Source organism: Lagopus leucura, unplaced genomic scaffold (assembly GCF_019238085.1).
Source record: "Lagopus leucura isolate 7727_CA_CO unplaced genomic scaffold, USGS_WTPT01 Super-Scaffold_100141, whole genome shotgun sequence".
Taxonomy (NCBI): domain Eukaryota; kingdom Metazoa; phylum Chordata; class Aves; order Galliformes; family Phasianidae; genus Lagopus; species Lagopus leucura.
The window spans coordinates 65900-133448 of record NW_024962333.1 but is presented as its reverse complement, the minus strand read 5'-3'; the positions used below and the strand labels follow the sequence as shown (position 1 = coordinate 133448).

At 54.2% G+C, this 67549-nt stretch overlaps 5 protein-coding genes and 2 long non-coding RNA genes across 9 annotated transcripts in view; 4 read left to right on the top strand and 3 right to left on the bottom strand.

The window, feature by feature from the left end:
• The window catches only part of LOC122189169, a 3988-nt gene extending 2215 nt beyond the window's left edge, over positions 1-1773 (bottom strand). The window contains exon 1 of the long non-coding RNA XR_006181725.1: positions 1745-1773. This is a non-coding gene — a long non-coding RNA (uncharacterized LOC122189169). The remainder of the gene's footprint in view (positions 1-1744) is intronic.
• Positions 1774-6654: 4881 nt separating this feature from the next.
• Positions 6655-12220, bottom strand: CHPF2 (chondroitin polymerizing factor 2). Its single transcript, XM_042888044.1, has 4 exons — positions 11949-12220; positions 10706-11270; positions 10195-10377; positions 6655-9926 (listed from the first exon to the last, which is right to left on the bottom strand). Exons 1-4 carry the CDS (start codon positions 12218-12220, stop codon positions 8664-8666), a joined length of 2283 nt encoding a protein of 760 aa, XP_042743978.1. The 3' UTR covers positions 6655-8663.
• Positions 12221-12753: 533 nt separating this feature from the next.
• On the top strand, positions 12754-22999 carry ABCF2 (ATP binding cassette subfamily F member 2). Its single transcript, XM_042888045.1, has 15 exons — positions 12754-12816; positions 13017-13190; positions 15089-15301; positions 16067-16249; positions 16567-16738; positions 16889-16984; positions 18031-18133; positions 18219-18314; positions 18409-18528; positions 19049-19138; positions 19334-19444; positions 19689-19751; positions 20215-20343; positions 21470-21673; positions 22400-22999. Exons 2-15 carry the CDS (start codon positions 13037-13039, stop codon positions 22535-22537), a joined length of 1872 nt encoding a protein of 623 aa, XP_042743979.1. The 5' UTR covers positions 12754-12816; positions 13017-13036; the 3' UTR covers positions 22538-22999.
• Positions 23000-28155: 5156 nt separating this feature from the next.
• On the top strand, positions 28156-29186 carry LOC122189167 (late histone H2B.L4). Its single transcript, XM_042888047.1, has 2 exons — positions 28156-28287; positions 28919-29186. The coding sequence occupies exons 1-2, from the start codon at positions 28168-28170 to the stop codon at positions 29153-29155; spliced, it is 357 nt and encodes a 118-aa protein (XP_042743981.1). The 5' UTR covers positions 28156-28167; the 3' UTR covers positions 29156-29186.
• Positions 29187-39148: 9962 nt separating this feature from the next.
• On the top strand, positions 39149-51319 carry ASB10 (ankyrin repeat and SOCS box containing 10). 3 transcript variants are annotated; one of them, XR_006181726.1, is made up of 6 exons: positions 39149-39555; positions 42879-43146; positions 43694-44198; positions 45253-45366; positions 45516-45893; positions 51157-51319. XR_006181726.1 is itself a non-coding variant. In XM_042888054.1 (5 exons), the coding sequence occupies exons 1-5, from the start codon at positions 39258-39260 to the stop codon at positions 45699-45701; spliced, it is 1371 nt and encodes a 456-aa protein (XP_042743988.1). In that variant the 5' UTR covers positions 39149-39257; the 3' UTR covers positions 45702-46112. The 3 variants fall into 3 exon arrangements, 2 of the variants coding, with proteins under 2 accessions (XP_042743988.1, XP_042743989.1); XM_042888054.1 differs by lacking the exon at positions 51157-51319 and having other exon boundaries at positions 45516-46112; XM_042888055.1 differs by lacking the exons at positions 39149-39555; positions 51157-51319 and adding an exon at positions 41236-41723 and having other exon boundaries at positions 45516-46112.
• On the bottom strand, positions 49968-52802 carry LOC122189172. Its single transcript, XR_006181727.1, has 4 exons — positions 52696-52802; positions 52372-52545; positions 51975-52078; positions 49968-51293 (listed from the first exon to the last, which is right to left on the bottom strand). It is a non-coding gene; the product is annotated as an uncharacterized LOC122189172 (long non-coding RNA).
• Positions 52803-58989: 6187 nt separating this feature from the next.
• GBX1 (gastrulation brain homeobox 1) lies at positions 58990-64671 on the top strand. Its single transcript, XM_042888056.1, has 2 exons — positions 58990-59449; positions 64151-64671. The coding sequence occupies exons 1-2, from the start codon at positions 58990-58992 to the stop codon at positions 64669-64671; spliced, it is 981 nt and encodes a 326-aa protein (XP_042743990.1).
• Positions 64672-67549: the final 2878 nt, after the last annotated feature.

Below are 67549 nucleotides of genomic sequence, written 5' to 3'. Positions count from 1 at the left end.
AACACCACCAGGGACGGCGACTCCACCACCTCCCTGGGCAGCCATTCCAGTGCCTGACCACCCTTTGAGAGAAAAAGTTTCTCCTAATATCCAACCTAAACCTCCTCTGGTACAACTTCTGGCCATTTCCTCGGGTCCTACTATTTGCCTGGGAGAAGAGGCCAGACCCTTTTGCACCACAGCCTCCCTTCAGGAAGTTGTACAGTGCAGTCAGGTCTGCCCTGAGCTCCTCTTCTCACACTGAACAATCCCAGCTCCCTCAGCCGCTCCTCATATTTGTGCTCCAGACCCCTCACCAGTTTCGTTGCCCTTCTCTGGACACGTTCCAGGGCCTCAATGTCTTTCTTGTAGTGAGGGGCCCAAAACTGAACACAATACTCGAGGTGCGGCCTCACCAGTGCTGAGTACAGGGGGATGATCACCTCCCTGCTCCTGCTGGCCACACTATTTCTAATGCAGGCCAGGATGCCGTTGGCTCTCTTGACCTTCTCATCCCTCTCACATTTAATTTGCGCTAGCCTTTCCCAGCAACTTGACCCCGGGGTCCCTCCGCAGGTGGTGCCGAAAGAGGAACCTCAGGAGAGAGCTCAGGATGTAGAGAATGACAAGGAGGGAGAACCGCCTGCCGAGGCAGCTCGGCAAGGCCTGCGCTGAGAGCAGCGGTCAGACGCGGCGCACTTTGTACTCGGCGAGCACCGGGCGACGCGTCTCCCTCTGCGAACACGGCGGGTGCAGCCCAAAGGCAGCGCCGAAGACGGCCCACAGCCGGCTGCAGGACAGCACCGGGTGCCTCGGGGCGAGGGGACGGGGACCTTTCCGTCCAGGCGCCGTCAGACGAGCGCTCCACGCCCCCGGGAAGCTCAGCCCACGCGGCAGGAAGGGCCGCCGACGGCTTCTGCAGCCCACACGCGGGGCGGCATCCCGGGACGACGCCCCCCGCTCCGCCCGCCTCAGCGCGACGCGCCGAGCACCGGAGCCGCCGCGGCCCGTCCCGGGGGTGTGGGGCGCGCGCTGAGAAAACGGCGGAGGCCGAACGGGCGGCACGGCGGGGCGGCGCCGCGCCCGCGAGGAACGGCGCGGGGCGATTCCCGGCCGGAGGGCAGCGCCCGGCGGAGGCGTCCCGGGGCGGGGGGCAGCGGGGCGCGGCGCTCACCGTCCCGGCCATTCTCCTCCCGCCGCGCCCGCGCCGCTCTCCCGCTCGCACCGGGGCCGCCGTCCCGGCGCTGAGCGCCTGCGCGACGCTGCGGAAAGCGGCGCAGGGACCGTCTGCAAAGTGCGCACCGCGCGGCGCGACCTGCGCAGGGGCGGCGGTGCGGAGCGGCCCTCCCGCAGCCCCCGACCGCCGGCGAGGAGGCACCGCGCAGGGGCGGCCGCTGCCGGCGCTCGTGTTTTAGCGGCGCTTCGGGAGACGGGAAGGCGGTCGCTCCGCGGTCCCTGCGAGAGCCTCGCGGGGGCGGCGCGGGCCGCCTCCTGGAGGCGGGGGCCGGGGCCGTACGTTCCCGGTCCCCGGGGCGCCCCTGCGGACGGTTTCCGTGCGCCGCGGGGCTTTGAGGCGGCCGCGGGTAAGGGATGGCCGGGCCGCCGCCGCCGCCTCCTCCGCCGAGCCCCGGCGCCCCGGGCTCAGCGCTGCGGCATCTCCTCGCGAACCGCCGCCGCAGCCCCCGCGGCGCCCCTCACCACGCCGCTGTCGCCGCCGCAGCCCATCGGTCGCCGCCGCCCCGCACCGCCGTCGCGCCCCTCGTACCTGAGCGCCGCCGCACCGCACGCAGCCCCCGCCGCCGCCGCCGCGCCTCCGCTCGCCGCCGCCCGGCCCGGCCCGGCCCTGCCCCGCCCGCGGACCCACCTGGCAGCGGGGCTGGGGCCGGAGCTGGGGCTGACGCGGTGCCGCCTGCTTGCCGGGTGCGGTGCGGTGCGGCTCCACCGCGCCAGCAGCACCCGAGGGAGCGCTCAGAACCCATCTCTGCCCGGCGGCTGCCGCGGGCGCTGCGGGGACAATCGCTTACCGCGGCTCAGCGAGACATCGGAGCTGGTGTGGCACCGACTGCAGTCATACTCTAACAGCGAACGTGGGAAGAAAATGGCTTTGAATCGTGTCTAATACTTCGAATTCAAAACCGGTCTCTGCCGAGAGTCGTTATCCCGAATTTGCTGCTCCTCTTTGTACCTGCCCTTAAGCAGCTGTGGGGTGTGAGGATGCTGTGCTCGGGGCCGTGGGTCTGATCTGCTGTGCCGGGCACTTTGGGAAGGACAAGGGATGTTGTTCAGTGAGAATCCAGTAGGAGATATTTATGCAGTACGCTTTCAAAGAACAATTTGAGTAAGCGCTGAGGGAGTCTACTGTAGGTTAAAGAAGCACCAGGAACAATGAGAGATGAGTGTTGCTAAAGGAGGTGTAGCGAAGGTGCTGCGCTGAGGGGCTGTGAAGGCAAACAGCTCAGGTTAAGAGGAGAAACAGATGAGCAAAGACAAGCAGATCTTCCAACTCCAGGTGTTCAAATCTGGCGTAAGCTTAAAAACTAAATAACATCTTGTAAAGATTATGAAGTAGATTTATATCTCTTATAATTGGGGCTATACATTCTGCCCTAAGTTTGCACTTTTTCTGCGTGGTATTTTCAAGCTTTTTCACAGAACCTGAATCACAGAGAGACCAAGGCTGGGGGCACCCAAGGCTTCCTCTGGTCCCACCCTGCCCCAGCAGGGCCACCCAGAGCAGGGTGCTCGGTCCCACGGCCAGGTGGGGCTGCAGATCTCCAAGAAGGAAACTCCACAGCCCATACGAGAAGGCTGTGCCAATGGTCCAGCATCAGCACAACTGTGCTTCCTGGCAGGCAGGGCAACTCCTGGGCCCCCATTTGTGTCCAGCACCGCTTGTCCTGGCACCAGCACCACTAGAAAGAGCCCAACTTTGTCCTCTCTTCAGGGATTTAAGGCCACTCACCACAGAAGACCCTCCTGAGCCTTCCCTGCCCCATGCTGAGCAGCCCCAGCTCTCAGCCTCTCACAGCAGAGGTATGCTGGGTCCTTCGCCATCTCTTTGGCTCTGCATTGGACTCTGGTGCGTCCAGATCTCTTTTGTACCAGGGAACTGTGACCTCCTGGTCACACTTTGCCTAATGCAGCCACTAATAGTGTTAGCCTTCCTTTTGCCACTGCTATTTGCTCTGGTATACAATTGTAAAGGAAAAATAGTTTTTGTTACCCATAATCCAGAAACTCACCTTCGGGTACCTTCTTCGGGTACCTTCTTCGGGAAGAAAAAGTTTAGCATGCATATTGTAAAGATCCATAAGTGCTGTACACATCCAGGAAACACAGTCTGAAATAACGGTGCAGCAGATGGTACCTGCCTTGCCTGAGGGACAAAGCCGAGCCCCAGGTGTCACAGCAAGAAAGCACTGCGTGGTGGTTTAGGCTCAGACTGCTGGTGGGAGGCTGCTCAAGTGAGCGAGCCTGGGTGTGCTGTAAAGAGCTGAGAAGCGTGTTTCATCACAGCTCTGGGACTGGGTGATGCTCAGGGCCAAATAGCAGGGGCAAAGCTCCCAAAAAGTAAGTCATCCCTGTAGAGTAAGGAATGGAAGAGCATGCAGGGAAACAATACTCCTGTTCTGATAGGGCAATACTCATCTGTTAATGAGATTGTCTTCTGTGTCCAGACATCTGATCTCAGCCAACCCCATACCCGGTGTTAGTAACCCCATACCTGGTCTTTGGGACATTCTGGACGGTCTGCACACCATTTTATTGCACCCTGAGTGCAGTTGGCTGTGAATCACTTTGGAGTGAGAGAATTCAGCACCCTGAGGGCTGTGACTGATACCTGCAGTCATCCTGGGGATTCACATGCAAACAGCTGACCTGCTCAGAGGCAAACCGTGCTGATGAGTTGGGCTGCACATGGAAAAGTCACATTATTTATATTCCAGAGCCTTGGAGAAGATTGATGGGCACCTTGATCAGATGCACTGTTTTTCACAACATTTGCATCTTTAAAGAAAACAAAGTCTTATTAGTGAAGAGCAGAGTGGTAGCTCCTTCACAGGACAGGAGACGAGGACTATTTTCTTCTGTTTCTTAAAACTAATAGCACAGCTGGGACAAAAGCTGCCTGTGTTTGTAACGTATTTTGTACTTTTTTTTCTCTGTGATCAGAAGTAAACTGTTTCAACGGGATAAGGGTTAAGTAATCCTGCCCAGGAGATCCAGAACAGTGAGTTACCTCGCTGCAATGAAACAAGAAAGAATATTCAAGTGTGTGGAGCCAGTAGGAATTGAAGAATGTCTTAGGTTGGAAGGGAGCTTTAAGATCATCCAGCTTCAACTCCAAGAGAAGTGCACACAAACGTGTGTGCAACTCATGGCATGGGTCACGGCAGACTAAGCAGAGTTGGAGGCACAGCCAATGCCCCAAGGGGGCATGCACTGTATGTTATAAGCTTGATTATGACACTCAGTGATTTGGCTTCTCAGTCAGCCTGTGACCCCCAGTACAGTCCAAGAATTCTGTACCACAGTCCTCACGCAGCTGAGTGTCCTTGAAGGTCGGTCCTTCTTTGCAGACAGTAGCATAAAAATGGTGGCACAGGTTTAAGTCATAAGTGCCACCTGACTCATTTTGCCTGTTTCTGCCAACGGCCAGCAACGAACACCTACAGAGGATCCTAACACAGCAGACACACAGTGATTCCTCCTGGAGCCCTTTCCTAGCTCCAGTGCTTTCTGATTCAGACCTACTGTGGCCGAGGTGGTGGCTCAGTGCCTCACTGCTTTGAGTTGCTCTTTTGTAACTTTCCTCAACTGTGTACTCAGTTGTGAAATTAAAGGCCGCTGTCTCAGCTGCAGCTGGGTTGGAATTGTTTTCTTCAGCGTGTCTGCTAGGATGTAACGCTTTGGTTCTGGGAGGAGACCAATGTTGATAACATGCTGATGTTCACAGCTGCTGCTAAGCAGTGTGGCACAGAGGAAAGGCAGCAAAGGACCCAGAAGGGAGCAGAATTAGAACAGCTGTCTGAAACCGGCCAGAGGAATATTCCATACCATATGGCATCACGTGGAAGGAGTTTTGAAGGAGATGAAAGTTGATCTTTCCTTCTCTTCCACTGCTCAGGGGCTAGCTGGGCATTGGCCCAGAGTGGGGAGCAACTGCTCGTGCATCACTTGTTATACACATTCATATACACTGCCATGACTATTACCCTTTCCCTTTTCTCTCTACTAGTAAACAGTCTTATTTCAACCTATGAGTTCTACTTTCTATCCTGTCACCCATCCCCCTGGGAACAGAGGGAGCAATGACTGCGTGATGCTGAGCCACCTGCCAGGGTAAGACACAACAGTCAACTCAGCGCCCAGCTCGTCAGAGGGATTGATGTGACCACAGGGCTGCGGTGAGGGCTGTGGCACCATAGGGTCTGCCAGAAGGGTTGGGGTAACCGCAGGCTCAGACAGAAAGGCCAGAGCAACTGTGGGACCTGTGACAGAGCTCGGGGTGGCCGCAGGGCTCACGGCAGCTGGAGCAACTGCAGAGCTCACATCAGGAGCTGGAACAACCACAGAGCCCATTGCAGGAGCCACAAAGGACACGACTCTGTCTGCATCCATGCGATCACTTCATGTGTGCACCTGCAAGGGAGCTGCTGAGTCACGGCCTGAACCCCTGATTGACCACCTGAGGCCGGCGCTGGGTCGGCCCTGGGGCACAGTGAAGGCGATTCACTGCTGCAGGAAGGCTGGAGCCTGGCTGCCCCCCTCCCAGGCCCATTTAAGAGCTGACTGCCGGCAGGGAAGGATCTCTGCTGGAGATCTGCTCCTCTGAAGTGTCATAGCGAGCCCAGGACACGGGTAAGCATTCCATCTCTTCTGTTTTGGTATAACAACTGCATAGCCAAACTCTGGTATATTTCATATCTGTAACGTCTGTACATTCACTGATTACACAGCACCCAAACCCTCATTCGCTGGAAAAGCATCTGCTCTGTACCTCACCTCCTAGTCACTGTCATCACTAAAACCATAGGCCTATTTTCAGCTGAAATTATCTTTCAGTTTGAAGAATTAATTTGTTCCAGCTCTGCTCCAACAAGGACACGCACAGCAGCCCCAGACCAAATCCAGGCAGCTTCTAAGCTCTCCGCAGAGGAGGCTCCACAGCCTGTTCCTGTGCGAGAAACCTGCACCAGTGCTCCATCACTGACGGCACAGAAGTGCTTCCTGATGTTCAAGTGAATCTTTAATCTTATTGCTGAAAAGCTGAAGCAGTGCATGAAATCAAATGACTGTCAAGTCCATAACGGCCACCTCATCATCCTCAGCTTGACTTGTAAATTTAAAGGCTGAAGACTTGACAGCACTGTAGCTTATGTACTATGCAACAACCTCACTAGAATCCGTTATGCAGCAACACCAGCTACACTAAGCTTACCTGCCAGCATTTCTGATTTCAACTGCTTGTAGTCTTACAACAGGAATCAGTGCAGACTAATAAACCTTCCTGTTCTGTGTGACACAGGATCAGCTCTTCAACTTTTTGTTTTCTTTCTTCATTATACCATTTGCTTTATTGCATTCTTAATTTACCATTCCCAATTTGCACCAGTTAGAGCTTAACTGCAAACCTGCCTGCCTAGAAGATGCAATAGTTGCTTTCACTAATCCTAACCTCACCTTGGAATGCAGACATTTATCAACAAGCCAGAATTTGCAGACTCAAGAGTCTGCTGGCAGAAGACCTCTCCCCCAAAATGCAGCTCCCAGCTTCCTTCGATTTCCAAAGACAGGAGGTGCTCTTAGGAGTCTCTAGTTCTTTTTGTTCCAAAACACAGTTACATAATGATTCCTTCAAGTTTTCTGGTTTAGCTCTTCATTTTGCTTATTTGGCAATGCACAAGATCTCACTGTCCTGTCTCAATGCCTTTTCTCCTCTAAGGAGGATTCACTAATAACTCTCACCTGCCCTATGTTATTTGGAAACCTTTTTCAGTAGCAGCTTGTTTTACATCACAGCTATACCCAGCAATTACATTTCCTGCAGGTTTTTGTTTCATCACCAGATTTCCTGACAACTGACTCACTGCATCTTTTTCCATGCTTAATATTTCAGCTTGATTGTATGACACCTGTTTTCCTCTCATTCATTGCATCAGATTGCTTGCTTTGCTTACACTTTTATACATCCAAATCCTGCTGTCATTCATTCAAATACGTGATTTAGAACAGTGGCTCAGAGAATCCTTTTTCAGCATTATAGCATGTTGGAACTTGTGTTTACAAACACCCGGGAGGCCTCGACTTTGACTAGAAGAAATTCTCATTAAAATATCCCTTCTGTCTGGCAGTAGGAATGATTAACACAGATGCAGTGATCTTTTTGTTGTTTACTTTTCATGCGCACGTGAGAGAGAATACTCTAATAGCTGCAACTGCCACGGTGGAAGAATCTGTGCTACAGCTAAGGTCTACTTGCTGTGCTGCAGTGGATTGGAGGCTCATTCAAAGCTATAGCACTCGCTGCTCGCAGTATCTAAAGGAATGTAAGATATCTACATATTCTCTGAGCTCTAAAGCACAGTATTTCAAGTATTACTTCACACTGAGTACATCTCCTATTAGGATCGTAGTGCACCAGCAAACAGTGGTTACTGTAAAGCAGCCACAGCAATGAAGTTCCCATCAGGTTCTTCAGATCTCGCTCCGAGGTTCACTTAGCGACACACGCCCCGATAAGAGGCGCACAAGAGATTCCTTCTCCCCATGTCAGCATCAAGCTCTCTTTCTTTTCAAATAAACGAATTTGACTCTTTATCCCTTTTGTTGCAGGCTGAGTACTTTCTTTGAAGCTTTTCAGATCTTTCATAATCTGCTTGAAACTGATACCAGAGCTCCACCTTATAATCATAAGTAAAGCAAATACAATCGTGTTCCTTAAATACTGCATGTGTAGCCATGAAGAAGGGTAGTCATCCCCCCTGGCTCAACATACTGAAATTGAGATTGCTCCCAATTCTAGAAGAACCCAGTATAATACAGTGGTGCTCCACAAGGCTGGTGTTTGACAAGGGCATTTTCAGTTCCTTTACCTTCCCTGATTACATAACAAAATGAGTGTTCTGCAGTTGCAAACATAGCAAAGTGAAAGCACACTGAACAGCCCTGTCCAGCAGCAAACTAGGTCAGTCATGTTTGTGACTCCTCAGAATTGAGTGCATGCAGAGAAGAACTCAAGATGTGCAATGACAGCACTGAGGTGGCAAGGCCAACACAATCTTGTTCCAGAAAGTACCTCATATTCTGTCTCTACCCCACTCACCAGAATTGCATGGCTCAAAGATCACCTGAACAGCTCTTCTTACACCCCTCATCCCAGAGCCTATAAAGTTTACAAGTAATCACATCAGTCTGCTTGAAAAGAGATCTATTTGTTTAAAAAAACGAACAAAAAAAACCCAGTCAACAAAAATCAAACCAACCCCAACCCACGCAAAAGCAAAAAAGTAAAACTCCAGAAAAACAGCCTTTCCACAGCTCCTGCTCGTGCTGCAGAGCAAGGCTGGGAAAGCCTCTCTCCTCCCTTGACCTCACATGCCCTTCAACCACGGCCAGGCTCGGAAGGGGATGGAAAGTGCCAAGTGTTAAGGTGCAGCTCAGCTCTCGATGCTCTCAGTCTCTCAAGTACTGTTGGCCTGCTCCTGCTCAAACAGTGCCATGGCTAAATGTGAGCGGGACGCAAGCCCTTCCAAGTTACTGAGGACGCAGCGGTGGTACAGCTCCTCGCTCAGCCGGGGGTTGCAGCTCCTCAGTGCATATTTCTGCACTAACCCAGGCTCCACGGCCCGAAATAAGTGCAAACCAGAATAATGGAGGAAGACATCAAATACCTCCATGCTCTCCAGCACTTCATCTCGATCTAGGATATCAGCTGCTAGCTTGGTACGTGCTGTCATATAGTCAGAGTTATAAAAGCAGGCCTCAGCGAAGGAATGTCTGTCAAAATGTCCATCCTTCAGGAAGTCAGTGCTGGAGGAAGCAGTCTGCTCGCCACGGTACACCAGTGCAGGGTTGAACTCTTGAAAGTGCACTGGGAAAAAGACCTGCCAATTGCTGATCGTATTCATGCGGCAGCGGTTCAGGAACTCCATGTTGATTTCTGTCCAGACACTGGCCAAGAAGAACAAGGTGTCCACGGGGTGCTTCTTAGAGACTATATCCATGAGCTTCACTTGTGACGGCACCTCAGTTTTGACACTAATCCAGGGGATTTTGACTTCTGCATAGCGTTTCTCCAGCTCTCCTACCATGGCCTTGACTCCAGCAAATACATCTACCTGGCTGACTCGCTGGGCATCATACGGATGGTAGATGAAAAGCAAAGTCAACAAGGCATTATCATGTGTGTCCAGCGTGTTCATAGCATACATATCCAGGAAGTTTGACACGAAATCCAAGTCCTGCACCGTCAGCGGAAGCACCAGTTGCACACGTGTGGCCTCTGTTACGTACGGCATGGGAATAATTTCTACCTTACTCAAGGGCCGCACTAAGCTCACTCGCTTAACTAGGACGTGACTGTGGCCCTTTTGGGTCACTGCCTCCAGCAGCAGGTCCAGCGTGTATTCCATCCCTCGGGTGGGGTCGAAGCGCCGGTAGCCGTTCAGCAACTGCCGCTTGCTGAACCGGAGCAAGGGCTGGTAGCGGCTGTTAAGCTGCTCCAGTGCTGACTCAATAATGTCGCTGACATCTGCTTTGCTGGCTCCAGAGAGCTCACACTTGGGGGAGCCATCAAGGCAGGAGAAGAGGTGCTGCTCAGTGAAGTAGTCCCAGCTGATGACCTCAAAACGCGACTTTGGAAGAAATGGAGAATTGATCCCCACAGGCCACGTCAAGCTTGCCTCGCCCGCAGGAGTCAGCGAGGTCAGATTCCTGATCTGCATCTGTGCAAAGAGAACACACACTGACTGATCACTGACCCTTTCTCACAGGTACAGGCCATGTCCCGCTCAGACCTGCTTCGCCATTAGAGCTGTATCTCCGTAGTTTTGAATTGCATGGTATCAGAGTGCTAAGTCTGAGAGACAGGACTATCTTTTGTGTTTGGCTGATGGTCATATACAAATAGAAACGATACCCTCCTATGACAAAGTTGGAAGAAAAGGAAATTTGTTCAGACAGTAGTTTTTGCAGATTTCCCTTACCACATACCTGCAGTTCCTGGATCTCCTCGTAGGCTCTCTCCAGCTGGATCCTGCTGAAGTGCTTGTGCAGCCGGTACATCAGGGTCATGTCAGAAACGGGGTGCACAGCAATAGCTGCTTGGAACTCCTCTTCCTCCTCCTTCTCTGGATCAGCGTTTTTAGCCAGTTCATACGTATGGTAATACTGACCCTGAAAAGGACAAAAGCCAGTAAGACTGGTATGGAATGCTACCATTCACAGTGAAGCCTTCCCTCACCCCAGACATGCATCCTCTCCTGCCTCTAAGCTGACTGCAGGACCCAGAGGTAAGAACACAACACAACAGTTCTCATTCCAGATGCTACCTCTATATACTACAAGCCTGTTTATTTAATGCTGCCACAAGAGACAACTCTCTCCTCCTCCATCTTACATCAGAATCAAGCAGAAAAGCCCTTTTGCTGTACAGCAGGGACTAGTAAGAGCATGGGGTCCATCCAACTTAGCTAACACAAAACTCTCGGGAGAGAGGTAGTACCTGGAGCTGGGACACACAAGGGATGCCAAGGAAATCGATGATGCAACGTCCCAGCCACTCATCCGGGCGCACGCTGAGGATCTCGTTGCGGCAGCTGTCCAGGTGTGGATGAAGTTTCAGCAGCAGGCTGCGGGACAGCAGGTAGCCAAAGCCACCATGGCAATAGCGAGCCTGCTCATCTCCCCCAATGAACTCCTCTGCTCGTCCCAGGTAGACATCTTGGTTAATACTGAGATGCGTCACCAGAGCCTTGACTTGCTCAGCCTGGGCATAGGTGTCATCCTGCATGATGTAGAACCAGTCATAGTCAGAACCGAAGTGCTGGTGGATATAGTACATGGTCTCATACATCAGCCAGATGGGTCGCTCATCCCCGTGGGCCACCAGCACCATGCCATGAGGCACCTTGGCGCTGCGCAGCCCTGTGAAGTACAGCAAGCGCGAGAAGTGATGAGCAATGGTCTTGTTCACAGCCACTGCCAGAGTATTCAGGGTAGCCCTGGAAGTCAGCACTGCCACAAATAGCCTCTCATGGAATCCCAGCTCTGTCTGAATGTAGCGAGTTCTGTAAAGAAAGGACAGAACCACATCACAAACTACTGGGTGACAAAAACCAGAAGATAACTCGGTGCCAGAACTTCCTAACTGCTGGCAGGACACCTCTGTAACTTTCCCCACCACCTGGGATAAATCTTTAATTGCTGGAACTTAGAAACAGCGAAGAAATCAACCTTAAAAGTAGAGCTTTAAGACCAGACTCACTAGGAAAAATCCCATTTAATAAAAGCACAAGTTTCTTTCAATCTGGCAGTACTTAGTCAAACTACTGCAAGTTAAAACAGTGAATTCAGAGCCAACCACTAGCAAGCCACGCACATCGTTACTAACAGCTTAGAACTTCCCCAATGAATAGGGTAGTTAATAATTTTGTAAGAGCCACTTCACACATTATTAGCCACAAGTCACAGGAGAGGGAATATTCCCAGCCCTCCTGGGTGGTTTTTTTTTTTGGTTTTTTTTTTTTGTTTGCTTTGAAAAGCTCGCTACTGCTCCCCTTTAAGAGAGCTATCTCAGCACCACACCATGCTGTTACAACCGATGTTTTTACACTACGTCACGTATTTCAAACTGCGCATCTCAGCTTGAACACGTTAACTCATTAGAAGCCACAGAGCTCCGAACACGCAATGCGCACGACCGCCTTCCTCCAGGAGCAGCCCACCCACCAAAGAACAGGTTTTACCTGAGCACCTTCTTGTAAGGCTTATTGGGGTCCCGGTAGTACGGCACGATCCGAGGCCGGAAGTCCTCATGGCCCGGGCCCGGCCCGGCCTCAGCCGCCTCGTGCCCCGCCCCGCCGCGGAGCTTGGCCCGGCCCGCCGCTCCCAGGCACAGCTCGTCGCCGCCGCCCTGGCTCCAGGAGGCGCGCAGCAAGCTGAGGCTGCAGCCCAGGGACAGGCCGAGCACGAGCGGCAGCGCGGGCCGCAGCGCCGCCAGCAGCGCAGCTAAGCGCATAGCGACGGCGGGCACCGCGCTCCGGAGGCGACCGCGGTCCCGTTACGGCTGGGCTGCGCTCGCGGCGCCGCGGGACATGGCCGGGCACTCCGCCCGGCAGCTGAGCAGAGCGAACCCTGCAGGGAGCGTGACGGGCTCGGCCCGCGCCCCTCAGCGGCCCCGCGGCGCGGCCCGCTGCGGGCAGGGCGGTGCGGCGGCGTGGAGGCCTCGGACGGGGCCGGCCCGGAGCGCTGTGCCGGGGCGGGGAGCGGGACCCAGCCGGCCGCTCTCCCACTGCTGCCACCTCAACCGCCTCATCGCCACCCTCTATGCTTCCGCTTCCTCTTTCCTCTCTATGGTGCCTCGGCAACCGCTCTATCCGCCTGCCGCCTCGCCTCTATGGTAGCGCGAGGCGCGGCTCCAGTGGCACATCCGGGGCGGGGCCTGAGCCGGCCGGCGCGGTGCACGCCGGGATGCGCAGTGCCCTGCCCGGAGCGGCGCGGCCGCCCGGCGTGGGTGACGCTTCGCGCTCCGATTGGCTGCCGCGCCGGGGGGCGGGGCATGCGCACGCGGTAGCGGCTGTCCTGTTGCGACAGAAGGAAAGCGCGGAGCGGCCGGTGCGGGTTGATCTGCGCGGGCCGGGCCGGGCCGGGCGCTTGCGGGCGGAAGGGTGCTGGGCGGGGATTGGTGCCGCGGGCGGGGATTGGTGCCGCGGGCGGTTCTCGACCCGGTCCGGTGGCGCCGCGTGCTCCGGGGCGGAGCGGGGATCCGGGGCGGGCCGGGGTGGCGCGGCCTAACGGCCTCTTTCCCATCGCAGCCGCTTCTCCCCGCCGCGCCATGCCCTCGGACCTGGCCAAGAAGAAGGCGGCCAAGAAAAAGGAGGCGGCGAAGGCCCGGCAGCGGCCCCGCCGCGCCCCGGAGGAGAACGGCGATGCCGGGACGGAGCCACAGGAGGTTCGGGCACCGGAGGCCAACGGAACGCCGCTGCCAGGTGAGAGGCGGTACTGCCCGATCCCGGCCTCGCCGCTACGGTTGTAGCCCGGCGGCGCCGCGTGCGTCCCGGCACCCGAGCGCCCCGAGGGCGCCGTCAGCGGGCGGCAATGGGGCCAGACTGCAGCGCGTGGGGCCGGCTGTGCAGACGCAGCGCCTCAGGGGCCGCTCCCTTCCGTGTACCGGCGGGGCTCCGTGATCGTCTGTACGCGGCTTCGTGCGGCTGTGGCGTTCCCTGGAGTCTCCTTTGGAACTGCCGGATGAAGGCAGAGCGCTGCGGGTACCCTCAGGCAGGCGCTGTCTCGAGCTCTTGGCACTTGAAGCCCGGCCCCGCTGGATTCGTGCTGCAGCAGGCGCTGTGTTCCTTTTTTCGCTGTTAAAGTCAGCGCTGCTGCTAACCTCCGTCCGTTTCTCGGGGCTGTGCCTGGTCTGCAGGGGCCGAAGTCTTGAGGACCGTGGGTGAGGTGAAGCTTACCGGGGCGGCGCTCCCCCTGCCCGGTGACCCGCGGACTGCTGGGCACGTGTTTTCCAGGAGTGATAGCTTCGGGCCATAGCGCGATATTTATGAGGTGCTTAGCGCAGGACCCCGGGCGGGCAGAGGCCGTGCTGCGGGGAGCGCGGTGGAACCCTCTGCCGAGATCCCGGCTCTTGGCCGCCCCCGTGAGCCCGGCGGACCCCCGCCGTCCTGCGCTGCCCTGGCCCTGCTCTCGTGCTGCGACCGCGGGCGCCGCGTCCCGAGCCTCCGGCTGTGGGCGGGGCCTGGGCGCCCGCCCGGTCCGAGCCCGCCAATCGCTTTCAGTCGTCCTGGGTCATTTGCATGTCGCGCTCCCATTGGTGGAGGCAGGGCGGCGCGGGCCGAGCGCTCTCGGAGCGCTGAGGGCTCAGCCGGGTGCGGGGCTGCGCGGCGGGCGGCGGGTTGGAAAAGCAACTTGTTTGTGTCGGCCCCTGTGAAGGTGCCGTTTATTCAGCGCGGAGCTGCTTCGTGCCTCAGCCGGCGTGCCTGCGGTGCTTGCACAGGGACTTCTATGGCGGCGCGCTTTGCGGCGCTTCTCCCCGTAGGCAGGGCTGGCTGCGGGGCCGCCGTGCTGCCCGGGGGGCTGCTGCTGGCGGTCGAGCCCAGCGGCGTTGCTCGGTGCCGTAACGCGGGCGGTCTGAGCGGCACGGCTCCGCTCTCCTTAGCTGAGTGTTGTAGCGTCCCTGGTGCGCTTTCCTTCAAACGGCAGGTTGTCATCGGGGTGAGAATGGAGCTGTGAGTGCAGCAGCAGCAGAGCTGTGGCTCTGTCCGACAGCACGAGCAAACAGATGGGCCTGTTGTCTCCTCAGAAGTTGGTGGGGTCTCTTTATATGGCACTGCTTCCCTTATCTTTCCTGTTATTTACTTCCTGCCCAAGGTCCCTTGAGGCCAGCCATGTCCTTAAACTAGCGACCAAAAGTGCGGAAGCCTTTTCTCCATCACAGCCCTTTGTGCACAGAATGGCCTGGGTTGAAAGGGGCCCCAAAGATCACGAAGCTCCAACCCCCACCACAGGCAGGGCCACCAACCTCCACATTTCATAGCAGCCCAGGCTGCTCAGGGCCCCAACCGACCTGGCCTTGAACACCTCCAGGTGTTCAGCCATAGAGGGCCGTCCACCACTTGGATCCCAGGCCAGCTGCTCTGGCTGCTCCCTGCGTAGCTTTGGTCAGCTCATGTTTTTAGAGCGGCTGTAAGCCGTGTTAGATTGCTACGCCTCCATGTGCTGAACTGCAGAACAACGCTGTTGCTCTAGGCCTCCTCAGTATTTCTGTAGCAGTGGCGATGCTGCTTATTGTTATAGTCCTGGTCTTACTGGTTTAGGGGCTTACAGCTTCCTGTGTGTTTGTGAGTCAGCAGCACTTCTGATTCTTCTCTCCATACAGAAGTGGACGCTCTCACGAAAGAGTTGGAGGACTTTGAATTGAAGAAAGCTGCTGCTCGTGCTGTAACAGGAGTGCTGGCTTCCCATCCCAACAGCACTGATGTGCACATCATTAACCTCTCGCTGACCTTCCATGGCCAAGAGCTGCTGAGCGATACAAAACTTGAGCTGAATTCCGGGAGGCGATACGGCCTCATTGGACTCAATGGGATCGGTGAGTTGTGGGCCTCCTGGTGCTCAGTGAAGGTTCTGTGATGCTGGGAAGTTGGATGGATGTGTGGGGTAAATGCTGGAAACCAGAAAAATGGTTTGTAGATGTGGGTGGGACATGGCACTGTCATCTCCTGCATTTCTCCATACGTGAGCAATTGTTGGCAGGAGCATGAGGTCGCATCCTGGCTTTGGACTGTGCTTTTGGACTGGTTTCTGTGGAGAGCAGGGTGAGATGCCTGGGATCTGTGAATCTGATTCCTTTTTGCAGGCTTTGTGTAGCAGTCAGCCCAACACTGCTGCTGCTGGCTGAACAAATGTCATAGTATGGAGTGGTTGGCAGTGTGTATGATCGCTGGGGAAATAGTGCTGTGTATGGAAAGATGCAGAATATGGGTACAGCTGAAGAAGAGCTAGTAACAGTGATGAGCTGTTTAACTTCCAGGCTCTCTCATGATGAGTATAACGTTTTCCTCTTATTAGAAGAGTCTTTAGAGGCTGATGCCGTGGTAACAGATGTTAGATCTGATTAGGCAGCAAGAAGTTTACAGCAGAGATAAAGCTCCCTATACCTGAGCGAGTGCTGAACTGCAGTGGTGCTGCTGTCTCCCTGATTTCTTATGGGCAAGAAGTTGTCAAGGATTTTCTTGCGTTGTAAAGAGAGAGAGTAATGTGATCTAATTGTATCTCACCTGTGGGTTGTTTGTTTTTTTTGTGGCTTATCTAACTGAATCCAGCAGATAACTGTGGAGTGTCTGTCTGCACACAGGGAAATCCATGCTTTTGTCAGCTATTGGGAAACGAGAAGTGCCCATTCCAGAGCACATCGACATCTATCACCTGACCCGAGAGATGCCTCCCAGTGACAAGACCCCTCTGCAGTGTGTGATGGAGGTGGATACAGAGAGGTCCATGTTAGAACGAGAAGCAGAGCGTCTGGCTCACGAAGATGGTAAAGCTTTTCAGAGTCCCTGTGGACAAGGGCACTTAGTCCACTTTCCCTTCCCACTGAAGAAAAGGTCTTACCTGGGTTCCTTGGCAGTTTTTACCGTACCTCTGTCTCCCAACTGCCCTGTAGTTGAAAAGTCCTGTAGGATTCCACTTCTTTAGGTAATAATCCTATGCAGCTGCTTAAGAAGTACCTAAGGCATGCGAGTGGAGAGGTCAGAGTAGTGGTGAAGCAGATGGACTTTGAACTTTCTCAGCTGTACGTACATGCAGCTGAGAGCCCATTATTGCTGAAGTGCTGACAGGCAGGCTCTTTTTCAGCGGAGTGTGAGAAACTCATGGAGTTGTATGAACGTCTGGAGGAGCTGGATGCTGACAAGGCAGAAGCGCGGGCCTCCCGTATCCTACACGGCTTGGGGTTTACGCCAGCCATGCAGAGGAAGAAGCTGAAGGACTTTAGTGGTGGCTGGAGAATGAGGGTGGCTCTTGCGAGGTGAGTGGTGCGGTGCCTGCTGCCTCCGGGGAGAATGCCTGGCTGTTCCTCAGCTCAAAGCCACGAAACAGTTCCGAGAACTCAGAGCAGAGCTCAGAGGCTTTGGGTACCAACATTTACCTTATGCTGTCATCTTCCCTCTCCTTTTAGAGCCCTCTTCATTCGGCCATTTATGCTACTGCTAGATGAACCCACAAACCACCTTGACCTGGATGCCTGCGTGTGGTTGGAAGAAGAACTGAAAACGTAAGCATGGAGAAGTGTGCAGCTTCCCTGGGCTGTGGTTGTCTGCACAAACATCTTGTCAGCACGTGAAGCAAGTGCTACAGAAATAATTGTCTATAGTTCTTGTGGCTGCATGACTATGCTGCAGCACCAGTTATACCCTCATGTAGCTTGCTGGTACATGTTTGTTACAGAGGGGTTCTTGACACAAGGGCAATGATTTCAAGACAAGCCTGTCTCTTTCTCAGTGAAGAAATAAGAAGTACTGGTTTATACTTACCTATACTGGTTAAACCTACTTCCTGAAGGCCAGGAGCAGCCCTGGCAGCTGCGTGCTCTACCAGTAGTGTGAGCTTTCCAGACCTGGCTTACAGCTCAACTTTCTGCATATTGTTTTTCTGTTGTCTGTAGTGTCTGAGTCTCAGTTTCATCTTGTTATGGTATGTCAAGGTAACTGGGTGTTGTAAACAAAGTTAAAATGTCAGTGATTGGTTAAAATGTTCAGGAATAGCCATGAAATTTGATATCCGGGTTGTGCATTAAAAACATTGTGAATGCAAGCATGTGAGAAGGGCTTTTCTTTTGCAGAGGTTATTCCATCAGCTCTGTCAGTTGAACCTTCTGCATGTCTGTTTGATAAATCAGATGTTTTAGGAAAGTAATCAGAACCTCTCTTTTTGGGAGGATGCGTTTACCAGTCATTGCACAGATTTGGAGTCAGTCTCAGTGTGCCTAAGGGATAGCAGTCAGTAACAAGACAAAAATGAGAAGCAAAGGTTGGAATTTCTAAGAAGTGTGATAGCAGTGGAGTTGTGCATCAGTAGCACCGCTAATCCACCACACAACTTTTAACTCTTTGTGAGTATGGGGGAAGAGTGCTGTGCAGTGGAGGGCGTCTTACAAAGCCGGATGCAGCTACTTACTGCAAAATTCCTGAAGCATCTCTGAGGCTGTTATCTTTTTGCTCTTCGTTTGCCTATAGACAGAAGAGCTCTGGTGCACATAAATCCCTTGTCGCCATCAGGGCCAGTGAGCAGTTCTTTTTATTGAGTTCTGTGGTGTCGCAGGTTCAAGCGGATCCTCGTGCTGATATCCCACTCCCAGGACTTCCTGAATGGCATCTGCACCAACATCATCCACATGCACAACCGCAAACTGAAGTACTATACGGTGAGTGAGCGGTGTTCTGCCAGCCAGCAGAAACAGGGTGCCGTCCTCTGGGGTCTGTCTGATGTTCTGTGCTCCACCTCTTCAGGGAAATTATGATCAATATGTCAAAACTCGCTTGGAACTGGAAGAAAACCAAATGAAGCGTTTCCACTGGGAGCAAGATCAGATTGCCCACATGAAGGTATCTGCCTGCCTGCACAAACGTCTTTCTGCCCAGGCCTGTGGGCACCTCAGCCATTTTGTCACGGCTTTTGGCTAACTGTATTTTGTTGCAGAATTACATTGCACGATTTGGTCATGGCAGTGCAAAGCTGGCCAGGCAAGCTCAGAGCAAGGAGAAGACCCTTCAAAAAATGATGGCTTCTGGCTTGACAGAGAGAGTGGTAAATGACAAGGTGAGATCTCTAATAGGATTGCATCTAGAGATCAGTACAGGAAACTTGGGCTGGATAAGCAGAACGAACTTTAGCTGACAGCAGGAATGGCTGACACAGCAGAAAGAAAGAATGGAAACCCCTTCTGCATGACAGAAGGTTAAATTTACTGAAGTCAGTGTAGTGTTGAGGAGTTAAAGAGGAGAATTAACTTTTTCCAGTTGAGAGAAAGGGATTTGTGATACCAGCAGGGGCTCTTTTGCAGACATGGAAACAAATGTCTAAAAAATTAGAGATCTGGGAAGATGCTCAGAGTAACCCCTGCTTATTTGAAGAGTTTAAGCCCCCAGTTGCTTCAAGGGGAAAGAAAAAGGGAATTGTTAGGCAGCAGATGAGCTTGCATGAGTTGTTACAGGGCTCTTAGAAAGGTTGTGTTTTGTTACTTTGGTTTGAAGATGATGCCTGTAGTGAGGTTGTACTGGAATAACAAGGCTAGCTTGTGCTCCAGGTTGTCTAACAAGTGGATATTCATTCTTGACAGACTTTATCATTCTATTTCCCACCCTGTGGAAAAATCCCTCCTCCTGTCATCATGGTGCAGAACGTCAGCTTCAAATACACAAAGGATGGCGTAAGTACAGAACGTGTGCAGGTCGTGTGAAAACCACGTGTATCTGTGCTTTGTTGGGAAGTGTGAGGCTTCTGGAATCAGACTTCTTGGCAGTGCTGATACTGAGTCTGCTGGGGACAGAGCTGTACAGTTGCATGGAGATTCTGGGTAGTAATGGAAAGGCATGTTGTGTGTAATGATGTGTGTGGCTTGCAGCCGTGGATCTATAACAACCTGGAGTTTGGGATTGACCTGGATACCCGTGTCGCTCTTGTTGGACCCAACGGAGCTGGAAAGTCAACACTGCTGAAACTGCTCACAGGAGAGGTATGCCTACAGCATCGTCTTCCCTGTTTTGGCCCTTTATTCTTTGGGTAGTCTTCAGGGGGTCAGCACTTGTTCACCACGGTACTCCATCAGACTTTAGGATTTCCAAAGGGCTTTCTCTGTCACGCTGTACATTCAGACTGCATCTTCTGCACTGGGGAGGAGACGGATAGATTCTGTTCATTCTGGCATAGAGTGAAAGGAGGGATTTCATGGTGAAATAACTTTTATCTTCCCCTTCTAGTTGCTGCCCACAGATGGGATGATTCGCAAGCATTCACATGTGAAGATCGGCAGATACCACCAGGTACTCCCTGTGGCAACCATCAGGAGCATGAAATACTGGGGAAAAAGCTGCCAGGAACGAGGAATGTTTATCCTCTCTGCCTGCTTCTAAGGCCCATCTCACTGCTGTTCTGTGCCTTGAGCTTGGGGAGGAAACTGTTCTGCTGGCAGAACGGGCTCCACCCAATGTTCTTGTCCCGAAAAGAGGCTTGATGTGATTCTTTCTGTTTAGCCTCTCACCTTGTACAGGAGAGATGGTTGCCTTGTGCTTGATATTGGACAAATCTGTTATTCTGAAGCAGTACACTGCTCCTGGAAAGGAGACTCCTTCCCTAACAGTTCAGCACAGTGAATACACTGGGTGTGAGATTATAATGTGTTCTGCTGCCTAGCTGGTACCAGAGAGATGGAAGGGGGGGGGAGCTACTTCTGACCAGGAGGTGGGTGGCATGCACAGGCTGAAGCTGGCTCTTCTTCTCTGTCAGCACTTGCAAGAGCAGTTGGACTTAGACCTCTCCCCCCTGGAGTACATGATGAAATGCTACCCAGAAATCAAAGAGAAGGAGGAGATGAGAAAAATCATTGGCAGATATGGTCTGACAGGGAAACAGCAAGTGAGTATAAGCTGTTGAAGTTTTCTTTACTCATTGGGGATGTAGAACTACTGTGTTTTCTGTTGCTCTGCTGATGTCTGTCAGTGTGATGCAGTGTGAAGCACGGCATGTCACAGATTCTGAATGCTTTTTCCATCTCCACTTTTAAAACTGGAGGAAAATAACTCATGCCTTAGAGGAACTTTGTTGTCTTAATTTCAGCTGGGATGGAATTGTTTTCTTCAGAGGCCTGGTATGATGCGTTTTGGTTCTAGGAGTAAAACAATGTTGTTAACACTGTGATGTCCATAGTTGCTGCTAAGCAGTGTTGTGCAGAGCCAAGGCCGTTCTCAGCAAAGGGCCCCAGGAGCTGGGAGGGAACAGAATCAGAACAGCTGACTTAAACTGGCAAAGGGATATTGCATAGAGCATGGCATCCAGCAGAAAGAGCTTTGAAGGGGGTGGGAGTTCATCTCTCTTCAATTTCCTGGGGGCTACCTGGGCATCAGTTGGAGGGTGGTGAGCAATTGCTTGTGCATCACTTATTATATACGTTTTTTGGTCTATGTATTTGTCATAATTATCATCCTTTTCTTTTCTCTCAATAAATAGTTTTATCTCAACCCACGAGTTCTGCCAATAACTGTGTAGTGCTCAGCGACCTGCTGAGTTAAACCACATTTCTACTGAAGCAATGTGTTTTTGTGTTGAGGTGGGTGACCCTCCTCGATCTGGGTTGAAGAACAAAGACAGGCTGTGGCATAGTGCTAGCCTCAAACGTGTTTTAATTGTAGCTTGAACTGGCTTGCTTATTTCTGTTTGCGAGGTGAATGCCGGTAGGAGAGGCAAAAGTAAGTTTAGGCTTGTGTCAGGATGGAATGAACAGACAGAGCTCGTCTGACTGCCCTCTGGACCTCTAACAGGAGCTGGGTCTTGGGGTGGACACCTCTTTTTCAGAAGCCCCTGGAATCCCCTTGTTTTGCTGATTAAGGAAGCCTAGGCTAGGTGTACTCCTGATGTGCCTCGCGCCACGCATCTGCTGCATGCAGAGTTTGAGATGTGAATGTTTTCTGATCAGCGTGGCAGTGCAGGAACTGGTGCTGTTCAGTTCCCTGGCGGAGCTGCAAACAGTGTCTTTGTGTGGCAGGTGAGCCCCATCCGGAACCTCTCCGACGGGCAGAAGTGCCGTGTGTGCTTTGCGTGGCTGGCCTGGCAGAATCCCCACATGCTTTTCCTGGATGAGCCCACCAACCACCTGGACATCGAAACGATAGATGCTCTGGCGGATGCTATCAATGACTTTGAAGGAGGAATGATGCTCGTCAGCCACGACTTCAGACTCATCCAACAGGTAAAGAGAGCAGCGAATTTTTGCAAAGCACCTTTCCAACGTTCTGAGTAATTAATCAGGGGGTTTTCAGCTGTCTGCTCCTTATCCCAAAAAGATATGAGTGGAAAAAGTCACGATTCCTTTGCCATGTTCGTGTCGAATGATTACCCGGCCTTGGAGAACACTTGAAGGAGGAAACAAATACTAATAGTGAAGGATAGGTTAAATAGAAATCATGCCATGCTGTGGGAGCTCTAGCTAGGTTGTTTGAAACAGCGCTGGAATAATTTTAGCAGAATTTTCTTTCTCACTTTGTCTGCACAGGTGAGGGAAGTTGCTTCAGTTGCACATAAATGTCGGTTGCTGATTTATCAGCAATAGATTTGTCCGTAAGTTCAGCTATGACTTTGTTTTCCAGTGCAGCAAATCCAAGTAGTTCACGTCAAGAACCACCTTTCTTCAATTCCCAATTTAGTAGGCAATTAATTTCTTTTTCATCTACAAACAAACAAAAGAAATGTTGAGGAGTCAAAGACTGTTCTAAAATCTTACATCCTTTGTTCAGAAAATACCAGATAGGTATTTCCCTGCAGATGTTTTTCTTTGGTAACTGAATGTATGAAACCTAACAGGCTCTTTCCTCCTCGTACTTCAAAGAGTGGGGTCTGGTTAATTTGATCACGTTGGTAAAAAGTAGAGAATGCTGCAGCATGACCTGTCCTCCGTCTCCTCGTGTGCTCCCTTCAGGTTGCTCAGGAGATCTGGGTCTGTGAGAAGCAGACAATCACCAAGTGGCAAGGGGACATCCTTGCCTATAAGGAGCACCTCAAGTCCAAGCTGGTGGATGAGGATCCGCAGCTCACCAAGAGGACCCACAACGTGTGAGCTCCGAGCGGCTGCCCAGGTGCTCTCCAGCAGACTGACAGTGGCCAAGTGACGCGCTCACCTGTTGACTGGAGTGGGGCTGCTGCTACATGTGGCTGTGTTCTAGGATTGCTGCAATACTGCTTCCCTTCGACTTGCCTTGCGCCTCTGTATCTGGACAGATCTCTTCTCTCCCGATCTGGCTTAATTTGGGCAGCCATTTCCCGTATTTAGAAGTCCCATCTGAGCCAGGCCTTGGATCTGGCAGCCTGTGCTGTGGCAGGTAGGGTGTCTGAGTTGCAGTGATACAGAAGTGGAGACCCCGGCCCAGCTTATCCTGCATCTTCCTCCCCAGTTTCTGCTTCAGTTTAGATACTTCACTTCCAACTCCTCTGGCCTCGGTTTGTTTTTAACTATTATTTAACAGTGTAATTACAAGATCTGCCTGAGAACCCATCAGTCAATAAAGAGGGAAGAACAGTCTCGTTTTGTGAGCTGTGGTGGTTGCTGGGGCGTGCTGGGCTCATCGGCCGATATGGGTTTACCAAAGCTCACTGCTGCCAAAGTCCTCTTGTTATGACCAGAAATTGTGCTACCTGTGAAGGGGTGAGCACTGGGCTCTGGAGCTGGGCACAGAGCAGAACCCACGGCTGGAATACTGGGGCTTCCAGGTAATGACAGAAGAGGGAGCAAGCTACACATGCTTTTGTTGTTGTTCATAGATACAGCTCAAAAGGTTCCAAAGATTGGAAAAGTAGAGATGAAATGTAGATCTATAGAATACCAGTGTGTGTGCTCCGCAACAGAGCAGCTTTGATGCATGTTTTTTCTTTCATCTTGAATTTAATGGGCCTAATACAAGGCTCTCAATAAATCAGGATTTTGGGGCTATGAATTATTTATTTGTTCCTAACAGGTTTAACTAAATAACGCTAATCAGCTGAAGTTAGTTTAACGTCTATTTTTGTTCTGAATAACAAATTCTTAGAAAACTTAGTGTTAAAGCTGTACCTTCTGCCAGAGCAACTGGAGTCATTTCTTGAATAAAATATCTTCCTTGTGTATTTTTAAAACAATGAGAATACACTTAAAAAAAAATCCTTCATGATCATGAGTTATCATTTAATTACTACACATGAGAACGGCAGCACGAGGCCATGGGAGGCTCAGTACTGTGCTCCTGCCCTGCAGGAACTGTGGCTGTGCTTCCTTGGAGCTTTCTCAGCTGCCAGCTGTGCGCCTTTGGCCTTTTGAGCAAAGCTTTTCCTCCTGTTATCCAAAGAGGCCCTCCAAGCTGTGGATGGCTGCTATGGGAGCACTGCATCACCCATGGGAGAAGTGTCACGGGGAGAGCCACAGAGCATCATGACTTGTTGATCATTTTAGTTCTGAGAGGAGATAAAGAAGGTGATGCAGGTTAATGTAAATGCTGTTCAAGTTCCTCATATGGAAAAGTCTGAATTGCACTGAAAAGTCATTTAAATGAACAGTAATTTAAAGTCACTATGCAGTGTAGTACTTGGAAGTTAACAGAGGTAGTGATGGAGAAAAAGCCACAAGCGAGTAATTAACAGGTTAAGACCTGACTGGTGTCACTGAACTTGAAACTAGAGCAGATTAATGAGTGTCTTCATTAGTTCTGCTCTCCAGCTTTTCAGAAGATGTTGGTGAGCTGGAAGGGTGGCGGTGAGAATGATGAGGTCTGGAAATCCTGCCGGAGGCTGAAGCTGCTTTTTCTTAGCAGCAAAGCCACGCTTCAGATCTGTAGCCATGGGGGCAATAAGAAATGCAGGTTGTCGTCTTAGACTGAGCTCTCTGAGAACAGCACTTTGAGGAAGACACAGGGATGCTGAGATGGCAGACAGGAGTTGGAGAATTCCTGTAGATGATGCAGCAACTATCAGAGCTCTGCTGATGTGAAACAAAAGTTCTGAGTTGCAGACCAGCTTCTGATTGAGCAAACAACGCCCAGAGCTTCCTGTTCAAAGCAAAGTGGCTGTAACTGCACTAGAGGTCAGTAAGATTTGTTGAATGGAATACAAGTGCACGTTTTAGCAGTTCCATTTGTCATCCTTGGTCTGTACCTGTGCAGTGGTGACCATTTGTTCCATGGAAGCAGCTGTGAACATGACCCACAGCAGATTGCTGTGCCTGGGCACTGGCGTTCTGTGCTGCCTGGGCTGGGGCTTGTCTGAACAAGTAGAACCATCTGGACACACTGAGAAAGCCTGGAGTCTCTGCCAGTAACTCTTGTTTGTAGAACAGAAGTGAAGTTGCCTTGTACCACAGCTATGGCCAAAGGTGGCAGATGGAATATCCGGTACAGAGCTGTGGGATTCCCTCATCTCTGTGGTGTGAGTCAATACACAGATCACAAAAAGAGCACGAGGATCAGTCTGGCCCAGCACACAGCTTCCAGGTGGACAAACTCTAGAACATCCAATCTGGTGAAATTATGTGTTACAGACATGGGTGTGAAAGAAAGGAGATGTTAATTCCCTAAAATGGGGAATACAAGTGTGACTGTACTGCTACATCCTTGCGATGTGACATCTGGTGCTCAATCCAAGCAATGCCACCAACAGGGCTTCCTTCTAACTAAGCGTTTTGTCAGAAATGCAGTACAAAACTACAAAACAAAAAAAAAACACCAAGCACACACAACTGCCAGTGTCAGACACAGCTGCATCTGTGTCACAACAGCTAACAGCTTCATTTACACTGGGGAGCATTTGTGTGCTCTGACTGGTGGAAAAGCAGCGCTGGCACAGCGTGCAGCCCCCCACAAACAGCATCTCTGCTACTTACAGCTTGGTACATGGGGTGGGTGCACCTCAGAGTGCCTGTGCTGTACCCAACCTGTGCACAGCCTCTTCCAAAAGAAAAGCAGAGCTGTGGCATGCTCCTTACGTCCAGTGCGAGTCCATCAGCATCTCTTGATGTTGACAGACTGTGCTGAATGTGCTGCTCCCATTCCAGAAGGACGTGCTGTCCATTATCATCTATGCCCACGCTCCTCCTTTTCCACAGCTGTGCTGCCATGACTGTTCCAGGCCGTCCCAGGTGTTCACTGATATTTCAGTTGCTGGGTTGAGGAGTCCCTCCCTGGATCCCATTTGTAGCTGCGACATCGGCGGGGCGGGCAGTCAGATGCTCCCTCTGAGGACTGGCCGAGAACAAAGCTGAGCTCGGGGAGATGCTGCAGGCCACGGTGATGGTGATGGATGCAGTGTGGCTCCCAGACTCTGCCCGTGGAGTGATTTGCTAAGGATGTGCAGCAGGCAGGACTGCCTGTCCAGGCTGGCTGAGCTGTGGGAGGAATGATCTACCTATAGACTTCAGCAAAGCCTTTGACACGGTTTCCCACAGTGTTCTGCTGGATAAGCTGGCAGCTTGGACAGGTACACTGTTTGCTGGGTAAAGAGCGGGCTGGATTGCCAGGCCCAGAAAGCAGTGGAGAATGGAGTTAAATCCAGCTGGCAATGGCTCACAGCTGCAGCTCCCCAGGGCTCGGTGCTGGGGCCTGTCCTCTTCAGTGTCTTTATGGATAGTCTGGATGAAGACGCTGAGTGCACCCTCACTATGCAGATGACACCAGGTCGGGAGGCAGCGTTGATCTGCCCGGGGGGAGGAAGGCCCTGCAGAGCGATCTGGACAGGCTGGGTAGCTGGGCTGAGGACAGTGGGATGAAGTTCAACAAGAACAAGGGCTGGGTCCTGCACTTTGTCCACAACAACCTCAAGGCAACATAGCAGGCTTGGGGCAGAACAGCTGAAAGACTGGAAAAAACAGACCTGGGAGTGTTGGTTGACACTCAGCTAAATACGAGCTAGCCATGTGCCCAGGAGGCCAAGAAGGCCTATGGCATCCTGGCTTGCATCAGAAATAGTGTTGCCAGCGGAGGCAGGGAAGTGATCGCCTGCTGTACCCAGCCCTGCCGAAGCCACATCTGGAGAAATGTGTTCAGCTCTGGGCCCCTCACAGCCAGGAAGACATGGAGCTGTGCAGTGTGTGCACAGGAGGGCAGTGCAGCCGGGAGGTCAGGAGCACAAATCTCACAGGGAGCAGCTGAGGGAGCTGGGATTGTGCAGCCTGGAGAGGCTCAGGGGAGACCTTATGGCTCTCTACAACTGCCTGGAAGGAGGTGGTGGTGAGGACGGGGTGGGCCTCTTCTCCCACATAACAATGATATGGTGAGAGGGAACGGCCTCAAGTTGTGCCAGGGGAGGCTCAGGTTGGATGTTAGGAACAGTTTCTGCTCTGGAAGGGTGGTCAGGCGCAGGAAGAGGCTGCCCAGGGAGGTGGTGGAGCTGCTGTGCCTGGAGTTGTTCAAGAAACGTCGAGATGCTGAACAGACCGATATGGTTTGGTGGGGAAATGGTGGTGGTAGGTGGACAGTTGGACTGGATGATCTCAGAGGTCTTTTCCAACCTTGTTGGTTCTATGCTCCTATGAATGCTGGCTGTTGGGATGCTTGTAATGCTATCACTCCACGGGAAGCCCGCCGTTCCTCCATTTACTGACCATCCACTGACTGAATCACCTGTTCCACATCATAACAGCGGCCCAACACATTTGGTTGTGGGAGCAGAGTCTGGAGTGCTGTGATCCACAGCCTTCCACTAAAGCAGGAATCCTTTCTTCACAGAATCACAGAACTGTAGGGGTTGGAAGGGACCTCCAGAGATCATGGAGTCCAACCCCCTGCCAAAGCAGGTTCCCTACAGCAGGTCGCACAGCTCGGCATCCAGGCAGGTCTTGAACATCTCCAGAGCAGGAGACTCCACCACCTCCCTGGGCAGCCTGTTCCAGTGCTCCTCACCTCACTGTACAGAAGTTCTTGCGCACATTGGTGCAGAACTTCCTATGCTGCAGTTTCCAGCCGTTTCCCCTTGTCCTGTCTCCACTCACCACTGAAAGGAGTCCGGCCTCGCCATTCTGCCCCCCACACCTTAGATATTTATAGACCTGGATCAGGTCCCCTCTCAGTCTTCTTTTCTCCAGGCTGAACAGACCCAGTTCACTCAGCCTTTCCTCATAGCAGAGATGCTCCAGACCCTTCACCATCTTTGTGGCCCTTTGCTGGACCCTTTCCAAGAGATCCCTGTCTGTTTTGTACTGGGGAGCCCAGAACTGGACGCAGTGCTCCAGATGAGGCCTTACCAGGGCAGAGCAGAGGGGGAGGATCACCTCCCTTGACCTGCTGGCCATGCTCTTTTAATGCACCCCAGGATGCCATTGGCCCTCTTGGCCACAAGGGCACACTGCTGGCTCATGGCCGACCTGCCGTCCACCAGGACACCCAGGTCCCTCTCCGCAGAGCTCCCCTCCAGGAGCTTCTTCTTCTAAGCCCCCAGGGAGACCCAGAAGCAGACCTCCTCCAGTAGTCTGCCCACGTGAACAGTGTACTACCACTCTTACCTGTGTCTTTGCCCATGTTACCTTCGAGCTTCTCAGCTCTGAAAATTCAGTTCAGTCAACAACTTCCAAGCTTCTCACAGGGCAGCCTTCTGCCTGGGGGAGTCATCGGGCACAGATGTGCACCTTTAGGGGCTGCACCTGGGGCTGGAGAGGGGCTGTGGCCCTCCTATAAAAGCAGCCCAATGTAGTAAGTGATTGCTCTGCTTGAGCTTGCCTAGGGAGAGGCTGAGATGAGTGCAGAAGGTGGGAGGATGCATGGTCGTGCTTCCTCCTCTGGTGACAAGAAGTCCAAGAAAAAGCCTAAGAGAAAGGAAACTTATTCAGTCTATATCTACAAAGTACTGAAGCAGGTGAGTAATTATTTCCCTTCTATTAAGAGCTGTTTTGCATGTGAAGTTAATTCTGCCCATTGCATTTAATCCTATAAAGGAGAAGAAAGGAAAATCTGATTTTAAATGAACTTGTGAAGACAGTGTATGGGAGAGCCCTGGCTGAATCTAATGTGGGGAGTGGGAAAGGATCTTCCAGTAGGTGATGAGAGAGTTCTAGATTAGAAGAGGATTCCTAGAATGAACCCTGGTGTGTGACTCTGCATCAGGCAGTAACAGCAGAGTTGCTGGGGCAGGAGGAGCTGCTGCTGGCCTTGTGGGCAGGAACTGAAATCTTATCTTTCTGGAGGCTGAGAGAGTGGACAACTTTTGTTGGAGAGAGAAGGAAAGGCATGTGAGAGGTGGCTGTGGCCTGCAGCAGGGTGGCGTTCCCCCCAGCCCTTGCAGGTTTGTTTCCCCTGAGGGCCTGTGCAGACTCTCTTATCAGGACATCTATTTGGGCTAAAGGGACCAGCTACCAATGTGAGACACTTGGTCACAGCTATTTCTCCCCGGAGATACAAAGGGTGGCCCCGTTCTTCCAAGGTTAGTGTAGCCCTACTGCCTGTTGGATGGTAGATGTATGTGACAGTGCTTCATTTGCACCTTGCAGGTGCACCCTGACACAGGAATCTCCTCCAAGGCCATGAGCATCATGAACTCGTTTGTCAATGACATCTTTGAGCGGCTGGCAGTGGAGGCGTCGCGCCTGGCTCAGTACAACCACCGCTCCACCATCACCAGCAGAGAGGTGCAGACGGCCGTGCGGCTCCTGCTGCCTGGTGAGCTGGCCAAGCATGCTGTGTCCGAAGGCACCAAGGCTGTCACCAAGTACACCAGCAGCAAGTGATGCTGTGTTGCAATAAAGCTTCCTGCTCTGACTGCACTCTGTCTGCCGTGGTGCTGTGAGGGCCGTGCAGCTGCTGTTGGGTGTTTCCGGAGTACAGTGTACAAATGGCTTGCCTTAACCAGATCTGGAGGGGTGGTGGTGTTCAGAAAGGCGAAGTATGGTTTTAAATTGCTGCCAGCTACTCTGAGAGGTGTTAAGTGGAACCCGGTCTGCTGGAGGGTGCGTTGGGTGGACCTTAATAGGCAACCCAGAAAGAGGATGGAGCACACCTGCCATGGCTTATCCCACAAGCACTGATCGAATTGTTTTCCACATACTCCTCTTTAAGATGTGGAAACCTCAGAGGGGGAAGGGGGGGAAAAAAGCTGGGTAAAAAGCCAGTGAAGTTACTGCGGTACCTGAATGTTCTGCAGTGTCTTCTGCTGCAGCTCAAACAATTCATCTGTGGTCTCACCCCAACACAGTGCGCAAGGATGAACTACGCACTGGGCCTGGCAGTTGGCTGCTCTTTAAGGGCTTGTCCTCATCATGAGCATGATGAGCAGATGGGGAAAGCTTGTGCTGATATCGTACTTAGCAGGAGGGAAACTGTAAGTCATATTTTCTGTCGAGTTAGTATTGAGGGAGGAGGACTACTTCAGTTTTCCAGAAGCTTAACTGCTGTTCAGAGGGTTGGCTTCTGATGAAGGGGACCCAAAAGCTGATCTGAGAATCAAACCTGGTTCAGAGAAAGCTGCAGTTGGGGTGTTGGTAGGAGGCGCAACCAAAAAGTAGTGCAGATGGCAGGTAGAAAGTGCTGACTGTCAGCATGAAGTTTAAACTGCTGTAGGTGGTGAGTGAGTACAGGATTCTCTGTACAAAGAACAAAAAAAGATCCTGGGATGACAGAACAAGCAGTAAATGAGATCATTTATTTATTACAGACTTATATTTAATCAAACCTTGTGGTTTTTAATAAAAAACTACAAGAAAAACCCCAAAACACCTACTTACCTGTGAGCAAGGTGTCAAAGAGCAGCTGAATGTGGCAAACACCCCAAGATCAGCATGTCCAAAACTGCTGGTAATGCAGCCGAGCAGTGACCTCTTTGAACGTGTGGAGAACTGCAGTAACAGAAAATGTTCTGTAAAGGCTTCTTACTGCACTTTGTTGCTTAGAGAGGAAATGTTCCACTCTGGGGAAGATGACAACGTGGCTGGGTGTGGGTCAGTTATCCTGGTATTTGTTCCAGCCAAAATAAATGCTGCTTTAAGGCTTGCTTGATATTAAACTAAGAGATTGGAACATGTGCAATTAAGTGGTTTACAGAAAGAAGATCTTACCAAATGTTGATGGATAATGGCATAAGCTTGTCATCTCTAATTTGTGGTCTGTCTTGGCTTTAATTAGCTCTGTATGTAGCAGGTAGCAGGTGGAGACCTTTTGGCTCTCCACTTCTTGGAGAGTTATCACAGATTACTGATGGAGGTTCCTCAATGCAGGCTTGATGCATCCAAATTTGGTTTGATGCAGCAATAAAAAGCAAAACCTGCAAGTAGACTTGTAAAACCACCAATAATGCCTTTAACCTTTACATCACAATTTTGGGGGCACTCTGACCTGTGTTCATCAGAATTGTTTCAGCAGACTGATGGCCAGATGGTGTTTGTTTTGATCACTTTCAAACAAGAAGAGGCTGCTTTGCTTACACGCAGAAGGCTGGGGTCATTCTGGAAGCAAGATGAGTCCTTCCACAGTCCTCCAAACTCCTTGTTTCTGTTTCTTGTATTCCTGATTGCAAAAACTTATGTCATCTTCAAAGCCCCTCTTGCTCTTCCTCAGCTTCGCCCAGGGAGGTGGTGGAGTCACCGTCCCTGGCAGTGTTCAAGAGGCGCCTGGATGAGGAGCTACGAGAGATGGTTTAGTAGCTTGTGGCACTGATAGGAATGGGAGGGTGGTTGGACTGGATGATCTTGCAGGTCGTTTCCAACCTTGTGATTCTGTGATTCTGTGAACTGCCTCTTTAGTATGCTGGGCCTTTTTGCACCAGCCCAAATTACCAGAGTAGCCTTCATCCACTTGTAGCAGACAGAGGATGGACTAAATCCCTCTGTGTCACTTGGGCAGTTTGGGTAGAGTCACCTGGGCTGCAGTGAAGGTCCTCTTCCAGTTTGGTGGGACTGGTTGCTCCTATTCCAACATCTTCCCATTGTAGCAAAAATGGGGGTTGGAGCGTCAGGGGGAACCAGGGCTGCGCTGGAGCTGAGGTGACATTATGTGGGGCGGTGCTGGACTTCACAAAGCTTATGACTGATGAATCTCATGAGCTGTGTGCCCTAACAGCGCTTGTCCTGGTGTCTGTGGGCTGCATGCTGTGCAACAGGGGCAGGGTGCTGTGGCTGGGCTGTCTGCAATGCGGGCTCATGGGCACCCGGAGCAGGTTGGGAGCGTCCAGCCGAAGAGCTGGATTGAGAGCTCCCATTCACAGCTGAAGGTGAGCGGTGCCCCTCATTGCATGGGAAGTGATGTCCTGCTGCTTCCAATGCCGCACTGTCTGCATCTCGGCAGCAGCATTTGCGTTTCCCTGACCCGTCTTTGCGGCTCGGCTCGTTGCGGCACGGGAAGCGCTCGCCGACAGCTCGGAGCTGCAGTTCTGCTCCTGCCCTGGAGGTGACTCCCTCTGCCTGCTGGATGTCGCATATATTCCTGCAGCACGGCCGAGGCTGCGCTGCTCCCAGCAGCTGCCAGTGACTGTAAGCTTCGCTCCGCGGTGCCCCGGCTCCCTCTGAGGTCACCGCACACGAGGGTAAGGCGACGGGAGGCAAGAGCGGCTGCCTCCTGGGAATGTCAGGTGGAGCTCCTGGCAGTGGCTGAGGAGTAAGGCCTTGCTGGTGCAGATCGTCCAGCTCTGCAATCTGTGCAGCCCCCAACCCTGCTGTTATTGGTTGGTTTTCTTACACAAAGGCTGAGAAGGATGGCTTTGGTGGTTGGCCCCATGTCCCTCCTACATTGCTGTTTCCTCACAAATGTGGAAGGAGTTACAGCACGCAGCACAGATGCTCCAGGCTCAAAAGGCCAAAAGGTTGGTCGGTCCTGGAGTGGTGAGCACTGCTCTGAGCCTGCCAGTCTCATGTGCGTTTCCTACATGGAGAAGATTCATGCTTTGCTGTGCGGGGGAATGTTGTCTGTTTGTCCATGGTGCAGCCACGTAGGGCTGCCTTGATAAACCTGCACAAGATTTGAGGGAGGGAATAAGAGAGACTTCATTGTGGCCTTCCAGTACTTCCAGGGAGCCGATAAACAGGAAGGGGAAGGCTGTTTGCAAGGGTGGATGGTGATAGGACAAGGGGGAATGGTTTGAAACTGAGACAGGGGAGGTTTAGGTTGGATATTAGGAGGAAGTTTTTCCCCCAGAGGGTGGTGAGGCACTGGAACAGGCTGCCCAAGGAGGCTGTGGATGCCCCATCCCTGCAGGCATTCAAGGCCAGGCTGGATGTGGCTCTGGGCAGCCTGGGCTGCTGGCTGGTGACCTGCACACAGCAGGGGTTGGAAGTGGATGAACACTGTGGAGTCTCCTTCTCTGGAGATGTTCAAGACCTGCCTGGATGCCGACCTGTGCGACCTACTGTAGGGAACCTGCTTTGGCAGGGGGGTTGGACTCGATGATCTCTGGAGGTCCCTTCCAACCCCTACAATTCTGTGATTCTGTGATTCTGTGATTGTGCTCCTTTGCAACCCAGGCCACTCTATGGTTCTATGATAAGATGTTGTAGATCCTCCTCTCTCGAGGGACTGCTCCACGTACTTTTCTGAGGCTTTTGTGAGCACAGCTTCACAGCTCAGCTTCCTACAGACTGGACTTGTAGCTCTGTGCCTGTTTGTGCCCTGGTGCTCATTTGAATCAGCTGAGGTCTGAATGAAGTTTCTATGGGAGCAGTGAGTAAGCTGTTCCAACCAGCAGGGGAAACTGGTCATAGCAGCAGTGAGCCAGGAGCTGGTAAAAAGCACAGCTTAGCTTGGAGCTGTGCAGGTACTCTTCCGAAGAGCTTTGGGGCCACTTCAGCCCATCCAACTGCCTTCTTCCAAGTTTGCCCGTATCCTTGCAAGTCTCCCCATGAGCTCTCAGTGCTGCAGTACAACACTGTCACGTTGCACATCCCTGGCCCCATGTCCATCTGCTTTGTTCCTATCAAACGTTTTTTATCAAACGTATTACGTGTGCCCGTGGGCCAGAAGCAACCTCTTTAGGGAAGGAGACCATGGGGCAGAGCACCTCTCTGGTCTGTGACGGGTGGCGCAGGTCTGGAGGGAAATAACTTTCTGGGCAATCTGCAGACCTATGTGCGTCTCTCTTCCCATGTTACTGTGTCCCTTGGCAGCAGTGCTGCCAGGTGGCTGCTCTGGTGCATCATTAGACGCTGTTCCAAATGGCTTAGGCAGGAATGGTTCAGCACTCAGAGGAAAACAAGCTGGTGATGGATAGCTCTGGTGATGCCAAAGCTGTTAAAATATGAACCTCTGAAGTGCAGCCAGGGTTTCAGCACAGAAAGGGACAGTGACTCTCATCCACTCTGTGCTCAACTGCTGGAGATGGAGTGCGGAGCTGCTGCTGGCCTGTGTCCCTTCCCTTCTCTGCTTTGGGCTGAGACAGGCTGTTGTCTCTGAATAATGGCAACTCCTTAACTTGTTGTGGCCCAGAATCCCTGCCAGAGAATGGGAGACGAGTGATGATTGAAGGGCAGACAGACACTCCCCCTTGAGCACACATTGCTGTCTGAGGCTTTGTTGTGCCTGGTACTGTCCTGTAAAGGGACTGAGGAGCTGCGGCACCCTTGGCGCTGCTCTCCAACTATGCTCTGACCAGCAAGGATTGTTGCAAGTAGTTTATTTCCTCCTTTGTTGTTGCTCTTCATGTTCCATTCGCTCTGGAATCTTGGATGCAGCCAGCAGTAATGCTACTTTTTTCATCCCCCCTGCCTAGGAGGGGGGTGGAGAGGTATTCACAAGTTAATTTTCTTGAAAAGTAAATATTATCCAGTATCTGTAATTCCATTGCAAGATAACGATGTGGGGCAGGAGGTATCCCTGTTCTAACGGCATTTCCAAGCCCTGCGTTGCCTCCTGCCAGACGTGCAGGAATACTGAGGGACTGCTGCCTGGTTAGATCCTGTTGTGTACTGAGATGTGGCCAGGGACTGCAGGGCTCGGTGCTGATCCAGTGCCATGGCCCCGAATGGAGGAGCCTGGGGCAGGGCAGTGCTTCTCTGCAGCCTGAGGATGGCAATGGGAGCGCTGGCTGGTGGTGCCCTGCGTGGCCTCGGGGGGGGGGGGGGGGGGATGCTCCCCGTGGCCCCATGCAGGGCGTAGGGCTGGAGGAGAGGATGACACTGGCAGAGTGGCCCCATGAGGAATGGCTGCTGCAGGCCACACGCCGTTTTCCCATTAGCGAGTGTTTAGTTCAGCGTTTTAAATAATTGTGTCCTCAGAATGATATTTAAAATCCATTTGGGAGGCAATGAGGCGGGAAAGTGCCTCTGCCATTGTGATGACGCTGCGCAGGCCATGCACACATGCATATTACAAACTCGTTACAAGCTCGTTTACACGCGCGCTGCTCGCTCCCCACACAACCTCTTTCTGATGTTCCTAATGTTTCTTCTTTCCCACCGTGGCTGCTTCCACCTGGCTAAAGGGAGAAACGCACTTGGTGAGGCTGCCTGGCCTCATTGCAGCGGGAGAAGCAGGGAGGTGGCCAGGTGCTGGCCTTTCGGTGGGCTGTGTGCTGGTGGCCCTGTCTGCCAGGCGTCCTGTCCTTCATGGCCAGTGCAAAGCTGTGTCTGCTCTCAATGCGCCCCGCAGCTCCCAGGTGTGCTGCCCTGCTGTGGGAAGGGCTGCAGTGCCTGCAGCGGGGTGGCTGTGGGGCTGAGCACCAGCACGCACCATTGGATGTCTGTGGGAGTCTGTGGCTGGAGGGGCCAGGCGTGAGGGAGCAGATGGAGCAGGAGCTACAGCAGAGGTTTCCTGAGCACTGCTGGGTGGCTGGAAGGGAGGGCAGCCTCACTGCTCCTTCCTATTGCCGTTCCTCTGCTGGATGGGCACGCCTGGCTGTCCTCCCAGGCTGTGCAGAGCAGAGTTCCTGTGCTGTGCTACACGGCTCCTGGCACTGCTTTGTCCTCGTCCCCTTGTCCTATTCCTCCTGATCGTTTTCAGCACTAGGAGGTTCCAGCTGTGATTTTTTTTTTGCTTGGTGCCACCTTAGGTCCAAAATTAGTGGGATGATTATCAAGCTCCCCATGTGTACTCAAATGCAGGCTGGACTCTGGCATCTGTATCCTCTGAATAGTAACAGCTCTGGCTGCTTTCCTGACTGTCCTGAATAGGAAACAGGTGACTACAGCACCCTATTTTCAGAAAAGACCCCTGTGCAGCTACCAGGGCTGAAGCGAAGTGGGGGTGAGGGCAGAGGCTGTCAAAACAGAGGATGACAGGATGCAAACATGCATGGGACCTGCCAGTAGACGATCCTGCTCCTAGCACTGATGGCTGCAGGTCTGCGCTGCACTGTCTCCCAGTGATGGTCAGCTGCTGACCCCGTGGCATTCCATGTGCACTGTTATACCATATGAGAATTACACTATAAGCTTTCTGATTTTGATCTGCCCATCTTGGCCTCCAACACAAGGAAAGCTTAATGATAAAGCAAATAAATGATGCAGGAAGAGTCAAAACGCACCTCTTCCAGTAACAGTAAAAATTCTTAGAAGAGGACTGATAGCTGAATACAACAGCAACATGCAGTTTTGAGGATGTACATCCTCTTCCCTCCTTGGGTCTGGCACGCGTTGTGGGGTTGCATGTGACCCCATTTACTCTGACTCTCTCAGTATTCTTTCCTTCCTCACACAGAGCTCCAAAACATTGGAGGCAGAACTTGCTAAAGGCCCTGAAGTCACTGGAGACAGAGGGTGCTGCTGATCTTATGTAGCCAGTATGAAAATAATGTACAAAAACAGTCTGGAGGAGGTGCTTCCTTCCCCCACCCCCCACAGGAGGCTGTGCAGCCCACTATGGTGCACACGGTGGGTTCGGTGAGCTGGATTTGAAGGAAAAACTTTGTGCTAACATAACCATAAAGGAAACGTTCTGATGGGAGGGGAAGTCAGTGAGTTTTTTAGGAGGGGGAGGAAGAGTCTGATTGTGTTTTGTGCTTTTGTTTGTTTTTGTAGTGATGGAGGTAAGAAGACTCCACAGTACTGCTACTACTCCATAGCAGCAGCTGTTATAAAGTGTGCAGAGAAATGTGCACAATCTCAGCTCAAGGTCTGTGAAACTTCCTGAATGTGGATGTGATGTCTGGAGCCCTCAGCTCTGCCCAGCAGCCCCTCTGGACCAGTTTCCTGGGTGGCTGTTGGCTGTGAATAGCTCTGAGGGTGGAAGTCTATGTCTGGATGCAGTGCCTAAGCCACAGCATGACCCCATTGCTTCCAGTTGCTGCAGCAGCAGGAGTTGGAGGGACAGGCTGGAAAAGAGCTAGGGACTGGTAAATAAAGATAGTACTGGGTAAAAGGTGTCTGCTAGTAGTGCAAGAGACAGCAGAAGTGAAGGGGACATAGGGCAAGGACAAGAAAAATAGAATAAATAGTTGTGATTGGGTACCTATTAAAATAGTTGTGATTGTCTCTACCTATTGCCCTGGGACAGCACCTCTGGTCAGTTCTAGTCATCATCTGTCTGCAGAGAGGGGAGAGGATTTGGGGAATGGGTGTCTGCACTGAGGAAAAATGAGAGAGCTGTGCACGTCTGTACAGATATGCACACAGACATGAGGGTTCTGTGGTGTGGTGAGCACAGAGAAATTGGGTGAGGCTGGAGGGTTCTGGATGTGAGTTTGAGGGAGGAAAGCCAGAGTTTACATGGAAATCCTTACAGCAGCATTCTTGGTGGCTGAGCTGATCTGGCAGTTCCTGATCCAGCTCTGAGCTCGCTGTGCGAATGGGACAAAGGAAGAGGAGCAGTAGCAGGAACTACAGGGTGCCCCCTCTTCTTGTTCCTCAGCCACTCCTGCAGCAGATGAGGGGGTGAGGGAAGCCCTGTGCTGCCTCTGAAGATTAGCAGATCTTCCTGGCTGATGTGTTCTCTGTGTGACCTCCTCTCACTGCTCTGCTGGGGTTTTTGTGTTGTTAAGCTTGCAGGTGGATTCCAAAGTGTGTCCAGGTCTGGAGCCCCCAGTATGAGAAAGACAGGGAGCTGTTGGAGGGGGTCCAGAGGAGCCACAGAGATGCTCAGAGGCTGCAGCACCTCCCTGCAAAGACAGGCTGAGGGAGCTGGGCTTGTTCAGCATGGAGGAGAGAAGCTGTGGAGTGACCTTAGTGCAGCCTTCCAGTATTTAAAAGGGGATTATAAACAGGAAAGGAAACAACCTTTTACAAGGGTAGGCAGTGACAGGACAAGGGGGAATGGTTTCAAGCTCAAGGAGGGAAGGCTTAGTTGGATGTCAGGAGGAAGCTGTTTTCTATGAGAGCGGTGAGGGGCTGGAACAGCTGCCCAGAGAGGCTGTGATGCCCCGTCCATCCCTGGAGGTGTTCAAGGCCAGGTTGGATGGGGCCCTGGGCAGCCTGGGCTGCTGTGAAATGGGGAGGTTGGTGGCCCTGTGTTGGTGGCGGGTTGGAACTTGATGATCTTTGGGGTCCCTTCCAACCTGGGCCATTCTGTGATTCTATGACAGTGGGGTTGGAGATAAGACCACACTGTTCTCCTGGAGAATAAGTACGCCTGTGTCCCCAGAGCCACACAAGTCATACCAGAGCAGTGTGTGCTCTGCTCGTGAGCATTGCTGATCTGTGCAGTGGCAGTGGGATCTCCTGTCCCAGCTCCTGAAGGCAGCCAGTGGACCTGGAACTAGATTGTGGGTTCTTTTGGGCTCCCCAGCTCTGGAAACAGACACTGAAAAGTACAGAAATGAAATCCAGCCTCATGTGTAACCAGTGACACAATGTGCTTGTTTTGTGGGATAGATGGTGAAGTCCAGGAGAGACATCTGCAGGGCCAGTGTGGTGGCTTTAGCAGCACCTCGCTCTGCAGTGGGACTGTGTGGTCCAGGAAGCCAGTGAGTCTGTGCAGCTGAGAGGTGCAGAGCCTCCAGTGGCATCTTGCAGCGCTGCCCAGCACCCCGGGCTCTGGTCAGTTATAGGACTGGGCTGAGCACAGAGCACCGTGCAGGGGATGGCTGATGTTCCTGCAGCAGCTGGTGAGTGACAGCCTGCCCAGCTGGAAGGTTATGTTGACAGGGCACAGCAATTAACAGCTTAGTTAAAGGGAAGTAATCTGAGACTGAAAACATTTCACAGGTCCTGAACCTATGTCAAGCCACCACAACATCATGACTAACAAGATCTACTTTCTATCTCACCACAAGCCTCAGTGGCTGCATTTGGGCATCCAAAATGTGGCTTCTATGCCTGGAGGTGCATAGCACAGGTGGACACAACCTACCCAGAGAGCCAAAGGCATTACCAACATCCCGAGGTTCCCATAGGAGTCTGTCTGCTGCAGTGCCAGGGAATTAAGCTGACCCTCCCAGGGCTTAGCCTATGCTCATCAGGGTGCAGGCTTCCTCACTGCCCTTCCTCATTACCTTGTGTTCCTTGCAGTTCCCGGAGCAGCACATGGGCCTTGGGAGGGCTTTTTTAGACCTTATGGATTGATCTGAAGGGAATACCTCAGTACTCTGTCCCATATGATTTCTGACAACACCCTCCCTACCATCACCCTTGTCTCTGTCCCCTTGTTTCCAAGGTGGGGGCACAGTGCAGGGCAGGTATTCTGTAGAGTGAACCAGAAAGCACGGAGAGAAGTCTCAGGCTGCCTCTGTCCTGCACGCAGCCCAGTCTATGCCGGTGACTGCATCCACAAGCTGAAAATAAACTCCTGGAAGGTGGGAGGTCGCGGGGGAGCTGCCAAGCAGGACTATTTATACAGGGGTGAGTTAAGCCTGTGCCCAAACCCAGCCCAGAGCTGGGAAGCTGCAAACTGGGAGCAGCCTGCGCAGGAGGCAGCCTGAGAAGGAAACTCTTGGCTGCAGCAGGTTCGCAAGGTTTGGAGTTGTCCTCTGTGCTGCCCGTCATGGACTGCTCCCTTCCCTTCAGCTCTGCCACGCAGCGCTCGCTGCAGCAGGACAAGGAGCAGCTGGATCAGCAGAGGCGTGCTCGGCCCCACTCCCTCCACCCTGAGCGCAGTGTGGCTGCCCAGCAGTCCTGGGTCGGGCGCAGGGAGCCCCTGCAGTGCCAGGATCTGCTGGTGCAGAACGCGCTCTTCACCGGGGACCTGGAGATGGTTCAGAAGTTCTTCACCCGGAGCGCAGCCATCAACCTCATCATTGAGACCAGGAGTGAGGAGCTGCGCTGGACCAGCAAGAAATTTGGTGGGTGTGCAGAGTGGGAACGCTGAGGGGAGGCTGTTGGTGACGCCTGTGCTGGGGTGGAGAGGCTGAGGTGAAGGCCGCTTTGCTCTTCTCAAGCATCCTGGCACAAGGCTGCAGACCGTATTGACTGAGTTGGGCTTTGGGGGATCCATCCTAGCAAGAGGCAACAGGAGGGGTGAGCTTTCAGATGCAGGTGCTGACACTTTTTGGATGGTGAAGGTTACTGAGATCCAGGATTTTTATAACCGTGTTTTGTATTGCTACAGTCTGCTTAGGAAGAAAAATACAGATGTTATTTCCCTTTGCGTAACTGAGACCACTTATCAGAAAGCCATTAATTGCACGCTTTAATTCCTGCCCTGTGCTGGGCTGGCAGGCACTTCAGCAGCTCGCTTATAAAATCTGTGTCCCGGAGAAAACAGAGCAGCTTCTGTAAAACAGCGTCACCCAGAAGTGGATGTTATCACCAAAGATTCAAACTGTGACAAACCCAACCAAACAGGTCTGTGCATCAGGCCCGACCAAAGATAAAATGCATAAGGCATCAGACACACCTGAGTCTTCGGCTGTGTGTCCATGAACTGCACAAACGGGTGCTGAAACGTGCCAAGCGATGACCTAAAATTAGAGCCCCATGACCTGGCATTACTGAGGTTCCTCCTTGCTGGTATTTGAGCAGCCCTCAGGTGTCTGTGCACAGTGACACCAACTCACACACCTTTTGTCTCCCCTGTGGTGCTTTTAGACTTGGGGAACTCGGGCTCTTATTGGGTGCTTGTTTGCGTCTTTGGGGAAATTGAGGGTCCCACGAGGTGAGGCAGTGCACCGAGGGCTTCCCTCCCGTTACTCTTTCATGCATTGCGTTGTGCCTGGGCTGCTGGTGGTGAAGTCTGCACAGGCAAAGGATGCTTTAGGATGGCAGGATAGAGTGCAGTCATGTATTTCCATTATTAGGAGGGTAAGGTTTCCCATTTTATACTCTACTCTGGTCTCCCGTGTCGCTGTTGTTGGTGTCAGTTTGCCTTGGCTGCATGATCTAAATGGCATGACACAAAATGAAACCTTTCAAGAAGTTTGGAGTGTTTGTGAGAATGTGCTCTGAACAAATCATGGTAGCAAGAACTGTGAGCAAAGTGCTCTTCTGAAACCAATGCAGGGGGAGGATGTGCTTGTGCAGCAAGTGTGGAAGGGAAAATGCTATCTCAGGGTGAAAGGACAGCAGTGAGGAGTGCCTGGTGATGGGATGTCAGGGGGATGGGAAAAAGCAGAACTTCAACTGTAGGAGCTCTCAGCAAGGCTGAATTTCAAGGAAATGTAGGAAGAGATCTAAAGGATAATCACGTTCTGTGTGTTCACTTGGCTTGTAATGCTTCATTCCCCATCCTTGATCTACTTCTAATGCTACTTTGGCTTTGAGCTTCAATAAGAAATAACTTTCCTGTTGCTTGTTTAAAAACCTGCCTGGTGCCACTGACTTGGTTGAAACCAGCAAAGAGGGGTGAGCGCAGCGCTGGACGGAGCCAGCAGCATGGCAGCTGCGTGCTGTGAGTGCACAGTCAGCTACGCGGTGCTGCAGCAGCACAGGCAGCAGCAGGGTGACAGCAGACACTGCTCCCTCTTGTCCTGTCGGTGATGTCCTGCCTCTACCCTCCTCCTCTACCCCACGCACTGCGGTGCTGCAGGGGTTCCCTGTACGGCAGCAATGCAGAAGTGCTGCTGCCTGGAAGGAGAATCTTCCCTTCCCTGTTGCACTACTGCAGGGTCACGAGGGTTCCCAAAATAGCAGAGAGATCTGAGCCGTTCCCAGCCCGAGCCAAGCAGGGCTGTGACATGTCCCTGCTCCCAGACAGGCGGTGTGGGGCACGGCGCGCTGGAGGGGCTGTGCCACGGGCCGTGGAGGCAGCTGGTCCGGCCGTGGCTCCGTCTGCAGGCTGGGTTCTGCATCATGGGCAGCCCCATGGGCAGAGGGGATGAGCGGCAGGAGCCCATCTGCACACGGAAGGCAGAGGGCCCAGCCCAGGCCTTCTGGCAGGCACTGCTGGCAGGGGAGCGGGGGGTTGTGGCCGATCTCCTCAGCCACCCTGAGCACCAGCTCAGTCCCAGCGCGGTGTTTGACACCAGTGACCTGGAGGAGTGGAGGAACTACCGCTTCAATTTCCGTGGGCTGAGTACGAGGGCTGCTGCATGGCGCTGCTGGGCGTGCGCTCAGAGCTTCGCTTCTGCTGCAGGGCATAGAATTGTGTGCTATGGGTTCTGCTTTGGCTGTGGAGAGGTGGGGATGGGAGTGAGTACGTGGGATGTGGCGGGGTGCCCCTGTGTGTGGTTGGGAGTGTGAGGTGTGCTCTGGGTACCCGGCCCTTGTATGGCTCCGTGGGAAAGCTTCTGGGTTTCCCCTCTGGACGCAGGAATTCAGGCTCCAGGTTGTGCTCCCATAGCCTGCTTCCATGCCCCTGTGCTGTCTGTGCAGCTGAGCTGGCTGCAGGGCTGCTGGTGCTCTGTGCAAGCTGTCATGGATGAGGAGTTGCCACAGCTCTGTGCTGGGTCCTTGGGAAGGTTCTGTTTGAACCCAGGCCTATAAGAACAGCTGAGCGCATGCTGTCTCTGCAAGAAGAGGTAGGAGGGAAGCAGTCCTGAGCAATCGGGTGGCCTGGGATGGGACACAGCCCTGCAGCTCAGTCCAGAGGCAGCAGGGAGCATGATTGAAGGAGAGTTTTTCTTTAACAGCTACAGGCTGTGTGCCTGCAGGCTGCACCAGCTCAGCAGTGGTTCCAGCTGGGTCAGCATCTTTAGGAACTGGCAGCTTTCAGCTGCTCCTCTGCCACAGGCCCTGGATGACCATCTCTGCTGAGGCTTGCTTGTCTGTGCCATGCTCAGGGCTTTTCTTTGTGACAGCCTGCTCCAGCATCCATTTGTTTTGCTGCCTGGTCCTTCTTTGGTGGTGCCTCATGCATGCTGCTCTCCCCAGCCACCCTGTTGCTCTCAGCCCTGCCTTTGCCCACAGTCTCCTCACCCGCTGTGCTCCTGCCAGCAGAAGTCTTGCGCTGCTCAGGTGAGCTGCAGATGAGAAGTCAAACCCTGGGAAAGGCCTTGGCCCTGGGGCTTCTCCTGCTCCTTGGGGCAGGCACAGCATGCAGCCTCCGCCAAATCCTGGCTGTCCTGTGCCCTCAGCAGGCCAGGCCCAAGGCAGAGACTTTGGTAACTGGCAGGAAGAGAGCTCCTTGAGGGAAAACCCCAGTCTCAGGAGGTTATATTTCGTGCCCTTAGACCAGGGCAGCTCCGGAACCAGGGCTGGATGTGGCTCCCTGACTCCCCTTTCTCTGCAGGACTGTGGTCTCTGAGCTACGAGCAAGAGCTCACCACGCCACTACACATCACAGCCAGCCGGGGCTATGCAGACTGCCTGCAGCTCCTGCTGCTCAGGGGTGCTGCCGTCAACTTTGCACCGGGGGGTAAGACTGCCCTGCACGAGGCTTGTGTGGCGGCCAGCACTGACTGCGTGCGCCTGCTGCTCAGCTTTGGCGCTGACCCTGAGGCTGTCTCTGAGGATGGCTACAAGCCTCTGCATCTCTGCAAGAGTCCAGACTCCATCAAGTGAGTTCTGCCAAAGGGGAATAGAGGGATCTCCCCTGCTTGGGCCTCACCTTGTGTGGAGGGGATCCTTCCATACACCTGCAGGTGGGCTGGTGGATGCAGCCAGTTGGCTGATGCACAGGGTGGCTTGGCTGCATATTCCTGGGCCAGGGCCATCTCACATGCCTGCCAGGTGACTGCAGGCTCCAGTTCTCAGAGCTGATGCAGCTGAATGTGGTACTGCTGCCTTGCTGCCTGCTGGCAGCGCAGAGCGGATGGGTGATGCTGTGGAACTCGAGGCATGCGTGTTCCGATGGATGTGGATGCAGACCCCGGGTGTACTGATGCTTATCAGGCACCTGTGGAAAGAAAGTGGGCTGGCAACAGAATCTCTGCTGCCCTGCTGTCCTGGCTGAAATCCACTGTTCCAGGCATGAGGAGCTGGGATTTGGGGATTCTTGGGAGTTGTGAAAGCCATGGGGTGGTGCAGAGAAGAAGATGTGGGGGTTGCAGGTAGGATAGGAGCTGTAGAGGAGGGGTTGTCACTGAGTCTTCTCGGCCCTCACAGGTGCGTTCAGCAGCTGCTGAAGTACGGTGCCCATGTGAACAGCCGGACAGAGGAGGAGGAGGACACAGCGCTGCACGTGGCAGCACGGCACGGCCTCCCCAGTCACATCCAGCTGCTGCTGCAACACGGAGCAGATCTGGAGGCAAGGAACGAGGAGGGGCAGACGCCGCTGAATGCTGCCTGCGCGCAGCCCCACTCGCCCCAGGACATGGAGCGCTACTACAAGGTTTGCCAGCTGCTGGTGGAGAGCGGTGCCAACGTCAACGCTGCTGACAGGGACCATCAGCACCCACTGCACTTGGCCTGCAAGAACGCCAGCGCTCAGATAGCAGAGCTACTGCTGGCCCGGGGCGCAAACGTCAACATCATGAACTACAGCGGCAACACAGCCCTGCACAACATCCTGCAGACAGCTGCCTACAAGCTGGAGCACCATCCTGAGCTCGTGGTGCGGACCCTGCTCAACTACGGGGCCATCCGCATCTGGCCTGGCTCCCTCCTCAAGGTGCGTGGGCTGGGAGTGCAGCGGGGAGGGTGGACGGTGACATTGGGACTGCAGCGGGAGCGAGGGTGATCCTGACACTGCAGGCTGTGCTCTGGGCTTGCTGGCCGGGCTGCTTCTTCCCAGAGCCTGGGGGAGAAGGAAAAGCTGCTATTGCTAAGGGATTTCCTGAAGCTTTCTCCCCGGGGCATGTTCTCCTGTAGGGTTCCACAGCACCCATCTGCTCGGCTGTATGGACAATCCCTGCCCAGTTTCCATAACTGCTGGCCTCAGGAAGCGCTGCCTTCCTTCTTCTCAGGCGCTGGTTCTCCTCCCTGGGGTTTATCCTCCAGCTCATGCTTCCTCTGTGAGACACCAGCAAATGAAGAGTTAAGTTCCTGTCTTAATTCCTGAGCAGCGCAATAATTACCCAGCCCGGAGATCAGCAGATTGCTCTCCCCTTTGGGAAAATACAGGAAAATCAACAATTAACACTAATTAATCTCCTATTAACGCCAGATAATGAGGATCACTCTTACAGCCAGAATAGACTCTGACAGCGGCTGCTGGCCTGGGCCATAGGGAGTGGGAGCCCGGAGCCGTGGGGCTGTGCTGGGTACAGCCACGTGTGGGTGCTGTGCGTTCCCAAGTCTGTGCTGGCGTAAGAGAAACCATCCCAGGTGTGTCTCTCGCACTTCTGGGTGCCTTGAAAGCCTGGGCATGGTGCACAGCAGAGATCTGTGTCGCACCAAATGCGTATGATCCCTTTCTGGAGTCACAGGGGCACGGTGCTGGGACTCCAATTACACACCGCGCAGGCAGAGGATGTCTGCAGCCCCAGCGGCACAGCGCAGCCCTGGGAGCCCACGGAGCTCCCATCGGAAGGGCTGTGCTTTGGTCCTGCTGCACACAGGACGGTGTCAGTCCCTGCCCCACGTGGCCCCTGTTCTGACCAGACGTGCGAGGAAAGCAGCCAGGCGCACAGCACGGGGGTGGAAGCACCGAGGCGGCTTTCTGAGAGGTGAGGGGGTGACCCACAGCACCGTGGGTCCATCCATGGGCTGCCTCCCACACACAGGTGCTGCGGTACTGCAATGCCTGCCCGCGTGCCATCGAGGCGCTGATGAACTGCTACGACCACGTGCGTGTGTCTGAGGAGTGGGTGTCGGCGGTGCCAGCAGAAGTTGTGCAGGTGAGGGATGGGAGTCTGGGAACTGCCAGGGGGCCCTGCAGGGCAGCGGGAGGGGAGGGGGGCACCCAGGTGCCGGGGCAGAGGGGAACCACCTGGCTCAGCTCTGCTCCCATTCTGTGCGTCTCTGACCCTCTGTTCTCTCTCTGCAGAAGTATCCCCGTTTCTACCAGTCGCTGTTCTCCCTGCAGCAGAGGCCCCGCTCCCTGCAGCACCTGGCGCGCTGTGCGCTCAGGGCCTTCCTGGAGGGCCGGCTGCTCCCAGTGCTCTCCCAGCTGCACCTGCCCAGCGCCCTGCGCCGCTTCCTGCTGCTCAGCTTCGAGGACGTTCTCTACTGAGTGCGTGGCCCTACATCCCACTGTGTCTTCCTGTGCAGATTTTACGTCCGTCCCGCCGATCCCTTCCCTCTTGCTGCACTCTGCCAGTGCCTCTGCTGTGCTGTCCCTGCCATCCCTGTGTGCTGCTATGGAGTGCTCCGTGCACACCACACTAACCACGACGAGCTCCAGACTCACCACGAAGAGCAAGAGGTGAGGCTCAGGGCATTTTGTGGATCGGGGAAACGTGCTGGACTGATCTCAGCTTTGTTGTAGACCATCCGCCTTCCTATCCCAAACCTACAAATTCTAACCAGACCCAGGCTGCTCTGCTGTCACAGACATCTGTTGGATCTTATCTTTTGTCATGTTTACAGTCTGTACACAAGGCTTTTTGAAATAATCACTAATAAATGCCAGCCTACAACTTCATGCAGACTGCATGTCCCAGCTCAGTGTGACAGCTGTGCACAGCAGCTCATGTACTCAGCCCTGTGCGTCCGTCTGCTCTGAGGACCACGGACGAAGGGTGCTGGACACAGAGCTGAGGCTTCCTGAATGCACTCTTCCCATGCAGGTGCAGTGTCTGGGTTTGCCAGGCCTTGCAGCTTAGGGCAGTGCTTGTGCCAGCTCCAGGGCTGTGCGGCGAGCAGGAACTGTGCCCTGGGCAGAGAGCAGCCTGCCCCTGTGCCCCCAGCCACTGACAGCCCAGTGCAGGGCCACGCACAGCTCATGCTGCGCTGTGAGAAAGGTGAAGGTAGCATCTGCTTCTGTGATTTTAAGTCAGTGCTGTCAAGGCTAACCAGCTCTTAGCTATTTGCTGGAAGTTAATTCCATCCTGCCACTGCCTCAGGGAGTGTCTAGGCTGCTGCTGTCTGGCAGTCTGTGCTAGGACAGCACTGTGATCACTCCTCTTTGTGCAATGATCTTTTGAAGCCTCTGAATATCCACACTGGTCCCAGGGCACAGGGATATGCAGAGCTGAAAGCTGAGCAGTGGGACAGGCCTCTGCCTCTGCCTGGACACAGAGCGTAGCTCTGCTGCCTGTCTGCGCAGCCAGTCCATGCTGCTCTGAAGTAGTGAGCCTGACACGGTGAGTTGTGGTGTGCCATTCCTTGTGTATTTGCACCAGGGACACATCACACACAGCACGGTTCCTAACGGGATACAATATGGATGTGTGCTCTTAGGCTCACAGCGTGTGCCAGGAAGCTGGCTGCAGCAGTCTGCATGCGCAGGTAATATGGTCACAGCGTAGAGATGATGTAACCCAAAAAGGGTTGACAGCTTGCTTTATGGCATCAGTGGGCAGGGAGAGGAGGTGATTTCCCACAGCTGCCTACAAAACAGCAGGAGGAGAGCAAGGGAGTGAGAGCTTTGGAATACATGGGATAACAGCCCTGCTTGTAGCATGCTTCAGGAGTGCATCTGCCTTGAACCAGAGCTGGAACCCAGCATGAAGTCACCACCTCCCTGCTGGCTGAGCTCACATGACTGCTCAGGATGATTTGTTTATGGGAGCGAGTCCCATAACCTAATTCTTGCAATTCGAACCACTCTTTATAGTGGTTTATAGTTTGCTTTTTGGTATGATGTATCTGTGGTTGGGGAAGGACAAAATAAGAGGGCTTGTCTCATGGTGATGGGGGTGGATTTGGGTTGCCTTAAGCTGGCTGGACATCTTTGGTATGGAGACAGCCTATAGGGCAGTGCATGTGGGGTCTTTTTTTTTTTTTTTTTTTTTTTTTTAGTTTTGGCTGAGTCAAAAAAGACCACAACACTCATCCACTTCCAACCCCTGCTGTGTGCAGGTCGCCAACCAGCAGCCCAGGCTGCCCAGAGCCACATCCAGCCTGGCCTTGAATGCCTGCAGGGATGGGGCATCCACAGCCTCCTTGGGCAGCCTGTTCCAGCGCCTCACCACCCTCTGGGGGAAAAACTTCCTCCTAATATCCAACCTAAACCTCCCCTGTCTCAGTTTCAAACCATTCCCCCTGGTCCTATCACTATCCACACTTTCCAGTGCTGTCCTGCAGTAATGTATGTTCAGTAATGTGTACTGAGCTACTAAGATAATATCATTTTTGTGAGACCAGGGGAGGCCTGAATTTAATTGTTCTACTTTGTCCATAGTATTTCTCACAGCTGTTAGACATCAGGCCCAGCCCCATACCACTTCTGCTGGATCTGCCCTGCATCTCAGTGCTGAGGGCAGTGCAGACTGAAAGAGGTCAACCTACAGAATATCTATCTCTGTTTCTGCAACCAGAGGAGCACACAGTGCCCCTGCACATGTGGACAGCCCAATTCCAGGAGCTGCCTGTCCTCTTTGGGCACCTGCTGTGATGCAGGAGCTGCACTGAAACTGGCTCAAATCTGATCTCAGTGTCACACGGAGCTGCTGACTGCCGCTGCACCAGGTGCCAGGAATGCCTCCTGGGCACAGGCAGTTGTTCAGCTTCAGCATTTGTCTCTACTTTTGGGCAGAGCAAAGGGAGGCACCCTCGTGACTGGCAGAGTAATGCGAGCCCATGGCTGTGCCCAGGAACAAAGCTGTCCCATTTCCAAGCAGAAGTTCCATCCCAGCTGCAGCTGCTGGGCATCACTCTGCCCTTCTCTCAAAACATTGCCTATTCCTTCAGGGTCAGTTTCCACTGATACCAGCTCTGGTGATGCTGTAACTCAAGTATGGCGCTGTCTGGTTCTGGGCCCCTCACAGCCAGGAAGACATGGAGCTGTGCAGTGTGTGCACAGGAGGGCAGTGCAGCCGGGAGGTCAGGAGCACAAATCTCACAGGGAGCAGCTGAGGGAGCTGGGATTGTGCAGCCTGGAGAGGCTCAGGGGAGACCTTATGGCTCTCTACAACTGCCTGGAAGGAGGTGGTGGTGAGGACGGGGTCGGCCTCTTCTCCCACATAACAACGATATGGTGAGAGGGAACGGCCTCAAGTTGTGCCAGGGGAGGCTCAGGTTGGATGTTAGGAACAGTTTCTGCTCTGGACGGGTGGTCAGGCGCAGGAAGAGGCTGCCCAGGGAGGTGGTGGAGCTGCTGTGCCTGGAGTTGTTCAAGAAACGTCGAGATGCTGAACAGACCGATATGGTTTGGTGGGGAAATGGTGGTGGTAGGTGGACAGTTGGACTGGATGATCTCAGAGGTCTTTTCCAACCTTGGTGATAGTGTGACCTTTCCCTATGGGCTGGGAACAGTCCCAGATGTCTCCTTGACCCTTACCTGTCCCGTCCCTCGGTAAGCAGCATTATGTGCCACATTATCCTATTTAACAGCTCTGTGTGGATCTTTTTCCACCATACATTTAACCTGCCAATTTTTGGACCCACATAAGTGTCAGCGTTACGATACTCTTCTAGAAAGAAGCTCACAACTAAGTTGCACACTGTGCCCATCATCTCTTCCATTTGTCCTCATGCTGTCACCTTGTTTCATGGCATACCTTTAAACTCTTGCCTTCAAAAAAATCTGTGCGTTTGTGGACTGTTCTGCATCACCTACTGGAGATCTTACAGGTCACTGCCTCTTCCCTCCTTAATGGGCTGGAATTCCATGTGGCTGTGTCACTCCCTGTGTGAAGGCTGTCACCCACCCTTAAGCACAGACCTTCCCCGGTCCCGGTGCGTCCGTTTGAGCTGAGAGGATTGGCCCTGAGCCCAGCATCCGAAACGTGGCTGCATGGTGTTCTGTAGGGTCACTGCCAGCGCTGTGGCTGTGAGATGTGCACAGCTGTGCTTGGCCTTACCAGGGCCACAGGGCCCAGGAGGTGCGTTGGCAGTGATGCTCTCCCATCCAGGATCTCCTCTGTTCAGCTGGCACATGACAGACCTTCTATTTCTTGAGCTCACTGCTGTCCACAGTCTGGTCTCTGTATTAAAATGAAGCCTACATTCTTCCTGCTCCTGTTGTCCCTGGAACTTGGATACACTGAAGCCAGTTTTTCAGGAACCTGAAAGGATCCTTCAGGATTCCTGCAGTGCAGACCCTGTTGTTCTGGCCAAGCACCACCTGACACTCTCACCATCCCAACATTTCATTTTTAACCACCTCAACACTTCTACCAAAAATTACTTTTCCTTTTCTCCCTGCTTGTTAATAACAGCACTGATACGTGAATGGAATGCAGCCAGTTCTCCTGTCAGAGTTACGTGGAATTACTGTGCTGTTACCCAGCTTCCTCAACTCCATGAACACTGATCGCATCGCCTATAGCAGACAGCTCATATTTCCCATACAGTACGGTGTAGAACCAAGTCAAGTGACCTGCAGGAGTCCAGACATGTCATCTGTATGTACTCAGCTCTATTGAGTGCTTATAGGCTTACAAAGAAAGAAAAAAAGAGATCAACAAATGAACAAAAGCCCCAAATGTTTATAAGTAACTCTTTCACTTGGAAAGAATGAATGCTGTTATTTGGGGCTCTGGCTTTCACTGATTCACCCGAGCATCCCTTGGCTGTTTACCTGGGACTGCTGGGGTCTGTGCTGAACTAACTGCTCTCTATTTTCTTGGATATCTGTGACCACATTAAATACCAGTCAGACATCAGATTTCTTCCCTCAGTTATCTTAAGTTCCCCAAGGTGCCATGATTTGTCATAAAGAAAAACAAAAGGTCCAGTGAACTCATTAGCAAACTAAAAACTCTTGGATGCAAGTTATCCTCCCACTAAGATTGTTAATTAGTTCCTTTTCAGCATCTTCCTCAGTCACTGATGGAATAGGCGGTGCACCACCACCACCCTGCAATATGAATATCACCCCTTGCCACTGCCTCGAATACAGAGCAGGAATATGTACCAGCTTCTTGTTTCCACACACGGCAGCCTGAGGAAGGTGCCCAGACACTGCGAGCTTTGGCAACTGTTACTCTGGAGTCCGTGTTTTAAAAAGCAAAGCAAGAGGGAATTGGTGAGGATTCAGAGAAGAGCTGTGGATTGCCAGTGACGCACAGCAGCGCAAACCTGGTGCTGCGTGCCGTCCTGGGCGCTGCAGGCAGAGCAGTGATGGTGCTCTGCCAGGACGGCCCCACACCTCCTGGTGGCACGGGGAGCGTGGGGCAGGAGCGGTCCTTCGGCATCGCCAGCCCTTCTACCTGGCACTTGGAGATAAGATGAGGTCCAGTGCTGGAAATGGAAGCTGGGCAAAGACAGATTAGAAATGAGATGGGTTTTAATAGTGAGGATAATTAATCTGCTAGCTAATTGCCTCTTAGAATAGCTTATCGTGCTGAATGTAGGTTTCTCATCTCTGTCACCCTTAAAACCACCGCCAGGCCTGCCCTTGCCCAGGCCACGCTTCATCCTGTGCGGTGCTCAGCCCAAGTCCCAGGGTGATCACAGTGCTTAATTACAGCACTGTAATCCATGATTCTTCACTCCCACGCTGGTCTGCTGCTGGCCTCCACTGCAGCTGGGACTGCATCTGACCCTGGGGTAATTAAACAACTCCACGTTTTCACCAACAGCTCTGCTCATGGATACTTCACTTGATGCCTCTGACTTCCCCCTAGCTCCCAGTGCTGTATGAATGCTGGTTGGCACTGGCTCTGCTGAATTCCTTGCTCTGGAATTGCTGCATATTCTGGATTCTGAAAAAGACGTTCTGAAATAAAAGGTGACGGTAGCTTATACTCCTGGTTCAATATTTTCTCTTGCTCAGTTCCACTCACAGACTTTGTCACCCTGCAGGACAGGGCAGTGCCTGTGGATCTCAGAGGATCTCAGGATGAGGAGTGATACACACGAGGCTGCTGCCATGAGTTTCTATGGGGACTCACCCGAGGAGGTTCTCCATGGTGTTCAGACATCCCAAGGTCCTTTACCCCATGGCAGCAGAACCCTCAGCACTGCCCTGACCTGCAGCCCCACACTGCAATGCAGACACAGGCAGAGCTCTCTGCAGACCTTACCGCGTCAGCTTCGGCCCTGCCACAGCTCTGCTGGTGCTCAGTGCTTCTTGTGTCTCGCTATCAGGAGCACGGAGACAAGTGCTCACACACCTCTGCTCCCATAGTACCAAAAGTATCTCATAGCTCACCAGTATGCAGCTGGTCAGACCAAGGCTGCTTCCTCAGCAGGCTAAAGGGCCAGCGGGAAGGGGACAGAAAAGCAAGTATCTAAATTACATGCTCTCTCACATAAAGAGAGCACATAAAGATCTCAGAATGGAATTAAGAAAATGCAGTATAGAGTGAAGAATATTAGAGGAGTGTGTAACTTGTCAGAAAACCCCATTTGGGGACAGTTACCTGTAGTGAAGATGCAGTGATAAGCAGCAGCTTACCTGGAGGGCTGCCCTGCACCTGGCGCTGCTGGCACCCACACGAAGGAACAGCCATTGTGCTTAATTAATCTGCAGAAGATGCTGCACCTGCTGGGGCTGCAGACCTGTAAGGAAAAATACCAAGCTCTCCCCTAGAGGCAGCTAAGCCCGGCTCTAGGGGCCATGATAAGGCCCAACCTGCCAGAGATGGGGCATGCTGAGATCATGGCTGAAAGCTAGCATCAGTCTGCCTGGAGGGGAGAAGGCTCAGAGGGTCTCATCAGTGTCCACAAACACCTGAAGGGAGGGACAAGAAGATGGAACCAAGCACCTTTCAACGTTCACAGGGCCAGGACAAGAGACAGTGAGCACCAGCCAGAATTCAGGGGACTCTGAGCATCAGGAAACACTTCCTTACCATGTAGATGATTGAGCATTAGCACAGGTTTCTTGCAGAGATTATGGAGTCTCCTTCTTGGATATATTCAACAGCCATGTGAACATGGCCCTGGGCCATGTGGGAGGGAGCTGGACCAGGCAGGCTGCAGAGGTTCATCCAACCCTAAGCACTCTATGACTCTCTGATGCTTGACTGAATGGAGAGAGATGGAGAGAGCCCTTTGCAAAGGCTCCTTGGTAATTTCCAAGAACCTCCAACCTCCCCCTTCCCTGTACAATCCCCTGCAGCCAGGGACCAACAGTGTGCCAGCTATGCCATTATACAAAATGGACCCTATCTCACCTGTTGAGGACTCTACTGTGCCTTGAGCAGTTCTCTTCTTATGAAGATGTTGACTTGGTGATGGTTTCTCCCTGCAGATCTCATGCTTGCCTTGCTCTTTCTTGCTCTCTCCCTTCTCCCCATTCTGTCTGCATTCTGTATCAGAAGCTATATTTCCTGAGCAATGCCTCTGATCTCATTGGGAACAATTATGCTGCAGCTGAGCAGCTGGCCTAGATGGAGGAGCCACATTGATGGTTGTAGCAGAAATGCTGTCACAGCTTGAAGCAGTGATTGAGCACCTGGTGGGAAGGCAGGGCCAGCCCAGGGGAGCTCAGGTGCATGCAATGAACCTGAGTGATGGAAGGGGTGAGCCACGATCCACCCTGTCCAGACCTCATCTAGGATTGGCAGTGGAGGTGAAGGTATCTCTCTTGAGATTCCTGCATCCTTAAGGTCTTCTGAAGGCAAGCAGCTTCTTGCCTTTGTTTCTGTGCTCACTGCTGTTGCATTTGGGCATATTCCTGCTTGCTGCAACCTGGGATCTTGTTGCTCTGCTGTCACTGCTGTGCTTTTCCATTGTGTTACAATGGTCCTAGGAGAGATTATGCAGGTAGAAAATAAAGGTAACTTTGCAGTTCAGGTGCAGGCACTGCTTTGGGAATGTTGCCCAGAAGACCCAGTCTCGGTCTGCTGTACAAAAATGAGCCAAAAGCAAGCAGGAACTGTCAGCTGCACCTGATGGCGGAGCAGCAGTGAGGCAATGCCACCACAGTGCCAATAGAAGCCAACTGTGTGCCATAGGATGCAGGGCTTTATCTGCAGCACTTGACTAACATCACTCTTCCAGAGAAGAAAAGCCAGAACCCTGCTCTGGAGGAGATGTTAGCTCTCCTAAACAGAACAGGCCTCAGAGATGTATGAAGGCTTCTACTTTTTCAAGGAGTAAAGAACTGAAATCAGGAGACCGGAGGCAGACAAGTCAGGTTTCAGTGCCATCTGTCTGCCCACGGTGTGTGTCCAGCACTGGGTGCAGGACTCAAGAGGGGTGCCAGGAAACGTTGAAGTCCTGAAGTGGGATTGTGCTCTGCTCATTGGCCTGGACCACGGTGTGATCTTTGCTGGGTAGACCTGCTGCCTGCTGAGGACGAGGGTGCTTCACCTGTGCATTGCTGTATTTTCTGCCTCACCCGTGGGGCCTGGGGCAAATGGGCAAGGAGAGGTGGTGCAGATGTGCTTGGATCGACTGCTGTCACTCTGGGTACTGAAATGGTTGGTGCCTTAGATGATAAGACCCCAGAAAACCCAACAGCCCTGACTCCAGCTGAGAGAAAGTCATCTTCCAGGTGCTGCTGGGAGGGCTTTCTGTCTTCCCTCGTCCACCGAGGAAAGGGAGCTGTCAGACCAGAGAGAGGCAGCTTAAGAGCTGCTTCTTGGCACCCTGCTGGATCATAGAGGGCGGCACACAGGACTGGTCCCCATCACTGCTGCCCCTGTGCAAGGCTTATCAGAAAGGTATGTGTGATGTTCTGGAGTGCCAGCTCTGACTCTGAGCCCCAAAACGGATGACTCTGCATTTTCCTCACCTCCAAGTTACAGTCTCCCCTTATTTCAGAAATGCTGCCTTGGGCCAGGTCCTTGTAAGGAGCCTTCTGCTGTCCTGAGGATTCATCAGTAGCAAGGCTACACACTTGGGAAGTGTCTCCTGTAGTGAGGATCCTGGGTTCTTGCTATCCCAGCTGCAGCCCTGCCAGGCGCAGTTCCCAAGCGTGCTCACAAGGAAGGCAGTTCAGCAGCTGCTGCAGGCATGAAGCTGAAGATGGAAACAGACGGGGCAACGTGGCGCTGGGGTGAAATGCGGTGAGGCTGCGCCTCAGAGGCCAGCTGGAGCCACTGGGTGCTCCTTGCACTCCAACTGCCTGCTGGGACGGGACCCTCACAGCCTGCCCTGAGCCTGCTGCCTGCGGGGCTGCTTCACATTGGGCCACTTCATGGATACCAGCAGCAGAGCCTGTGCCTGAGATGAGCCCAGCTGCTGCTAACACCCAGCTGTCCCATTCTATGGACTTCCCAAACTCAGTGAAACGTTTTGCAGCATCACCCTTGCTTTTAATGTGCCCAGTGGCTGTGCAGCTGGAATGCCCAGAGCCTGTAGCCAGAGTCAGTCCTGTTTTGCCAGATTCTGTGCTCAGATCATAACAGAGGCAGGCAGAGGCATAAAGCCAAGGTTGCGTGGCAGTTTCCATTAGAAAGACCTGCTTCCCTTTGCAGGTAAGTTTTTAAATGTTAACTGGTGCAGTTGTGTTTTGCCATGCTGCGTGCCTGTCTCGGGCTGAACTTTTCCCTTTATAGCTACAACAAAATTAATTTTAACGATCTGCAGGGTAAGATTAAGGCATGTAGAGGGCCCTGGGCCTTTGCTTAGCCAATATGCTGTGATACCTGGAGGACCGCCTTCACAACCCGCTGTGCAGCAGCCGCTTGCAGTGCAGGAAGAGGGGCTGGCCTGGATGGTTCCTCTTCTGCTCAGCAGCACATGACCAACTGCCCCCTCTGAGGAGCCCATTTGGTATGCATCCTCAAGGACATTTCCAGGGCGGACTTTCTCCCACGATGCCTTACCCATGCTGAGCAGTTTGAAGCCACGTCAAAGTGTCTGTGTTGACCAGAGAGATCATTTAACCACCCTCAGCATTGTCAATTTGAGTCAAATTGTCCAAGGTTCTGCCTGCTGACCCCAGACATGCAGGGATGCTGGCTGTCCTGTGCTCACCTGCCTGCAGCAAGAAACAGAGGGGTGGAGGATGGAGCTCTGAAGTCCTAACGCTGAGAGCAGCCAGGAGGAGGGCTAGGAAGCAGAGACAGGCTGAAGGAAGTCCAGGTCAGGCAGTGATGTGCCCAAGGGGTGAAGTGTTATCTGTAACTGAAGAGCACTGCCCTTCCCCAGTGAATCTGAATTCAGTGCTCATGGCCCAGTACTGGGAGACCAAAGGCCAACTGGTGAGGCTGAAAACATAGGCTGATAATGCAGTGAGCTCCTGAAAGATGGGAGACAGCAGGGCTGAAATCCCATTTCAATGCCTGGTAATGTTCCGGCAAGGCTCTGAGGGCTGTCAGCAGTGCAGTGGGACTGGGAGCTTTACAAAATGCACGTGCAATTAATATTTCTTGTGTTCCTGGTGTGCTGGACAGTGTACCTTCAGGGATGTGCAGGGAACACACCAGATACCTGCAAAGTGGGGGATGGAGCCTGATAAAACGGAATAGAGTGGCTCCCCGTAGGGAAAGTGTGCGGGGAGAGAGAAACACGCAGGGAGAGCGCTGAACAGTGGAGCTCTGAGCCTCAAGTGGAAGCCATGGAAACTGCATTTGTGCCAGACAGAAGCTGAGGAAGATCAGACCCGGGATGCAGAAACAGGGAAAGCCCTTGGAAGTCCCAGCAGCATTGGAGTTAGCACAGCTCAGACCCTCGCTCTTCCACTCCGGCTCACCTGCGACGGTGGCACTGCAGGAACCCTCAAACTGCACCTTGCTCAGTGTCCACACTTGTACACAGCATTCGCTTTATTTCGCTTGCAAACCTTTTGTTTCCAGTCAGCTGTTTCCTCTCTGCTTCTTGCTTTATCATTCAGCAAATGAATTTCTACCTTTCTTTACTGCAAAGTCTCAAAAGACAAAGTAAGCCAGAGCGTGCAGTAAGTGTAGTAAGGCTGAGAAGTTGTAATTGCTCTCTTCTGAGGGACCTGGCTCCCTGGAGTCACGGTCTGTGCTGCTGCAGGCATTGATGGACTGGGGGTCAGTGTCTGAAGGACAGGGGTTGCAGCTAATGTAAGTGTGTGATCAGGTAAGCAGCATCTCCTACTTGGTGACATATTTAGGGACTCGTAGGCTGCAGGATATTGATTTGCAGAGGTCAGTATGGGATCTTGTATTGCTGGTCTCGGGAAGGGCCTGCCCTTGGGCACAGGCAGTCACTGCTCCTGGTGGAGCTGTGGCTCATTTGTAGCTCTCTGTGTTTCCCCAGCAAGGTGACAAAGACAACGTTTCCCAGCTGCTCTCAGAGACCTTGCTAACTTACAGGGCAGTGTGACGCACGGCTCAAAGGTCGCACTTAAAATATTCATTCAACAAATGGCCAAACCAAAGTTGCTGAGGAGTAGGAACTTGCTTGCAAATCCTTGATGTGGAGCACAAGTCTGGAGATCCAGTCACATGTGATTATGCTTTCATGTTCCCCATAGTCTAATGTGTCTTGGTAGCAGTGGAATGAACACAATTCCACATGTGAAGATGACTCCAGCCTTGAGGGTTCCTTTCCCACAGAAGCGTTTGATGGATGAAAGCGGAGAGTTGGGGCAAGGACAGCTAAAAGATGGGTGCTGACCTGCAGAACCTGATTGCCTTCCTTCTGGTGCACCACTGATCCTTGAGGCAGGATTCATGGCAGTGCCAGTCACTGCCAACCTCCTGTCCAGTCTAGAACCTGGGGTCTCGTCCTAGGGAAGGGGCCGGATGGTCCCACAAGCACTCACTTCTCCTCCTTGGTGACCCAAGAGCCATTGGTCAGAGGTGTTTCCTTGAGGCTGTGAGGATAAACCACAGGGAACAGTACAGAACCATGCAGAAAGGGAAGGCTCTGCACAGGGATTTAGGTTGTGCCCTGTTAGCAGAGGAAAGCTGAGGGCCCTGTCAGCCTGCTGGACGCATCCACCCTCATTTATGTGCTCTGCGCAGGATTCTACTGAGGGCTGCAGGAAGGCAATAAGCCACATGTCCTTGGAGATAGAGCAGAAGGTGGTGTGTGTGGGGAGGACATCCTTGCATTCCTTCAGATGTCACTGCCACCAGGCATTGCAGGGAACCCAGCAGCTGGAGGGACTGCACTTCTCAGCAGAGGCTGAGCACAGGAACACACGGGGAGCTGAGTGTGTGACTACCTGGGAGATGGTGGCTGCTTGGAGCAGAGCTGTCCCATGGAAAATGCCTTCAGGGTGCATTTAGACACGACTCCAGTTCTGGCATTTCTCTGTTTCTGGGTGCGTTAGGAGGCTGATATTCTGCTGCAGCAGGGCCTTTTTGCTCAGTGTTTGACACATTACATACCCGGGGACCACCTCTTCACAGGTAGGAGCACAGCACGGGTGTCAGGAGCAGCAGTAAGTGCTCTGCTCATCACAGGGGCTCCCCCGGGACGCACAGCAAAGAAGGGCAGAGCCGCGGAACCCTCGCTGCAGTTCTCCACCGGCTCTGGAACGGCGCGAAGAGGCGCCCGTCGGCACTCAATCCCGCGCTCCCGGGGCTTTTGTGCAGCGCAGCCCGGGCGGATTGTAACCCCGGTCCGGGGGCGTTGGGCAGCTCGGGGCGGACCGCAGCCTCCCGGGCACCCCCCGGCCCGGCAAGCGTTCGGCGCCGCTGCCCCCGATGGAGAGGGGCGCCGAGATCCCTCCGGCGGCGAACGGAGAGCAGAGCGGAGGGGCGGGGAGAGCCTCAGACCCACTGTAAATCAGCCCGTCTCGTTCCCACCCTGCACCGGGCGGGACCGCGTCTCCAGACCGCCCCCGCCGCCCGCCCCGCCGAGACCCGCTCCGAGCGCCGGGCGGCCCCACGGCACAGCGCGGCGGGTGGCCGCGGAGCGGCGGGGTCGGACCCAGTGCCTCGCGTGGAGCGTTCCGTCGGGGCTCTCGGGCTCAGCCGTTAAAAGCCGCCACCGCCCGTCAGAGCGCCGGCCCGGGCCGAGCCCGCAAGCCCAGAGCGGGGCCGATTCGCCCCGTCCGTCGTCCCAGACTCAGGGGAGGATAGGATGCGCCGCGAGGCACGGACCCGTCCCAGCCCCACAAAAGCGCCCTTGTGCTGGCCCCATAATTGCTAATCATCAATCACCATTAATAACAGCTGATGAGGCGGGAGGGGGAGGCGCCTTCCCAGGGGCCGACCGCGCCGGGGGGAGCGGGGAGCTGTGCCCCGCCGGAGCGGGCGCTGAAGGAGGAACTCGACCGTGATGTGCGGAAGATGGATGAGAGCAGAGGGCGACACCCCCGCCCGCCTTCCCACCCCACCCCACTCCTCCCCTCCCCTCCGCAGCCCGGCCCGGCCCCCCCGCAGCGGGGCGGGCGGGCGGCTCCGAGCGCGCCTCCACTCCGCCGCGCCGAGGCAGCGAGCGGGCGGGCGGGCGGCAGCTCTCGCCGGGCGCCGGAGCCCACGGGAGGCGGCGGGCGGGGGCCGGGGCCGCGGCGGGGCCCGGGGTTGCGGCGAGTTGGCGGCGGCCCGAGCTCGCCGGAAAGTTGGTGCCGGCTGAGCCGGTGGCGCCCGCTCGCCATGCAGAGACCCAGCGGCCAGGGGACCGCCTTTTCCATCGACTCGCTCATCGGGACGCCGCCGCCGCGCTCAGGGCACCTGCTGTACACCGGGTACCCCATGTTCATGCCGTACCGGCCGCTGGTGCTGCCGCAGGCACTGTCCCACGCGCCGCTGCAGTCGGGGCTGCCGCCGCTCGCACCGCTGGCCTCTTTCGCCGGCCGCCTCACCAACACGTTCTGCGCTAGCCTGGGCCAGGCCGTGCCCTCCATGGTGGCCCTCACCACGGCGCTGCCCAGCTTCTCCGAGCCCCCCGACGGCTTCTACCCGCCGCAGGAGCTGCCCCCGCCGCGCGCCACCCCCGACGCCGGCTGCCGGCGGGGCGCCGAGGGCCTGGAGCCGGAGGAGCTGCCCCCGGGGCGCGACAAAGGGCCGCCCGAGCCGCCGCTGCACTTCCCGGACCCCTTCCCAGGCCTGGCAGGTAAGAGAGGTGACGGCGGCCCCGGGCAGCCTCGCGGTGGGCAGCGCCCCCCGGCCGCCCCTTCCGCGGGCTCCATCCGCGCCCTCGGCGCCGGCTGCGGGCGGGCGAGCGGCACCGCCGGCTCTGAGCTCCCCGGGGCGAGATTCCCGAAGGCGGCGCGCCGGGTGCGGGATGCGGCGGGGCCGGAGCTGCAGGAGGCGGGGGGGGGAGGTGGCTCGCCGCTACGCTTCCGCTCTGTCCCATCGTGCCCAGCGAGGGGACCGGGCCGGCCGCCCTCCGCTCCGGGCCGCCTCTGCAGCGCCCGCAACTTTGGCGGCTCGGAGCCAAACTCCGCTCGCCGCTTCCGGGCCGCGCGCAGCCGCCGGTCGGAGCCGTCGTGCGGGGCGGGGCGGCGGGACGGGGCGGCGCGGAGCTCTCCGAGGTGCTGCCGACCCGGCCGGCCGAGGCGGAAGAGCCGCGGGGCGGATCGGTCCCGTCCGGGCGCCGCTCGGCGCTCTCTGTAGGTCCGCGCCGCGTACGCGGGACGGGATCTCCGGCCGAGCCCTCGTTGTCCCGCGGTTCGGCCCGTTCCGGGTCCCGCTTTCATCCCGGCCCCGCGCCGCCCGCAGCCCCGCTCACCTTCTCTCCGGTTCGCTGCGCCCGCGGCCCCGGCTTTGCCCGACGGAGCGGGCAGCAGGCGGCTTCTCTCCCCGGGCTTTGTGAACATCCCCGGCTGCGCAGATGCCCTCCCGGTGACTCGTTGCACCGTTTCTCTGCCAGCTCCAGCTCTTGCTCTGTTCCACCTCTGCTCCCGCAGTCCGGGGATGGAGGCTTCTCTGCAGCGTGGCTGACACAAACCAAACGCTGCCTTTCTGTGGCACGGCCTGTTCCTGAGCTCTGCCTCCTCCCGACGGCTCCGAGATCCACCTTTGTCTCAGAGTCTTCCTGGCACAGATCCGTGCTGAGCAGCAGTCTCTGCAACTTCTCGCAGGGCTTGGCTGTGCTCTGTCCTCCCGTTACACTCCTGGCTAAGCCCGGCTGCTCTCCTTGCCCTGACTTGTTCCTTGCTCAGAGGACCGTTGCATGCATGCAGGTATCCCTTGAAACCACTGTCTGGTTTAGGACAACTGCGGCGTTTTGCCTCTCCTTTACTTGTTACTGAGCTTTGGTGATCCCTCAACACTCTGTGCTGAGTCAAGCACCCACAGAGGTCTCACTTTTGTTTTGAAAGTCTCCTCAGGAACAGAACTGCTATGGCCAAAACCTGCATCTGTGCGATCACATCCTCCCACTCTATCGGGAAACGAGCAGCACTGTGCTTCATCTCCCTCTGTGGCTCCTCTGTACCTGAGCTCAACGTGTTGTCCTCCTGAGGGACTCAGATGAGCTGTTCTGAAAATCGGACATTTCTGATATTGGGAAATTGTATCTCTGAGGCTCACCCTGTTGTGACTGTTCTGATGATGGAAGGAAATGTGTCTTACTGCTGCTGATCATTCACTGCTGCCTGTTAGCAGCTCTCAGCACTGTTCCTGCTCTGAAGTCGTGAAGGATGCTTCCTTTTCTGCCCATGTGGAGCCATGAGGGCACCTTTGCCCAGGTCTGAGAGGATTCCTGTATGTAATTTTTCTCTTAACTGTACCTGTCAGGGCCCACGGAGACGGACAGCAGGCTTGTTTTACCAACCAGGTCAGGTGAAAACCATGATGGTTGCTGTGGGTTTTTTCCACAATCAAGAAATTCAGGGAAATACAGTTCCCAACCGTAATGCAGCTTTCAGTAGCATCCTGCCCGTGGCCCTGGCCAAAACTTTTGTCCAGGGAGGAGTAAGAGAGTGTGATCCAATGAAATACTGCCTACAGCAGCCTCCTAATGCTGCACCTCAGTGGCTGCTGTTTCTGGGTATGTATCAACCTTTGACCCATTCCTTTTCTATGTTCTTATTTAGCCTCCTCTGGAGCTCATCAGAATGGAGACAAACTTGGTGATACCTACAGGGTGTTCTGCAGATCTCTTATCTGCGGTAGAACCGTGCTGAGGGCCTCCTTTTGTCTGTCTGCTGACATTGGGTGAATCCTACTCTAAAGAGGTGGTTTCTGTCCCCAGCCTCCATTAGTGCTGGAGAGTCATTGCTCCATTTTAGGGCCTCTCTCTGCACCTCCTCTGTTTCAGGCTTCCAGTTGTGGTCACACTTCTTGAGAGGGGAGAGGCGCTCAGGGAAAGTGGTGGTAGGAAGCAGTGAAGCCTGGGGGCTGCTTTGTTGCTGCGGCTGCAAGGAGGAGTTTGATGCCCAGGAAATGGCACTCAGCACCCTTCACATCCCTCAGAGCGCGTTTCTTCCTGAGCTGCAGAGATCTCCACCAACATCCAACCTCTCTTGGGCCCATGCAGTAAATCCACATTCAGTTGTGTCTGAGAATAATTAGGGTGGAGAAGTATTGTGTTGTTCCCTATAAATGAGCGTGACAAGGAGCTCTGGAGTGTTTAGTAACACAGGGCTCTTCTGGCTCTCGCAGCACCCATTCCTGAGCCAGGTCCTCCTGACCCTGCTTGAATAACTGCCCCCTGTAACGTTCTCCGATCCCTCCTCACCGTGCACATCAAATCCATCATCAGGTCAATGACAAGTTGGGATTTTGTGAGGAGGGAAGAGATGGACCAATCCTATTCTGGCTCCTGTTGATTTTTTCAGTCACAACACTTTGCTTTGTGCCAACTTCACGACCTGCCTGAGCGCCTCGGAAAGCCTCAGCACACTTCCCACCAAAGGGGTGGGCTCCACTGCCTCCATGTTTCCTCCGTGAGGACACAGCAGGTGGTAAAGGGACCAACATAACAACTGTCTTTGTAAAAACATCTGCTTTACAGTTCACCACGTAGTCTGAGTTCCTTCCTGCAAGCTCAGCCCTTCTGTAAGATGCAAAGCAGTCGGTGACTTCAAAACCTGTGGTCTGGCTGTGTGTTCAGGTAGCAGCTGCTTCACGAGATGATGTGTTGCAGTTGGCAGCTCAGACTTTCTCCGGTCTCCTGGTGACCATTTGCACCCACAGCAGCAAATCCCATCTCAGCAGCATCTCATGGTGCGCTGCCGGCCTGTCCTCCATCGGTGCGGAAGGGCAGAGTCTGAGCACAGCTCTGAGCTGGAGGAGGCAATGATGTCCTTGTAAGAGCTTTCTCATCTTGTCAGGCCTTGTGAGCCCACAGGCAGGGCAGGCGCACAGAAATGAACGCCCTCCTTCTCTTGGGCAGAGCAGCACTTGCACGAGGCTGCGCGTGAGCAGCCAGGAGCTTTGTGTCGCCTGCTGCTCATCAGCCCCACAGCACAAAGTTTCCAGGTCGTACATTGCCAGGACCATGGGAGGCCCCTCCCTGCTCTCAGCCACCATGAAGACAGCGCTGTCTGTTCTCCCATATCAGAGCAGAGATAAAGGTGCTTATTGCTGCACAAACCAGGAGGAGCAGAGGCGTAATTTCAGATCTCCAAAGTCAGTGACCTATTCTTGGGCAGCCACAGCCTTGTGCAGGACGGAGAAGAGAAGTGGGAGCCCCACATCAACCAGGCTTGTAAGAGCATCTCCTGGGCTCAAGCGATTTCTTGCAGCTGCTGCTCACGTCTTTGCAACCATCCACCGTCAGGCACCGGAGGGCTGCCCAGCCTTCCTCTGAGGTGCAGGGAGCTTCTGCAGCACCAGTGGCACGTGTTGGTTCCCATTACTGCTTAGAGACTCAGAGAACTGCTGCTGCTCCATCTGCATGCGGGATTGTGTTGAGTGATGGTGCTTCAGCACCAGCTCCTTCCAGCTGCAGTTCCTGCCCCTGGGTCAATCTTGGAAATCTTGGTGGTTTCAGTACCAGAGGGCAAAGCTTTTTCGTCTGCTTCTGGTTCCTCCTCTCTCTCTGTGATCCGTGGCTGTGTCCAGGAGCACCTTTTCACTCTACCTACTATAAGGCCTTTGTTGGAACCCTTCTGTCCGGAAAGTGACTGCCTTCCAGGTTGCTTTCTTCTCCACTGCTCCCACCCATGTTCCTTCTTGCTCCATGGCTGTCTGACCACTCAGGCACCCGTTTGGACCACAAGAAACAGACGAGAAGTCTATCCCCACTGCATCCTTCCAGTATCACTTCAGGTGACGTATCAGAGATGTCTTCTGGGGTCCGAATCCTTCCTTCCATCGGGTGTCCGGCTGGCAGCCTCTGGCCTGCGCCATTGCACAGAGTGGTGGGAGAAACCAAGATTTGGTCATCAGCTGCCTACACACACTGTGCCCCTCTGCTGCAGGGAGGGAGGTATGGCAGCAGATGCTTCGCAATTGCCCTGCAGAGCTTTGCTGGCTGGAGCCAGCTCGGGCTGCTGCCTGGGAAGATCCTGCAGCTCCTCTGGGCCGACTCTTGATGGATGAACAGCGGTAGATGCAACGGGATGGGGCAGGAGGAGGGCCGAGCCGAGCGAGGAGCAATGCTCTTGTTTTCCTCTGGGGTTACAGAAGGCTGGACAAGCCCAGGGGCTCCGCGGTGCTCTGCCGGGGTGCAGCATCTCTGCTGTCACAGCGGGAAAGGGCTGGGGGCAGATGCAGGCGGTGCCTCGTCATACCCTGCGGCGTCCGCGGATGTGCGGGGTGTGCGGGCGCTGCGGGGCAGCGCGGCGGGGTGGGATGCTGGGAGCGGGGCTGCGGGGGCTGCCGGGGGCTGCGGGTGCGGGCGCTGACGCTGTGTGCCCCGCAGACGCCAAGGCGTACAGCTCGGACGAGGAGAAGCTGGAGGTGAAATCGGCAGCGACGCCGTGCAGCGAACGGGAGGAGGAGAGCTCGGCGGGCGACAGCGAGGAGGAGCCCTTCCTGGACGGGGCGGCCGCGGCCTCTCTGGGCCCCAAGGGGAAGGGGAAGGGCGGCCCCGCGGCCGAGCAGCCCCCGCCGGGCTCCGGGGCCGGGAAGAGCCGCCGGCGGCGCACGGCCTTTACGAGCGAGCAGCTGCTGGAGCTGGAGAAGGAGTTCCACTGCAAGAAGTACCTCTCGCTGACGGAGCGCTCGCAGATCGCGCACGCCCTGAAGCTGAGCGAGGTGCAGGTGAAGATCTGGTTCCAGAACCGCCGCGCCAAGTGGAAACGCATCAAGGCGGGCAACGTCAGCAACCGCTCGGGAGAGCCCGTCCGCAACCCCAAGATCGTGGTGCCCATCCCGGTGCACGTCAACCGCTTCGCCGTGCGCAGCCAGCACCAGCAGATCGAGCAGGGGGCCCGACCCTGAGCCGCGGCGGCTCTCGGACCCTGGGGCGGAGCGCCGGCAGCGGGAGGGGCCCGGGGCCGCTCGCACTCCTCTGTACATGTCCCTTATTTATTCCGTGTAAACTCTGTACATACGGCGGCGCGTCCGTCCGTCCGAGCCGCGGGGAACGAGGGCCGCCCGCCCGCCCCCCGCCCCTCGCTCACGCCTGCTCCTGCCCCGCCGGGCCGGGGCCGCGCTGTCCGCCAGCGCCCGCTCGTGTATAGCTGTGATTTCAATAAATTATTTTCTATGGAGCCTCTTCCGCGATGATGCGGGGCGGGTGAGGGGGGGGCAGGGCGCGCGGCCGGAGCGGCGGGGCGGGGCGGTGCGGGGCGGCGCTGCGAGGGGCAGCCGTGGATTCGAGGACGCCGTCGAGTCCCGTCCGGTGCCGGTGCTGAGACGCGGGAGGGTCCGGGGCATCGCGGCGGTCTCTGGAGCATCCTTGGGACCGCCCCGACACGGCCACCCGTTGCCTCTGCCGGAGCCCCTCCTCCGGTCGCAGCTCATCCGAGGCGAACGGTGCCCCAGCGCAGCAGGAATTCCCCCCCTAGGTCCAATCCACACGCTGGCAGATGTGCGAGGTTCTGCAGGCAAAGCCCTGCCCATCCCTTGTGCTACAGCTGGCCCTGAGCTAAGCAGGCACCCATGCTGAAGCTTCCTGCCCGCTGCCCCCCCGCCCCCCAAGGGCTGCTCCAGAGCCCCGCATCAGCTCTGTGTGTGCTCACACTGACAGCACCACCAAGGCCCACCAATTTCTCTCCAGCTCTGTGTGTTCCAAAGTGAGGAGGGTTCTCACCACTGAGCTGAACTCCAGGGCCTGATGAAGATCCAGTTTTGCAAAGGGCACAGCTGCACCAACAGTGCTGGGCCAACAGTGCAGGAAGTTGCAGTGCTAGCTGGGCCATGAAACCCCCTCCTGCTGGTTGGAAGAACATCAGCCAGAGAGCTCCTGTGGTAGTAACACCCAGTGCAATCCCGTCCCAGACAGGAAGAAAGCTCTCTCTAGGGATGTGGGATGTTGCTGCTGGGATACTGTTGGTCATTGCACCCCTCCTTGGAAGACACAGCTTCTGAGAGTGGGAGACATCCCTGACAGCCACAGCTGATATCACAGCAATACAGAATCACAGAGTACTTGAGGCCGTGAGCACTTCAGGGTCCTTCCACCTCCCCCCTGTCCCAGCAGGGCCACCCAGAGCAGGATGCCCAATAGTCAGGTGGGATTGGAGAACCCACAGTCTCTGGATCTGTGTACACAGCTCCTGCTGTTTTGCTGCACATCCTTCAGCCACATTCCCAAGCATCAAAAAAAGAAACTGTAACCCATTTCCATGCTACCTGGGGGAGGTTCCCTCTTACAACCCTTCCCTCCTCAGCAGGTGGCTCCTCTTAGTGGGGAGCCTGGCCCTGTGCTCATGCAGCACAGCTGAGTCCTCTGGCTTTGGAGCACAGGGGGCTTCTTGCAGCCACATTGGGATGGATTCTGTCTCTGTCCCCTGCATCACTGAGCTGGAAAGGAGATGCAGCATTCCCCCTGTGGGCTCAGACTGCTCAAGTACAGCATCTGTTGGCATTCACTGTGGATCAGGGGAAGTGGAAATCCTGTGGCAGTTGCCCCCACCATGCTGCCCAGGGGAGCACCGGTGCCTTTGGGACACTGCGACAGAGCTGCCTGCACCTGAGAGCTGTGGCCAGGTATCTTCTCTCTTCTTAGGTCCGGTTTGGGCTGAGGCTCAGAACACAAACTTACCAGCCTTACGCGGCTGCAGAAAGGGACAAATGCCACCTGCAGAACTTGCAGCAGCTCCTGCGCAGGGCCTGGGCCAAGCAAGGATGGGAGCAGCAGTGGAGGGGCAGAAGAAAACGTGCAGCAATGAGCAGTGCTGTGTTACGTAAATGTGTGCACGTGTGGGGTGTGAGCGCTGCCACTGTAACCCTGCGGCACAGCCCCCTGCTCTGGAACACACACAGCAGCAGTGCTGGGAGCCACTGGAAGGTATTGAAATGCATTTTACAGCATTGGAGAACCCCCTTTTTTCACCTGGCATTTCCAGCTGATGCTGCAGTTTGGTGAGTGCCATCAGTTCATTGCATTCTCATCCCATTTCCCCACCTCCACCACTGCTGCTGTGGCTGCACTTTGCTCAGGGACTGCTGGTAGCCAACTGGAGCTTCCAGCTGCTTGAAAAGTTATTTGTTTTTTGCCTTTTTATTGTTGACAGTCTGAGAACCGTTACACAGTGCAACCCTACAAACACTGATGTCAATGGAACTAAAAATGCTGCAGAGGGGCAGCACTTTGGTGCCGATGGAAGGGACAGACTCAGCGCTTCACCAGGAGCACTGAGAGCTGCAGAGCAGCACGGTGCCCCTCACACAGTGCAGAGCTGAGCTCCCTGTGAGCATTGCAAGGCATTTCCTCCCAGCTGCACAGCACCAAGAAAAACACTGCAGCATTCCAGTGAAGGCAGTGCATGGCACTGCCTGTGCAGCACAATGTGGCTCCAGCACATCCCAGCAGAAGAGCTGCTGGGGCAGAGGATGCTCCACGAGTCAGAGCTGCAGGTGCTGCACCATTCAGGCTGGAGGGGGAGGAGAGCCCCAAAAACACAGGCAGTAAGAACAGCCCTGCTGTGACGGAGCTGTGTGGACAGGAGGAAACCTGTGGGGGTCTCTGCTCCAGCACTGCTCAAAGCTGTCTGTCTGGGGAGGATGCTGAGGAACGAGTCCAGCCGACCCCATGCATCTCCAAGGGTGCCCATCCCACAGCGTCATTGGGAACCCATTCCAGGGTCCAAAAGCCTTCCTGGGAATTTGTTTTCCATCTGTCTAGTTGGAGTTTCCCATGTATCAGCTCGTG

Coding starts and splice junctions, on each gene's coding strand:
- CHPF2 (XM_042888044.1), bottom strand. CDS start 12,220: ATGCGCTTAGCTGCGCTGCTGGCGGCGCTGCGGCCCGCGCTGCCGCTC. Junction 11,271..11,948: donor CCTTACAAGAAGGTGCTCAG/GTAAAACCTGTT, acceptor CTTTCTTTACAG/AACTCGCTACATTCAGACAG. Junction 10,378..10,705: donor CTTGTGTGTCCCAGCTCCAG/GTACTACCTCTC, acceptor TGTCCTTTTCAG/GGTCAGTATTACCATACGTA.
- ABCF2 (XM_042888045.1), top strand. CDS start 13,037: ATGCCCTCGGACCTGGCCAAGAAGAAGGCGGCCAAGAAAAAGGAGGCG. Junction 19,139..19,333: donor TCAAATACACAAAGGATGGC/GTAAGTACAGAA, acceptor TGTGGCTTGCAG/CCGTGGATCTATAACAACCT. Junction 19,752..20,214: donor AGATCGGCAGATACCACCAG/GTACTCCCTGTG, acceptor CTTCTCTGTCAG/CACTTGCAAGAGCAGTTGGA.
- LOC122189167 (XM_042888047.1), top strand. CDS start 28,168: ATGAGTGCAGAAGGTGGGAGGATGCATGGTCGTGCTTCCTCCTCTGGT. Junction 28,288..28,918: donor TCTACAAAGTACTGAAGCAG/GTGAGTAATTAT, acceptor TGCACCTTGCAG/GTGCACCCTGACACAGGAAT.
- ASB10 (XM_042888054.1), top strand. CDS start 39,258: ATGGACTGCTCCCTTCCCTTCAGCTCTGCCACGCAGCGCTCGCTGCAG. Junction 39,556..42,878: donor CTGGACCAGCAAGAAATTTG/GTGGGTGTGCAG, acceptor CTTTCTCTGCAG/GACTGTGGTCTCTGAGCTAC. Junction 45,367..45,515: donor TGCCAGCAGAAGTTGTGCAG/GTGAGGGATGGG, acceptor CTCTCTCTGCAG/AAGTATCCCCGTTTCTACCA.
- GBX1 (XM_042888056.1), top strand. CDS start 58,990: ATGCAGAGACCCAGCGGCCAGGGGACCGCCTTTTCCATCGACTCGCTC. Junction 59,450..64,150: donor CCCCTTCCCAGGCCTGGCAG/GTAAGAGAGGTG, acceptor TGTGCCCCGCAG/ACGCCAAGGCGTACAGCTCG.